A 72,089-nucleotide genomic window follows, 5' to 3' on the forward strand; every position below is an offset into this window, starting at 1 on the left:
CCCCTTGGCGTGTGAGTGGTGCCCAGATCTACCTGCACTAGATCTACCATGAAGTAAGGTTGGAAGTGATTACAACGTCATGCCTTGGAGAGCATGTAAAGCTATTAGTTCTACGCCCAGGCGACGTTCATGTCAGCTTTGCTATCCCATTGGGTTATAAGAGTAAGGGAATAAAGAGTGCATCTGAGCTTGCGACACACTTGTGCACTAAAATATGTCTCGCTGAAGGGTAGTCTCGCTTGAGACTGGTTTGAAATCGATTAGGACATCATAATGACTCATGGTCCTTTATAAGACGTGATACTTCACTATTACTATTTTATATAAAAAAAGCATAAAAAAAAACGCCTAAAAAGAGTATAACCCATTACCGAGGTTAGCAATTGTTAGTAAAAGAATACAAGTGTTTATGTTTTATTGTCCCTGTAAATGATGAGGTGAAATTCAATGGTCAATGAATATTCAAGATAATTCAATACATCTACGAAGAATCGTTTTTATTCTATTTAGCTTTAAAACATAAAACGTATTGGTGATTTTTCTTGAAAATACAGCGACACGATTCCATTTGTATGTTGATACGGGAATTCTATTTCCCGAGCATACAAACAAAGAGATCGATCGCATCTCAAGACCTACTTGTCGCGCTACACTAAGACTACTTTTCTTAAACTTAAAGACTAACTTTTCACCAAATATAATCTAATACCAATCAATTACCTTCATCACCACCAATAACCTTTTGTAATTGTAAAGTCGTTAATCGTTAAAATGATATTTTTAATGAAAATAAAAGGAGAAAAAATATTTAAGCAATATTATTTATGGAAGTTATTTGAAACCGTAGCCACCGTAACCGAAACCAAAGCTTATATATTACTCTCAAGAAGTTCAACAAACTGACGATGATGCCAGCTATTTTCCATGGAGATAAAAGAGATTCTACAAAAAAGGACTAGGAGCTAGGACTTGGGCGTTTGTTATGCTTAAGACGCTGCTCTGGATTAAGAAGACAGGCAGGATTTAGTAACTAAAGTCATTATCAAGGAAAGATTCTTAATGCTACGTTAACTTGTAAAGTTTTTGGGCACGAAACGAATTCACCAGGTTTTTCATCAAATACATGCATGGTATTTGGTGAAATTTTAGGATAAAGTTGCTCTGTGTTCCGTCGTTTGTAGTAATGAATCGGGCTATAAGACGGCACCACAAATCTTTATAGAAGAGAGAGAGCTTCATCTGGGCCTACTTACATTGAGGTTTTACACAAGTTTCAGACTTTTCGTAAGTCACTAGGTATGTATGTATGATTACTATACATTTTGAAACTGTTGGCATGCTTTACATCGATGTGATACCGATGTTTAAATAAATATGAATTGTACGATCGTCCAATTGTTCTTGTCAAATAAATTACAATATGGTTGCAATTAAAACTTATGACCTAATACCCCATACATCGCTGCAAGCGGTTAATGCGGGAGCTACCGAATGCCCGAAATACTCAGGACTGCGCGGTCTACAATAAAAACTAAACTGATACGACCACCGTCGCACGCGCACTATTATTAGCGGAGACGGACATAGAATCACAATTAATGCAGATGTAACGTTAATATTATATAGAATGTATTTAATGTAACGAAAAAGTAAAACGATAAGATCAAATAACTTTGCAAATTATATTATAGTTGAGTTTATTCGTTTTGAGATGTATATCTTTTTTTTTATGATGTCGGTAGGCGGACGAGCAAATGGGCCACCTGATGGTAAGTGGTCACCGTCGCCCATAGACAATGGCGTTGTAAGAAATATTAATCAGTCCTTACATCACTAATGCGGCACCAACCTTGGGAACGTAGATGTTACGTCCCTTGTGCCTGTAGTTACACTCACCCTTCAAACCGGAACACAACAATACTGAGTAGTGCTGTTTGGCGGTAGAAGCCCTACCACCAAGTAAGACTGCTCTATTGACCGAGACAAAAGAAAAAATCAAAAAAGTGTATTATTAGCACCTAATTTAATTTATAATACGAATATAAAGGAACCATAAAATATAAATATTATATCTAATATAAAAAGGAAACTCAAAAATCACCAACGAAATTATTTTTTTATTTATGCACACCAATAATTAAAATTATATTTAGAAACGAATAAAAATTAATTATATCTTTACATCTATAAATATGTACTATATATTTTTACGATAAAAAACTCATATTGTACTCCATGTCGTAGTGTATAATAATTAATGTTTATTTAAGACGACCACCTTTTTCGAAAGCTGGAACTGTACCAATTAAAGCATTTCTTAGCAGTTCTATTCCTTTAATCTATGCTATCACAAGAACCAATGCTGTTATATCGAGTTAGTCGGCGCAGGCGCAGTACGATTGAACACCGTGTGTTTGATTTAGTTAATATTTATTTCACATCTCTAAAATAAGTGCAGTGCCGTAATTTTGACATTATCGATTAAATCTTGATAAATTTTCCTAGAACTGTAATAAATATTGTTAATTTTCGTTTTGAATTCAGTGATGTAATTGTTATCATTGTTTGTAGTTGATCTTGCCTGGAAAGTGGTATCGGTGGTATTTTCAAAATAATATGGTAAGTTTGGGTTATTTATTTTGGACGCGACCTACTTTCTGATCATAGGCTGATGGGCAAACGTGCCACCTGATGATAAGGAGTCACCACCTCCCATAGACAAAGGCTCTGTAAGAAATATTAACCATTCCTTACATCACGCCACCAACCTTGAGAACTAAGACATTACGTCCCTTGTGCGTGTAGTTACACTGGCTCGTTCACCCTTGAAACCGGAACACAGCAATAGCGAGTACTACTGTTTAGCGAGATTATCTTTCAACGTGAAAAATCTATTCTAGAAACTTTTTTGACTGATTTTAACTAATGTTCTTTTTATCATCAATATCGATTTGGTATTCTTATTAATTTGTATTTCCTTGTCAACTATAATAGTCGTTGTTATACGTGTAAGCAAGAATTTAATTTAATCTATCAAAATAACTTTCGGATCACTTTCGTCTTTTCTTCTAATCCATGCTTGATTTGATAAAGTGACGATAGTCGCAATAGGAAATGCATTGAAAACAGATCCTTAGTTGAATATTGATATGGTTTAATTTACGACGATACAACGCAATGATGCCAGCAATGAAACAAATCAATGTGGTGTTTCTGAGTACTTATCCCATTTCTCAAATTAAAAGTAGTATAGTGTCGCAGCTGTTCGCCTGAAAAGCGCTTGGACTATGGACAAAAAAAATATACCATATTATATTTATGAAAATAGCTTGGACTATAATTACGTCTTCTAAAAAGTTTGCGTACTAAGCAAAAAAAATATACCCTATTAATATTTATAGTAATAGATTCGATCAAAAGAGGAATTTTAGTTGAATTTGGCAAATACAAAACTATTTAATACTGTTAAAGATTTTAAATTAACATGGTTATTTTTATTACTAACAGTATTTAAAACGGGATATTTACCATGGTTTTTATTTTTATTTGATGGAGCTTGATATTTCAACATTATCTACGAATGTCTTGTTCACGAGACTGAACATCTACCCGCAAACGTCAGAAACATGGTAAATATCCCGTTTTAAAAACTGTTATTTAATACTGGTAAGATTTTGTTGCTTTTTCCTTAAACAAATATTATTAGTATTGTTGTGTTTCGGCTTTAAGGGTGAGAAAGGGAGAGAGAGAGAGAGAGAGAGAGAGTGTGTGTTAATACAGCCACAAGGTACATATCATCTAAGCTCACCAGTTTGGTGGTGCGTTGGAAATGTAAGAAATCATTAATATTTATCACAGCACTAATGTCTACGGGTGAAGGAAACCACTTACCATCAGGTGGTATATTAGATAGCGTATGTATATACCAGACCTTCTTCTTAGCGGGAGAAGGAATTTTACCCTATTATATATAGCACTATAACTGTACTTAGGGTCGGCGCAGCATGTCTTCTTCTTCCATACTTCCCTATCTGACGTCATCACACAAGTAACATTCTTTCCAGCTATATCATCTTTCACACAATTCATCCATCTTTTCATTGGTCGTCCCCTTCCTCAATATTGATCCACGTTCATGCTCAATACCTACCTCACAATATGTTCATAATTCCTCCGCATAACATGCCCATACCATGATAACCGCCTTCCACATAACTTCTCGGCTATCGGTGCCACTTTCAAACTTCCTTTATGTACTCATTCTTTACTCTATCCATTTGCGTAACACCACACATTTCTCCCAAAATTCTCATCTCCGCTAATGCAGTTGTCTTTCATTAATCCCTTTTGTGGCCCAACACTCTGATCCATATAGGACCATGGTCTTATAAATCTTGCCTTGTAATATTAATATTATTATAGTATGATGCCACTACACCCAGTACGATGGTACTTGCTTGTACGCACTATTCCTGACTTCCACTTCTTTGTGATGTTCAAATTTGGAAAGGGTGAAGATTTAGAGTTTGTTACATCACGCTATTAGTAGAGTATGAGAAAAATATTACGAATAAGATACTTATTTTATTTAATTATCATACCTGAAGATACTTTCAAAACACACCGAGTTGCATTAGATGCTTTAGTTGTTTTACTGGTGACCGAAATATCAATAGTGTATTGTCCTTTAATACATGACTGGCTTCGCTCACGGCTGCCAAATACACAGGACACATTAAAGTACACAAATGTGTGCGCAAACACAGGTGTACTGTCTGATCCGTTACTCTAATAGTATAATCATATATAATCATAATCCAATGGGACGGCAAATCAGACCGGAAAGAATTAAGACGCAGGACCAACGACTTAATTAAGAAGTGCTCTTTGACTCACGGGAGTGTACTTTTATCTTCCAGACCGTGGGATGTTACTGAAAATAATGATAACTTCAAATTTAACTTCTCTTACAAAATGACAAAAACTTGTAAGAGCCTGCTTGAAAGAAGTAAATAAGTAAGAAGAAAGATTTAAATTATGATTTTTTATCATTAAAAATAAGCTAGATGGTTTAACATAAATTGGGATAAAACCAAGGTCATGTTCAATGAACATGTTCTACCGGAACCGATTGCGATACACGGTATCATCCTCGAAGTTGTTCAAAAATATGTCTACTTCGGGCAGACATTGCGATTAGGTAGAAACAACTTTGAGGACGAGGTGAATAGGAGAATTCGGCTAGGTTGGGCAGCATTTGGGAAGTTACGTCAAATCTTTACATCGTCGATCCCACAGTGCCTTAAGACGAAAGTCTTCAACCAGTGACAGCCGGAGCCGAAAAGTGGACACTTACGACAAGGTTGGTCCACCAGTTTAAAGTCGCTCAGCGCGCTATGGAAATGGTTTGCTCGGCGTTTCTCTGAGGGATCGCATCAGAAATTAGGTGATCCGTCAGATAACCAAAGTCACCGACATAGCCCACCGGATTAGTTAGATTTGTAAGCTGAAGTGGCAGTGGGCTGGCCACATTTGTCGTAGAACGGATAACCGTTGGGGAAAACGTGTTCTAGAGTGGAGACCGCGTTTCGGCAAACGTAGTGTAGGACGTCCTCAGATAAGGTGGAGTGACGATTTGCGCAAGACGGCTGGCAGGAGCTGGATGCGAGTTGCCGAAGAAAGACCACAGTGGCGTGCATTTGGAGAGGCCTATGTCCAGCAGTGGACAAATAAGTGCTGATGATGTGATGTGATGTGATGTGATGTGGTTAAACATGTTTGAATGATAAATGCTGGGCGTCCACGTCATCTTAAATCGGTTTTATCTAATGTTTTCTTAAAAGAATACTTACGAAGGTTAATTTAATAATATGAGATCTTAACCAAAAAATGCCTCAACGGGAAGGATACTGTCATATAAAAAATCTACAGATCGTTCCATAAATGATAGAGTTCTGAGGTAAAAAGTCATATATATATTACAATGGGCATTAAAAGAAGGGGGAAAAATCAACAGGATTCAAAAATATAACACCCTATAACCATCCACGGACGATTCCACTTTGATCGATCATATTCTCATACCGACACGTTCATTGTTTTCACATTTAAAAAAAAGTTCATTATATTATATAATCTATACATATAATAATATTGGAGTGACTGTTTGTAATATTAAAATAACCCATTTTTACTAAATGCATATGTAGGTATACACGGTACAAATACCAAAATAACATTTTTAGAATTTTTGTCTGTCTGTTTGTTCCGGCTAATCTCAGGAACGGCTGACCCGATTTCGACGGGACTTTCACTGGCAGATAGCAGATGTAATAAGGAGTAGCTTAGGCTGCTTTTATTTTAGAATTATATATAGAATAAAAATAAAATCACGCTACAATATCCAAATAACTTAAATTCAAACAACGCACTCGAAGTTGTGGGCACAGCTAGTGTTACAATAAAAGACTCTTTTCCGCTCGCAATTTCAGGTGGGGGTAGAGGAGTCAGAAAGTAAAAGTAACCTATAGTAATAGTATAGATACTATTCCAGTCTATTATCTATCTCTGTACCAAATTGCATTCAGATCCGTTCAGCCGTTCACGCGTGAGTGACTAAGAAACATCCATCCATACTTTCGATTACATATATGTATAAATTTATTTGTACGATATAGATTGCGTGTATCATAAGTACACATGCGTACATTGGTCCTAAATAACAGAATTTTAAACAAACTCGACGAGATATTGAACAGACTAGTAAACTGTTTGATCTGGTAAATTAATATATAGCATTTCTGACGTCTGCTTAATAAAATCATAAATTTCTTTAATATAAATAATGGTAATAATTTATATATTTATATACAAACTAGCGACTCGATTCGGCTTCGCACGGCTGCAATGAAGACAATGAAAAGTGTGCTTAAAGCATAATTCGTCGTAGTCGAGTCGTAATTAAAACAGAGATCAAAATTTATTCACAGTTCATAAATTCAATTACATTTGCGAACAACTATAATTTCGTAATCATTTTTTTACTAATCCTTAATAGATTAATAGTACGCTAATTAATTAATTAATTAAAAGATAGATACAAGCTATTGCGGATTGCTACCACATGATTATAGTGTATCTCTTCTGGAAAAGTCCTGAGGTTTAGCCAGCGATCGCCATGTAAGCGTACGATTTTTTTGATAAAATAACGTTGAAACGTTTTCGCAGCAAAAAACAAATGATTCAAACAAATCTTTCTACATTATAGCTCTTTCTTTCAATGAAAACAGTATCAAAATCCGAATCCGTCATAGATTAGCGATTTTGTACAAAATATTTACAACAGTCATTTCTATTGTTGAAGGCCCCAAAAATTCCGATGAATTCAGAATAAGTTAGCGCATATACATACAAAACCACAAAGCGACTTTTTTATACTATTTAGAGAAAGATTATTTATAGATAGGTGTTTGACGTATTTTGATAAAAAAAATAATTGACTTATACTTGGATGGTTCTTAAGTATGGTTGGACCAGGTGATGGCATCCAGTTTTTATATTTGTTATTTATTTTACTTTTCTTTTGTTTTATTGTAATGTAAGAAACAAATACTTAATTCTGAATTTTCAGATTATCAGCGCTTTTCAATATTTTTAATTGAATATCAATAACTTATTAATGTCTAATTAGTCACAAAATTGGGATCGAATCTTCGAATCGACGAAAATTCGAATCAGTTTTGACGTCAAGGTTTCGTCGTGTCGAATTATCGATTCTATGTCAGATTTATCGATAGAGGGATATAAAAAAGATAAATATATACATGTTACTCACCGGTGGATTCGCGGAAGCCCGGATGGCTACCACCCACTCATCAATAATTGTTACCGCCAAACAGTAGCACAGTTATTTGCTGCGTTGCGGTTAAAAGATCGATTGAGAGGAAATTATCTCAGTACAAAATTACATCCTCACTAGAAATGAGAAAGACAGTCTTTTGTAACGCTTTTACGCCTTAACTATTCAGCTGATAGTCATGAAATTTTACATACACATTGTCAGTAATCATGAAATAGGAAAATACGGTGACGAATATCTTAATGATAAAAATTTAGAAGCGTTATATGTAGTTTTAGATTTTCAGAGAGGAATTATTATAAATTGAATTATCATTTAAATAGCATACGTATGTTTTTTGGTTGGACGACAGGAATTTATGGGAAAAAAATCCAAAAAAAAATATTGCCTATGTGCATTCTTCTTGAAATTTTAGTGCAATTCGTTCTTGGATAATTTCTTAAGCTTCAAATTCATATATCGAAAATACAACGTTAAATACGATTGAAAATTACGAGCAGTAAACCCAAGGTTAACAAGCCACTATAATTTGATTGTTAGATGTTAAAAGCTATAAACTGGAGACTGAGCCTCAGTGCCGTCATATAAGTCAATTACTGCACCAGTTTCGTCACGTCGCTACCAATATTGTACCTCAAATGACTGTGCAGCGAGGAATATATACATTTGTTTCGTTAAATACAAACAAATCCAATCCCAATATACTATATTGACTTATATTTTCAAGTAGGCTCTTACAAGCACCTTTGAACAGTTATTTTACAAGATTTTTAATTGTAAATCTAAAATTGGCATCGAAATGAATTGGGTTGGCGTTTTTAGTGTTTATTTTCAATCAAAATTAATAAATGATGTATCAATAATGTATCATGCATTATTATTTTTACAAATTAATTCAATTTTTTAACAAGATCGTCGTCGTCGTTGGTCATCGTCTTCACCGGGTTTTGTCTAGAAAAATTTCATTTAACCAAGTTCTCGGTTCTTCATCAATATTGAAAGAAGTTCTGCGTATCAAAAGAGATAGGAATCCAGTGGTGCCCGATTGGTAGAGCACCGGTTCCGGTGGCGGTTCGGTAGTAATATTAGTGCTGTGATACACAAGATCTAGTTTCGCGCACCGTGTCGCTTGTTTATCGGGTTACGGGTTAAGCCATTACGCTACTTTATATTGATATACATACTTTATTTTTCATCACCATATGGTGTCTTTGAGTTGAGTGACAAGCACTGCAGCAGATTTTGTGATACGTTATTTTTGATCACTGCACGTGAAATCCACTCTCAACACTTTTGAAATTTTCCCGCCCAGAGAAGATGCTTCTAAAGCACTGTGGGAGAGTTACATCTTCAGCTAGTTCCATTTTAATTTTACGTGATTTGTCGTGTTTGTTTCAAAAGTCAGTTTTGTTAATTACATTAATTACATACATTTATATCAAAGATTGTTTTTTAGAGAAATTAAAGGATCTATTACTTAAATGGATTGGTCGTAAGTACCTCAAGGCGGAGCTAAAGCCTCGTCTATTTTTAGTTCGCGTGTTTAATTATTGTATTAGTATATATTTTGATATCTTAACTATTAGTAGAACGATTTTCATTATACAAGTCCTTATGTAACAGCATCATAAAATTAAATAATATTTTTATAAATGAACCGAGATGGCCCAGTGGTTAGAACGCGTGCATCTTAACCGATGATTTCGGGTTCAAACCCAGGCAGGCACCACTGAATTTTCATGTGCTTAATTTGTGTTTATAATTCATCTCGTGCTCGGCGGTGAAGGAAAACATCGTAAGGAAACCTGCATGTGTCTAATTTCAACGAAATTCTGCCACATTTGTATTCCGCCAACCCGCATTGGAGCAGCGTGATGGAATATGCTCCGAACCTTCTCCTCAAAGGGAGAGGAGGCCTTTAGCCCAGCAGTGGGAAAATTTACAGGCTGCTAATGCTAATGCTTTAAAAAATTTTTTATACAATATATATAAATAACACATTTCATCATATTATTATTTACAACACAAATATAAATAATTTTTAAAATGACTGCTTAACATACCATTTACGGCCTAAGCTGGTGGGTCTAACGGGATGAAATTCTGCACAGGGAAATGAATATAAATAATAAATTCGTTGCGAAGCGAAAGTGATAAACATTAAAGGATTTTTTAATTTCAACACCCGTGGGCGTTAAATGGGTGGTGAATGTTTGTTTGTTGATGTTTTATATATGGAAAACGGTATTTAAGTTCCTTGTTGACATTTTGAAGCTTTTTTGAGTATTCATTCCACAAGGCTTAATTGGAGATGAATTTGTGTATGGAGTATAGTCTTTTCTTATATCAGTAAAACATAGTTGTTACCGTGCTTTAGAAAAACCACATTTGATAAAAATGAGGATGAAAATTTGTATGGACATTCGTCGTTATCTAGACACGCGGTAGCGTGTCAGCCAAGTTCTAGTAACAGAACTGGCGTGCAGCACCGTGTGTAATATTACACGAACCATTTGGAGCCACTTTTGACCTCCTCATAACTCAAAAACTATTTAACATAAATGTGTCAAATTTGGCTCATATATTGAGACTTGCGAGATACATATGTGTTCCAAATTTCATAAACGCATCTCAAATGGTTATTTAGATATTAACGTCTAAAAATCGTCATTTTTATCACTGACTGACCTATAGATCAAAACTATAACCTACTTCCAGGTGACCTAGAAAGTTGAAATTTGGCATGCAGGTAGATAATTAGGCCAATATAAAGGAAAAAATCTGAAACTGGTAATTTTTTATCATTTTATTATAATTTTTCATTTTATTGGGTCTATAGGAACACTTATATACTTAGTTCCTGTAATAACTGTAATAAAAAAGAACCAGCAATCAAAACTTATAACAGCCGGTCTTAATGTAGATTTTAAGGTCTTCACGTGAATATATAACAAGTTGAATACCACCCTTAAGTTTTTTAAATCCAAATATTTCCGTTTTATTACTTATTAGTATAGCCGACTTTGGTATTTATTACGTTATTAACTAGCATTTAGCGCACATCAATGGTGCAAAATCTATATATATACTTTAAAAAAAAAAATAATAGGCATTTCGGTACACGGCGCGCGACGTGACGCCGAAGCAGCGGGATAGAAGCGTTGCGATTAAACCTTAACGCGGACGTGTCTGAGCGAGTGGCAACCGCGCTCATAAGAATTATTTCAATGCCTTCCGATGGAAGCTGCCTAGTCTATTCGACTGCATATTTTTTGTTTGAGTTTACTAGTATACAACAATAAAATAGGTTTCGTGAGACTGTAGTAGAGTATGTATATCGTAACAGGAATGATTTAAGTTTGTACTCTAGCATGCTAATGTCAGCAAAGGACTGGTGAATGGGTCCAATGGAAAAATAGAGAAAGTATATTGAGGACGTCGACAACAGCAATAGCGCACGTAAAATAACAATTCAATTTAAACATAATTTAATTTGCGAACTAGAAGCCAAACCAAGTTACAGATATTAAGTAATGTACATATATATTCAAAGGAAACAATTCTCTATTTGCTTAGCATATTCTACTACTATACACAAATCACAAGGTAGCTGGAGTACATCTTATCAATTTAGGTCCAAGTCAAATCAAGACTCAAGAGAGCTCTATTGTAGAGTACAACCGTCTGCGCACATTATACCACCCCTACTTGGGCAAATTAAGTATAAACAGAAAACGCGTAAAAAAGATCCGGGCACTGAATGGGCAATTCACTCGAACATTTCAGAGGTACCTACAAGAAAAATAAGAACGTATAAAAAAAAAAGACAATTATACCCCGTAAACATAAGAAAATAGAATAGCTTAACAAAAACCATTTGGTATTAAATTTGTTATTAATAAGTACCTACTAATAATTTATATACAAAAAGTAGTGATATCCCATCAAAAACATAAATGTAAAAATGAGAGCCAAGTTAAATATTATGATATATACCTTGGTTGTTGTCTTCAACGACAAAAGAAGTAAGATCTAAATTTGTGCCAAGTTAAATAGTCCTTTCTGAAATTTATTTATAACTACATAAAATATCATTTCTTCTTATAACTTGGGGTAATATATTGTTGCCTAAGGTCTGACTTGGCTAGTTCTCATATACAAATTATATTATAGCCTTCGTAAGTTCTAAGCCTGTTACAAATGAATTATAAACACAAATTAAGCACGCAAATATTTAATGGTACTTGTCTGGATATGAACTCGCAATATCTGGTTAAGATTCATGTTTTCTAGTGACTGGACCATCGCAGCTCTTAATGTACGTTAATACTAACTAAGCAATACTGAGCTGTCCTCCATTCTTCTTAGATGTTCTGAGTTATAATTTGGTATTCTAAACACAAACTACAATTTGTGTTTATAAACATATAAGAACTAGCTAAGTCAGACCTTAGGCAACTATATATTACCCCAAGTTATAAGAAGAAATTATATTTTATGCAGTTATAAATAAATTTCAGAAAGGACTATTTAACTTGGCACAAATTTAGATCTTACTTCTTTTGTCGTTGAAGACAACAACCAAGGTATATATCATAATATTTAACTTGGCTCTCATTTTTACATTTATGTTTTTGATGGGATACACATATTTTGACTTGACCGAGGTAAATAGCAAAGCAGGTTGCCAAAAAAACTCTTATGCTTAAAAAATCTATTCCATTAGGGTTTACGACGGGTTTAGTTTAAAAATCAATAAATTAATCTGCTTTAAATGCTTTTATTTAAGGTTTTTATTTGGCAAACTGGCAAATCAAATCAAAATTTTCCTTTTCCAAGTAGGCTCATAAAAGCACTTTTGAATCGTCACGTTACAATGTTGAATTGAATATAAAGCTATCGCCGATTCGGAAAGTAGATTCTACAAAAATTAACCGGCAAGAATCTCAGTCGTTGCTCTTTTTCAGCATTTCAATTACGGAGTACGTTAACATAGTACAATAAATGTATATATAACCTGCATAGAAATCAACTAATATTAAATTTTATTATTAATAATCTTTTATTAAGTAATACTGATTAAGTAACTGAATTTATAACATAATTTAAATTATAAATTAGGTTTTATTAACCTAATTATATTAATATAAGTCTTTAAATATTTTATCATCGAGTTCGAGATCAATTTAGTTTGTATTTCGGTGTACATAATGGCGAATGTTTGAAGTCAGTTTTAAAAAAAAGAAAGAGTTTTTTAACCTTTCATCAATGATCTATTGCTATCGAGTATCATGCGTGGGCGCAGCATGACGTAACGCCAGCGACGTTTGTAAATTTGTCAGCGCGCGACGCAGTGACAGTTATGTTCGTTGTGATGAAACTATTGTTTTTGTAAGAACAACTCATTGCGCTTGTAGTCAATATTTATCTTTAGATATAATAAAACTCAAAACGCCTATTGTTCACATTTGATTATTTTATTTATTACCGGGAGAGATTACCGGGAGAGATTTATTACCGGGAGTATACTTTATTAATAATAAATAATAATAAATATTGGACAACATCACATACATTACTATGATCCAAATGTAAGTAGCTAAAGCACTTGTATTATGGAAAATCAGAAGTACCGACGGTATTACAAACACCCAGACCCAAGACAACATAGAAAACTAATGAACTTTTTCTACATCGACTCGGCCGGGAATCGACCCTGGGACCTCGGAGTGGCGTACCCATGAAAACCGGTGTACTCACTACTCGACCACGTAGGTCGTTATTTCCTCTAAAAATTTGCTTCTAGCATTTTTTTCGAGGATTTTATCGTGAAACGTGCATGTATTGGATGTCTCTACTAGTGCATCCACTAACCCGTATTGAGGTAGTGTAGTGAAATAAGGTCCAAAAATTCTCCTTTAATAAAGAATGAGGCTTACACCAGCAGTGTGACATTTACAGTCGGTATATTTTAAGCAATTTTGAACGGTTCAATTACAGAAACTAAATTAAATTTTAAGTAACAACCGATTCGGAACGTTCTATCGAGAAGTTCAGGCAAGAAAAACAATAATTACTTTTATAATCAGTCATCAATAATTGTACATAAACAATTAAATTAGTAATTAATATTTTCTGTATGGAAATGAAACATTACTTTTGCTCTTCATTAATTTAGCGCTCTAACGATGTAAGGGACTGTTATTGTTCGTCTGGTAGGTGAGACCAATTTCAATGATCGGTAGTGACCACTTATCTGCTGGCAGATTTGACAGTTTGCTTACATATACTTAATCAAAAGAAAGGCGTCTGGTGGTGCATCAAGAAACACAGAACAATTTCTCTTAGCTCGCGATACGAGAGTTAAAGGCAACAAGGGACATGATATCCTACGACAGACAGACAGAGTCAAGTCAAGATAACCATTTTCCATGGGGTGATCGAGCAGAGTCCATGTTTTCTATATAAATAATAATGAAACTTGTTCTTAAACTATTGATCCGATTGTAAAGAAAAGTTTTGTCTAGGGAACGTCACTGGCCAAAATTAAGTGATGTCTCGTGGCACATCCGGTTAGAATCCCTGTATATATATTAAATAACAGACCGAACAAAATAAACTAACAACGCTTGAGAAAAATTAAGTTATTTAAAATTCTCTGTGAATTATGACAATAGCAGAAAATAAGATAAAAAACCCTGTCATATAAAACGAAAAGAAACAAAAAGGTAGGAAAAGGTCTTCTGGAGGATTCATAACGCTTTTTTCTTACGTCATGATTTCTGACAGTTCACTCTACTGTAAGTCGCGTAAATCTTTCCAAAAAAACTGCTGCTGGGCTGCAAATGAATTATTAATTTTCCAATGATCGAAATAAATATCATTAGCGAAGCGAATAATAATTCAATTACAATACAAATGCATTTATTACGTCAGACCTAAATAAAACGATGATATTCGATTATTCAATTACATGATACGAGTGTAACTAATATTGTTATTGGCGTTCGCTTCTGTTGGATTTAGATTAATTTATATTTAAACACTGTTATAAAGCTACCAACCGTATCGAATACGTTAGTAAAAAAAATATATTTTTCGTAGGTACTTAACAATTAAAAATTCAAAACAGACAGAGATCTTTATATATCACGTGGTATGGTGGTGCTAAGTGGTGCTGGAATGCTAGCAGCATTTCTCCGTTGAATATATCCGATCCTCTGGGCGACAAATAAAATTAATAACAGCCGGTACAAGTACACGGCACCAAGTAAGCCACGAGAGGTACTACATGTTTTATAAAGATTTTTGCATTATTTCACTAAGGAAAATTATTAAATGATTGCTAAGTCTAATATGATCACCTTTTTATCGAATGTTTCGAGATAAAAATTGATTGTTAGGTATAGTGGTATAGCTCTTGTAGCTTGTATTTAAGGCTGTTAGATATCTAGTGGGTTAGGCCAACGGCAGTTGTTTATCTGTTATATGTCGGTCTCAATGTTCAGTACCAACATCGTGTTGCCCTCCCGTCGCCCGGCGGTCTGATCTTATCCAATAGTCGTGTCATCAGTTTTTTGGAGTGAGTGAATTTCGGTTTGTGGAATATCTTTTAGCGCCAAAAAAATCTGACCATTTATTAAATGTTTCTTTATATTATACTAGCGACCCGCCCCTTCTTCGCACGGGTTCAGTGCTGATACTAAATATACTACAGAATGTCTTACAACGTTCACAGCTTTTTTGTCATTAGACAATACCTTTTTTTTAGACCCTGCATTTTAAATCTGTGATATAATATCTTCGAAATTTTTTATTTAATTTATGCTGTAGGGGGCCATATTGATCTATATTAAATGAACAATGTATTTAAGGTACTGCTGTGTTGCCTAAAATCATTTCCAAAATAAACTATTAAAAAGTATGTATATGGAAGGATGAAAAATGTTTATTGTGGGTTATCCCTAAGAGATAGACATATACCATCATGGACTTATTTGAAGACCTTTTTAAGATGTATAATACTGTAGTACACTATTGTGATCGATCTCGTAGGGTTGAGCTAACATCTGCCAATCAATCCTGTTCGATGGTGACAATCTGCTCGTGGTGGATGATACCACCAAATGTGTATCCACACTGGAGCTGCGTGGTGGAATAAGCTCCATGTCTTTGCTTACAAATGGCTTACAAATTAATAGGAAACAAACGCTTGAATTATTGGTGAACGATATTAGATATTAAACGGTCATCAACCGATCATGCTTTAAAATAGAATGGGATTAAAATTCTAGGAAATCCTATAGACTGCCAGATAAATTCACAATAGCGTAACAGAAATATGGCTACCACAATGAAGAAATTATTTCAGGATGGCGTTCATTGAATAGATGAAGGTTTAAATGATTAAGATTATAGAATTTATGACATTGTCTATAATACAATAATAGTTACCAATAAACTATCTACGAAATTCTAAATATAGCCGAACTTACTTACCAAAGTCAACATTTCGTACTCTAAAGTTTTTAAAACGGAATAATTGATAGTGATTTTAACAGATTACATAATAAGATTTATTGGTATCAAATTGAATCGACATGAAGGTAGGGTTTTTTCAAGCCCTTACCTCTAGAATTCTATTTAATATTGATGTGTTGGTTCAAACCAATGTTTATGGGTAGTAGTGATCATTTATCATCCCAACCCCTAATTTGTAAATTCATCTATGTTATTATTATAAATAATAAAATAATCTAAGAATCAAAAACACCACGAATCAAGTCACCACTACTCGTTGGTCCCACGATAATAGATACGCGAGCTGGGTTTAATTCACACAAATGCCATGAAAATAGTAAAACGTCTGTGCAGAAGATACCCAAAAGCTTGCCAACACTAAAGTCTAAATGTGATTATGTCCCGTTTTCCCGGGATAGTTCTGAATTAACTGATCGCTTGGTTACAGTGAATTTGATCGACAAGCACTCGCCTAACGTTTGTTACTGTTTTTATTTGTTGATCTTGATAACCGTCCAATCGCAATGAAGTCGTTTCGTTCTTATGTTTTTACTCCTTGATAAACAACTATCAATTCTCTGCTCGTAAATGTTGTACCGAAGATTTTTTTTAGGACGAGGTGTGCTCGCCTTTTACATTCGGTAGATTTGATAAGGACAATTTAATTTATTTGAATGTCTATGTGTCAAGAAATATCGCACAGATGGTTAAAGGTTCTTATAAAGGGAAGTTCCGGTGCCTTCTGTGTGTACCGTTGCTATTTCATTTTTAATAGGATTTCTAGGAATTTATACAAGTCCTTCTGAGCAGATTCTTGTGTCAATTATCAGTTGTTGTGCTTACAACATTAGTTTGTAATGCTGTGATTTGGTTTCAAGGGTGAACGTCAGTGGAATTACAGGGTCGTGATATTTTACGAGTATTTATCGTGTTTGGCGGCGCATTTTTAGTATATCAAATGACTAATTTTCCTACTGTACCAATGTGTATGGATAAAAGTAGTTATTATCAGGTGGATCATTTACTTTCCTACATTTCATTAAAAATACCTATTTGGCTTATTTTATTGATATAATGTACATTTTCATTGTTGTAAGTTTATTTAGAGATTTTAGATTTGAAATATATAAATTTGCACGCTCATTGAATCGGGAAAGTATATCTGAAAATGTTCTGTTAAACTTGACGTCGACCGAAAAGTTCAAAACCGAGGAACATAATATCATGTGCGTTAATTGCTCTGAAATTTTTCGTATATTTAAAAAGGCACGTTTGAAATGAGGACAAAAAAAACGCGCTGAAGTTTTTCGCATTAATTACGCAGCCACGAGACTGTCGCTGATTTTTTTACGAGTTTTTGTTTCGACTTCTAAAGTATTTATGAAGAGGACTATCACAGTAAATGATGAGCTCGAATAAAAATAACCCTGGGAAAATAAAAAATAATACCAGCAGAATATTTAAAACACAAAAAGGGCCCGGGTGTAAGTATTGTTCCTCTTCCTCACAAGAAATGTTTTAAGAAACTTTCTGGTGCGCTTCACCGAGATGCTCCACAGCGCTCGTAATCCAACATAATTCTCTGCATCCTAGATTAGGACGGGTCTAAACAGCATCAGACAGAGTTACTATCGTATTTATGACATTACTATAGTCAGTATATACTCGCGAGTATACACAGGAGAGCGGGCATGAGAGCATATGAGATACCGTCATGTCATGGTGTTATACATATTGGTCTTCCCACCAAGGCATGTGAATAGATGTTTCACACTAAAAGGATACAAAGTAACTCGTCGTTTCGTCATCGTCGGTTCCATATTTTTTCAAGATATATCTAGGCGGCCGGCAGTAATATGGTCCACGTGAAGGTAAGTGACCGACGGTCGGTCACCGATATGCTGATATATAGACCTGCATATGCATAGACGGCACTGTGATATATATTAACTATTCCTTACATTACCATAGTACCGCCAACTTTAGCAGCTCAGATGTTATGTACCTCGTGACTGCAGTTTCACTGGCTGACGTACTGTACAACAATATCAAGTATTGCTCAATGGCGGTGGAATATCTAAGGTAGTAACTACCCGTAGAGGCTTGAACAGAAACACAAAGTAAAATAGTGAGGGGGGAGTTATTATAAAGCAGACAGACAGACAGACAGACAGAGTTATTTTTACATTTATAATATTAGTATAGAGTGTAGATGAATATATGACAGATTTATAGTATTTAATAGAACAGCGTGTCCATTTAAAACCGGATATAAACATAAATAGTGTTAGCATATTTTTTATAAATATTATAATTTATGAGATGGCACATCAATTCGAACTTCCGAATCGTATTTATCGTGTCCGCATGACGGTCTCATGATAAAAATAAAAAGCAAAACAATTTTATCTTATGAAATAAGATTTCTTATAATTTACGACATCACTCAGACGTTTATTATTTTGTTAGTTGTTGAGCGCGGCTTCGCTCGCGATTGAAGGGTTGGTCGTCACGTCGTCATAAAAAAGTCTACATCCTTTCTTGGAATGCAAGCTTGCTTCGCTCCTAATTTCATTAAATTTGGTCTGGCTTTGGTCGTGAAAGAGCAACAGACAAATGGAAAGACAGACACGTTTGTTTCGCATTTGTAATATAAGTATATATTACTATTGTTGTCGGCTTCGCTTGCATTAAACGGATTGGTCGTAAGGTGTCCAGATATTAAAAAACCGATAGATATAAAAAAATCCTTAAGTCCTTCGAGATTGATTCATTCCAAATTTTAACAAATACGATTTAACGGATTAGCCATGAAAACCAAACAGAACGAAAAATAGTCACATTTATATTGAAGACGACCTTCGTGGTCGAGTAGTGTGTACACCGTTTTTACACGGGTTCGATTCCCGGCCGAATCGATGTAGAAAAAGTTCATTAGTTTTCTATGTTGTCTTGGGTCTGGGTGTTTGAGGTACCGGCGTTACTTCTGGTTTACCATAACACAAGTGCTTTAGCTATTTATATTGGGATCAGAGTAATGCATGTGATGTTGTTCAATATTTATTATTTATTTATTTTATTATTTACAACAAAGAGGCACATATATAATAAAAAAAAAGTGGATCAAATATGATACCTCTATTTTGTTGATAAAGTTTTAGGAATAGCAAAATTACCTATTTATTTATTTGTTAAAGTTATTTAATTATTTTCAGATTCCCTGGTCTATCAGTTAGGCCATATGGAGGCGTGGCCGGGATGATGTAGCGATGCCGCGGCGCAGGCGCAGGCTCGGCTCGCGCGTACGAAACTACGTCAGGGGTCTGTTGGCCTTCCTCTTCTCCAATGTCGGCGTAGTTGTGTTGGTCGTGGCTTATACGATAGCCGGTGAGAACTAACGTATATTTGCATCTTCGTCATTAAAACAAAACAATCACAAGAAATAAACAATTGGAGTCCCTTTTCATACCTCCAAAGGTACTTTAGAGACACTGGCTTCAAAGTTTGTTATTAAATATTGTAAATATATTGTATAACATTCTTATTTTTTATAACTAATTCATTTTCAAAATAATAACTATGTTCCAATGTCCATCCCGAATCGTAGAGTTTTGGAATAAGTTTCTATCTTTAACACAGTAAGGCCTTTGCTCACCTTTAGAATATTTATAGGCTTTTTTTGCTTAAGTTACTTTATCCATCACATTTTAATTTAATAAATAATATACAAATTACTATAAGATAATATAATGTCTATAGATAATAACTTTTTCCTAAAAATAAATTTTCAGACATAATTTATTGGTTAAGTTCGATCAAGTTACCAATGCACTATTAATTATACAAGAGAATAAAATATAAGGTCGATATATAAATTATTCCTTTGTAATTTAAAATTCAATGAGCCGTGAATTATAAATGCTGTTTCATCAACAAAGACCTTCGGAAATCGAGTTTTGTCCCCAAAATCTATTGTTCGAACGTTTAATTATTGCTACTGAAATATTAAAAGCGCGTCATTCGAAGGCTGAAATTAGACTCCGAAGTCGATTAAGGATTGCTCTAATGAACATTTTGTCTTTCGTGATATTCAGGAATTGTATGACGAATTATATTTGTAACAATATATATTATCCAATGTAACCGTTATTTTTATAATCGCTATTAACATTAAGGCCCTTACTATATTACTTTAACAGCCTTTAAATTTCCCACTGCTTGGCTGAGCTGGCTTCTCCTCGAAGGGAGAGCCCTTCGAGGAGAAGGTATGGGGCATATTCCACGTTGCTCCATTGCGGGTTGGTGGAATACACATGTGGCAGAATTTCGTTGAAATTAGACACATGCAGGTTTCCTCACGATGCTACACCGCCAAGCACGAGATTAATTATAAACACAAATTAAGCACATGAAAATTCAGTGGCGCTTGCCTGGGTTTGCCTAACTATATACAAATAAAAAATTAAAATAGTTGCTGTACGAACCATGACCACAAGGATTGGTGGCAAGAACGTTAGCTAGCTCACCTTTGTCGCCCGTGGAGGCAATAAGGCGAGATGTTGTACTTTTAATGAAGGTTTTTGCACTGCTACTCCATTTCAAAGTGTTTTAACTGTGAATATGAAGAATTATATATTTACAAGAACTTGAAATTCAAGCAACTGTTCAACAGAGCTATTTATTATTAATATTATATACTAAAACCTTCTCCAAATCGCCTCGCTGGTATATTTTGATATAAGTTTTGTGTATATTGTTGAACCCTTTCCCGAGAGTAACATGTGAGTCATTGTTATTGTTTGTATATTTTGAGTGCTCATTGGACAGGAAATATGTTGAGTAGTTTTTAATTTTCAATATTTCAATTCGACGTTACAAAATTTCTCCACAATTATTAGTACAAATAGAATACTTATTACGCGTCGGTATCGCTAGATGTAAATTAATATACAGTACTTTATGTGATGACTGGGTGGTACCTATTCAGACCTAACATCTAGGTACCATTTAGTCTAGGTAATCTGCTAAATCTATCTAATCTGCTGAAAAAGTGAAACATCTATTGGCTACCTCTGAGATAGGATCAGGTATCCCGTGACGGAAAATGGCATGATGCTCTTTACTCCCTTGTGATTTTTTTTTTTAATTATATGACGTTTCTCAATTCTAAAGCAACGATACAAATTATTCAGATCAAAATAAATAAGGCTTTCGTAGGGTAACATGGAAATAATGGAAAGCAGCTAGGCTTCCAGTAACCAAACACAAAACAGAAAAACCTTCTTCAGTGTTCATTAAAAATGAATTGCCCATAAATTTAAACTTGTTTATCTTTTTTTTTTCAACAGGTGCTTTCATGTTTCAAGCGATAGAAGGTGCGAGTGAGATGGAACGTGTCAACAATATGTCGAGGGAGAGAGACAACACGGCTCAGTATCTCTGGCAGAATGTGACGTTGACACTCAATTTGTTCAACGAGACTGCTCTTAAGGAAAGGTAAAATATATCGTTGAAAGTCATGTGTTATGAACTTTATATCCGTACACTCAGATTATAAAAGAAAAGGCAGATGGAGTGTGAAGAACATTATAGGGTAGCCACAAAAGCGGGCTCTGTGTAAGACCGCCTAACTAGGTACCATACTCTCATCAGATATTCTACCGCCCAACAATAAAACTTAGTATTATTATCCGGTTTTAAGGGACAAGGGAAATATCATTAGTTCCCAAGATTGGTGGCGTATTGACGATGAAAGGGTGGTTAAAATTTCTTGCAGTGCCAAGTTCAAGACGGTGATGACTCCTTTCCATCAGATGCCTCATTTGCCAGTTTGCCTATTTATATGAAACATTTAAAACGATATATGATTTTTGTTGACCGAACTACCTAAAAACCATGTATTGTGATCGTCGCTGAAGTTGTAGCTTTTAATAAATTGAAATGTTCAACTTATATGAATCATTTCGTACTCGGGTTTTTATAATGAGCTGATTAAAAATACATTTATTTTGCTTGAATTTGTTTGATAAATGCAGCCTTTAGTAGAACTTCCCTGAAAATAGACCAGTTATTTAAATTCTTTACCTTTGGCTAAAGAGCGCTGAATTTTTTAGCTCATTAGTGAATTTGCCGAATATGAGAACAGATTAGGCTTCCTTCTCACTGATCTTCTGTGTGAAGTGATCACACCGTCAATATTCGTTTATTAAAATAATCATGAGCTTACATGAATGTCATTTAAGTTACTGATATGATACATCAATATTAAAAACATATTTGTTGAAAAAACCTAATGTTTTTATTTAATTATATCGTTTTGTTGATTTTCTTTAACCATAAATTATTTAAATGGACATAGATATCTCTCATCTGCCTGGTGTTCTACGTTTTAAGATATATACTTAATAATATGATCTAAAGATTATTTACATGTAACGTTTATTTAGTAGCTGACAATATACAAATTATCGTCTAGTTTGTCATCAGCCTTAAATAGTACAAAATATGAGAAGGCATACGATGTAGTGAATATATAAAGCGACGTGAATTAAAGTGCCAATTGAAATTCTCGACTCAAAACCTTATGTACAAATTTCAAAGAGAATTTTAGGTGCATATTATTTAGCATTCAGGTTTAAACATTTTAGAAACACATCAGCCGTGGTAGAGAGGTCTTTAGATGGATCAATTCTGCTTTATATTTAAATTTCTAGGCGTAAATTGTTTTATAACACTGAAAGTGTTATTGATGTGAAGTTTAGGCGAATTTGAAAATTAGGAGTAAATCATTGGATACAGTTTTATTTTTCTAGTTTTCCTTAAAATGAAAACATTTGTAATATATGATTTTTATTTAACTAATTTTCGTATGTCTTCATTGAAGCAGCAAGCTTGAACGATTCTTCATATGAGAGCCATTTCCCAAAAAGAAGAAATTTAAAGGCTGTTATTTTACTTTTGGAATTTCAGGAGTAATTTTTGAGTTTAAATTCGAAAAATACAGAAATAAATTAACACGAGAAGTATTTCGTTTCTATAATAAAATTCCGCAGATATTTTTAACTTTGCCGATTTATATATTCAAATCTTTTATAAAAAATACATGAATAAAAAAAAATACATATTATTTAATACAAGATTATATAGATGAAAAAAGCGTGGACCTAAGACTTGTTGATTTCCAGGCAGTATATATTATATAGATATATAATTGTATTTAACTAACGTAACTTTGCATTTTAAATGTTGAAAAAGAGGAACTACTGAGTTTCTTACCAGTTCTTCTCGGTAGAATCTATATTTCGAACCAGTGGTAGCTTCACTTAATATAGTTTTATAAAAAGACGATACAAAAGTACCCGTAAAAGCCTACCGGACTAAAGTACTATAAAAACATAATAACAGACTATTATTTTGAAATAAGACTTAAAAGTCTGATTAAAATCAGAAGCTATTGATTTTTATCATGAATTATGTTTTGCATGGCAATTTTATATAACAGGCTATGAATGATCTTTTCACAGTATAAGCAAGGAGCTCCAGCATTATCAGCGGAAGATAGTTGTAGCTGTACGGCGTGGTTGGGACGGCGGGCGCTCGTCCAGACAATGGAGTTTTTCTTCATCGTTCTTGTATTCCCTAACCGTTATAACCACGATTGGTAAATATATTACACTTACATTAAGTTTGAGCTTCAAAGTTACGTATTGTGGTTATTTTATTTTATTAGTAATTCGTCGGTATATTGAATTATGCTACAAAGGAATTTGCTCAACCCGAAATATTCCAATAAGCCGTTCAATGGGTCAACCATTATAAATACACCCGAAATCATAAAAACGTGTAAGAGGGTAAACGTATTACGGCAATCACATTGATGTGTCATATTTTATGGCCCAGTAAAGGTCCTAACCATAAAACGCGCATAAACCTTTATCTCCGCGAGTACTCATTTCAGTAATGTATGGGAATAGTGATCGAGCTATTGAAAGTTTAAGTGATTAGTGTGATGAATGAATAGAGATTTAAAGAGATTGCATTTTGGAGCAGCTGTTCGAGCCAGACGCGTGATCAATCCTGCCTGATCTTCCGTCTGATAGCGTGATAATTTTTTTAAATTTATTGGCAAGCCATTTTTAGTAAGGTATAAAATTGAGCTAACTGATGGTAAGTGATCATATTACCCATGAGTATTTGAGTGCAAGAAGTATTAATACAGCATGGCGTCAATAATAGGGACGAAAAGGTTAAGTCACTTATGGTTGTAGTTACGTTTAAACTGAACACACAACCGTACACACGATATTATTTCTATTAGTATGCATTCACTCAATTTCACACCAGTGAGACCTGAATCAGTGCTATCATTAGTAACAAATAAACTTACACCATTGTGTAGTATAAGTTTATTGGTTCCGTTACTAAATTTTATATTATTGGACCCAAAATTTTTGACTTACAAATGCCATAAGAGTAACAGCATTTTTGTCTCATGGACGCAACATTTTTGATATTGCTAAACAGCTCATGGCATTTAGCTTTGTTAAAAATGTAGTTAAAGGAATAAAATATACTAACACCATTAATCTACTATGTATTAACTAGTTGTCGCCTGCGGTTTTGCTCGCGTTTTGGAGGTTGGTCATCAGGTGTTAGACTGAAAATGTTTTCCCTCGAGGTTTAAGCTTGCTCCATTCTAAATTACTTCAAATTCGATTTAGTGGTTTGTCCATGAAACAGCAACAGACAGACCGACAGAGTTTCTTTCACATTTAAAATATTAGTATCGATAATAATTATTAATAAATAAATAACTGTCAAAAAATATATTTTGTATTGATACTATAAAACAGATGAGTTTGTTTATTTGAACGCGAATTTCAGAATCTACCATAACGATTTAAAAAGAAAAACGTATGAAACCATTTATTAAGAAAATTATAAAAGTGTATAAAATCACAACCGACGGTGGTAGAGCATAATTATATGGAGCCAGTAAAACATAAATGGATTTAAAACATTGCGATCAAGTTATCAAAGTATTTTTTGGCCCTTTCAAATGCCAAAAAGACAAAATATACAATCAATATATTGTAAATATGAACAATGTTATATGAATAAGTTTGATATGAAACAGAGGGATAAAGAGAGCTGCATGTAGGGAAACAATTTCAAATAGATCAATTCAATTCAATTATTTGATAAGAGTAGTTTAGTTGCGCCGAGGGGATTATTTCGTAAATGTCATTTAGCTATTCGTATGCGATAAGCTGGAATGTGACTGCGCTTGTATATGCAAAGTGCTTTGTTGGTGTAGTCGCTACAAAAGAGATCCCAAGGTCATACCAATATAAACTTATCGTATTTATCGTCAAAGAAATTCTAAATAGCAATCGGGAATTAGCTGTGTTTATATTCTCGTGCCTCGGAAAGCACGTTAAGCTGTTGGTTTTGCCTGAGTTCTTTCCGGTCTTGTCGGATTTGTCTTCAAATCGGATTCTAAGAGTGAGTCAATAAAGAGTGCACGTGTGTGCATGCACACCTATTTACTGTAATATGCCCTGCTGTTGTCCAAATCGGTCAGAAGGGCATCATCGATTTTTTTATTGATTTCTGGTTATAAATTTATTTAAAGATTTATGGTGAGAAATAATTGTAGCGAAATAAATAAATGTACGTGAAACGTAGAGTGTATTTTGCTATTTATTTTAGGATATGGTCACCTCAGTCCTCGAACGAGCTGGGGCAAGATTATGACGATCTTCTACGCTCTGCTGGGGATGCCGCTGTTCCTGCTGTACCTCAGTAATGTTGGTGAGAATCTATAAATCGATTTACTATTTCTTGTTTTGGTAACTATCAAATATTGACAGCAGCTGTTGGTTTTATTCCGTGTACATATTTCAGTGGAATAAGTATGTGTCAATTTTACATCCTCATGACTCGATGCAGTTATGAGACTTAAGGACTGGAGTGAGCACTTGGGTTTTATATAGCACATACTTGTGCGTAAAACTGTTCTCAGTTTCTCGGGCAGTTGTGTAGTGTACACAGATCTATAATAATATATTAAATATATATTATCTGTGTATTTATGCATCTGTCATCTCGAGTGACACACATCGCAAAAGCGCGGGAAAGAGGATATATAAAATGGGCACGCGGTGAAGACGGTGTGTGTGCACAGCAAGCTGATATTTAAATATGATATGTATTTATTTTATTTAATTGGTAGATCGACTTTACACGAGAACATTACAAGTTGGCTTATTCTTGAGATTAGCTACCTCGACATTTTTGAAGTATTAACTTGGTGGTAGGACTTTTTGTAAGCCTGGGCAGGTACCACCACTTATCAGATTTCCTACCGCTAAACAGCACGCACATGGGAAATACATTTAGAAGCCTTATGCAACATTGCTAAGCGTGTGGGCCATAACAGATAGAAAACTGTCGAAAGAAATGAATTTCCGTTTAATTATATAAACACTAGCTTAACCTACTGAAAGATTGTAAACGATTCAGTATTCAAAATCTTTCCGAAGTTTACAATCGCGCGAAATAGATTATGATCTAACGGTATTCAAAAATTTTCGATGATTTCGAGTTGATGTATACAATAAATAATATAGACATTATAATTTTTCTAAATTATTATTAATTTAATTATTTTAAAAGTCTCAAGTTCATTCAAAACTGTTAGTATCAGAGTATTTTGATAACATAAATCGTGTATCACTCTGGACAACTTCAACGCTTATTTGCAATCATCACGATCGCACGTGTAATTTGAACGATGTCCGTTAGTAGCAGCCCTAAACATTTGTATACATTATCTTTTGGTAGTACTGATATGCTTTTTGCATTAGTTTTATTCTTTCTATACAGTTTATATTCGTGTCTATAAAAGGTGATACATTTAAAAATCCGATATAGTCTTTATAAAAATCAAAGGCAGGCGTAACTTTTTTATTTGTTGCGATATTCATTTCACTTAAATCATCACTATGGGTTCCACGAGATTGTGTCTTCACGAGACTTTTATTTAATGGTAAATGTATTAGATTTTTGTTTTGTTCGCAGGTGAGCTGTTAGCTAGTTGGTTCAAGTGTATATACGCGTTGGTGTGTCTCTGTAGAGGCTGTCCAGGGTTCTCGAGGAGACGAGTGGTGCATCTGCGACCGCAGGTACTTTAATGGTCATTTTATTTTATCTGAGAGGCACATTTTATTTTATCTGCACTAACAAAAACAAGAGCTAAAACGTATTAGTTTTTCCGATTAAGCTAAAAATGGTCAAAGTTTTTACAGTGTTTGTACCTTTGTCTTTGAGGGGTGGTGAATATTATTAATATATCCGAATCAAGCGTATATAAGAAAATTGTTATAATTTTTCCTTTTGTGATGTGCATGTTATTCGGACATAATATCATAGATCCAACTTCGACGCTCGTGTTTATTTTATACAACATTAAAAAAAGCAAAGAATCTACCATTTCGACTTGAAAATTCTTTGTGCGTTTGGGTATCCGTTTATTGATTACAAACTGCTGTTATACTAACTTATAACTTGTTCAATGTTTTTTATTTGATAAATGACGAACATACATACAAACCCCAATTTCACCCTTATATTTGATGTATTCCCAAAACACTTTAAGAACTGCCATTTACTCATAAACAAAAAGATTTCCATATTTGTAACTGTCAAAAGGATTTACATCAGAAATAAATTTCAGACATCCCAATTAAACCCCAGTAGGGGAAGTAGGGTAGTCAAAAAAATTTATTGAATGTGGGCCACGTTATTCGAAAAGAACGGCGAGCTCCAACGCCAGCGAAGTTCTGCTGATGTTTAGTCCATAAGAACATCGTGAACCGCCACATACAAATAAAAACATAAAGAAAAAAAATACGGACCACGGTGAGCCCGTGGATATTATTAAATAAAAAATAAAAAAAGTCCCTAGTAGAACGTGACTTTTACAAAAAACCTTACTAAGTGCTCACTAATATTTCATAAGGAACTCCTTTTCAATATGTGATCATCAGTTTTAATTGTCATATGTGTTTATGGGTGTTTTAAAGCTCTTCCGTTACGTGATAATTTCCGCCAGTTGACTATACTGTATACCGCGTAAAAAATCTTCATTCCAAAAAATGATTGATAGAATTGATATCTTATGATTTTCTCTTTTTAAAAAATAATTGAAATAGTTCTTTGTGTAGACTTCGTAACAGTATTATCAAATATTAGTGTTATGCTCTGAGTCAGTAACGCTATTATCTAAATTGAAATTACTGATGTTTTCGTGTTGTCAATTACCTTTACGTCAAGAGTCGTGTTTGTGATATGAGTGATATTATTCTGTGACGTGTTTTCCATTATGTCTTTCATTATTGTACGTGTTTTGAATTTATGAGGTTAGCCGTTTATTGTCTTTGGTACGTCCAATAGGTTCACTATACATCACCGGGCTTTGATAAATGCAATTGAGTCCAATCGAAGTCATTTTTACCGTCTTTTGTCAATTACTGAACGCTTGACCTAATTTAAAATTATATTATTATAATTAAAGCGAGTGCTTATGTTAGTATAGTTAATACTTTGTATTATTGTGATGCGGTTTAAAGGGTTAGTGAGCCAGTGTAACTACAAGCACAAGAGACATAATCTTAGTTCCCAAGGTTGGTGGAGCATTGGTGATGTGAGGAACGATTTATATTTTTTAAAGCGCTTATGAGCGGTGACCAACCACCATGAGAGTTCGAATCGCATTTGCCCGTCTGCCAAATAAAAAAAAAAGGTGTTTTTTTTTTTTAATTCGAATATAACGGTTTTAAAAGAGAGGATGGTGGAATAAATAGTCCACTCTCTTTTTATTATATAAATATTGTCCCACTATTAAGTGGCTTATTCGTTATCAGTTCTCCTCAAAGGGAGAGGAGGCCTTTAGGCCAGCAGTGGGAAAATTTACAGGCTGCTAATGCTAATGCAATTCTTAGTTTATTGGCTTTTAGTTGTGCCGACAGGGCACAGATTATTTTGCCAATGTCACGTAGGATGGTATTAGACTTCAATATTTGTATATATTTTAAGCTGCAGATTAAAAAATAAAAAAAACCTATAAAATTTAATGAAATGAATACTTTGTAATAAACTAAAATCTATGTGGGCGAGGAAATGGGCAAACAAACGGTTGTTTGCGCAGATGAAAACATAACGAACCATAGTGGCCGGTTTAGTTTTCATTTGAATTTCGACGAGTAATACGCTCAATGTGGCATTATATGACGTACTCTTGAGTTTTTCAATTTAAAGTCCCTTAAGTTCTTTAAAATCATAATTGCATCGTTGAGCACTATCCAAAAGACTAAGAGTCTTTTTATGAATATAGAATGGACTACTCTTCTAATGGTGGGTGTTCAATATCGGTAATATTGTCACTGAATCATAACCATCTTTAATATTTCCTAATGGGTTCTGCTGCTGGTTCCTGGGTTATAAAAACTATAACCCTAAATGTCAAATTGCCAGGCTACGGTTTATCCCTTTTGGGTGAAGATTCGGATCTATTTCCCCCACGCTGCTCCAATGCGTGTTGGTGGATACATGTTGCAAACATCATTGAAATTAAACATATCGAGGTTTCCTCACGATGCTTTTCCCAAACACAAGACGAATTATAAGGTCGTGAATATTTAGTGATGTTTGCCTGGGATATAAACGAATTCATCGGTTAAGATGTACGCTTTCTAACGACAGGCGACAAAAGAGTTTATAAACAAAAAAATACCTTAAAAACGTGGGGATCTCAATTCTGTCCGTACATGTAAACTCTTCTGCTTACGTGTCCGTTTTGATGTTTTTTTTTTTCGGTTGGACTTAATGTAGTTTCGTAGTCTTCATTTAATTAAGTTGAATAAGTTTACATTTAGAGCGATTCGTACATATTATTGGGATCGGTTTTAATTTTTTTTTATTGATTTTTGTTTCAGCTAGAAATAAGTGATGCGGAGAGTATAGAAAGACCACCAGGCTGGAGGTCGGGATACACTGATTCTGACGTGACTCCGGAGTACAGAATCCCTTCGCGTCCTCCCGATTATTTCCAAAGGTAACTCCACATTATGTTTTATATTATTAAATTAAATTCTGCCATATGTGTATCCACCAACCCGCGTTGGAGCAGCGTGGTAGAATATGCTCCAACCCTTCTTCTCAAAGGGAGAGGAGGCCTTTGCCCAGCAGTGGGAAAATTACATGCTATTAATGTAAAATCTGAATAAAATAAATGGATAAAGATAATCCATTGTTCAATATTGTAACTTTAATTCAGATCTTTAGTTTTTTTTGGATATTCAACGTTAAACATAGACTTTGATAAATGGACAACTGTTAAAATTATCTTTTTAATAAGATTAATGTATGAAAATTACGTTATAAATGAACAATGATATAGCAAGCGCCCAAAACGCTTTGCCACAGGCGGTGGTATATCCATTATTATTAGAAATTCCGAAACAGCACTTACTAATAAACGAAGACTGTATACAATAATATTGGACGCTAGAAGGGATTGATCGTGAGCGTTCAAATGAAATGAAATCAAAATATACTTTATTCAAGTAGGCTCTTACAAGCACATTCGATTTAACAAACTATATAAAGTAAAGCTACCACCGGTTCGGAATGTAGATTCTACCGAGAAGAACCGGCAAGAAACTCAGTAGTTACTCTTTTTCAACATCTAAAAATACAGCCATGTTAGTTAAATACAATTATATATGTATGTTATGTCTCCTGCCTGGAAGTCAACAAGCATTAACTACACGCTATTTTATTAGCGTGAAAATATTTCATCAAATTCATAAAAAAAAATTTCACCTACTTTTGTCTTGCTATTATAATTGTACTTCAGATGTATCGAGATTTTTTAGTAAGCTTCATTTAACTCGGCCGATTATTATATTTAAATGTCATGTAACAATTACTCGATAAAATATGATAGGGGTGATAAGAAAGCGTCAAATCATTCGTTGATTTTCACAATAAATAATAATATGTTTGTGATAATTTTAAATATGTAATTTATTTGGAAGAGTAACTATTAAGGTTATCTGCGGTTCTTGTAGGTAGATACATACTGAACCGATAATAGCTTAACGTACATTACGGAGAGTAAATCGTAGATTGGCATTTTAAAAATCTATAAGGTCTCTAATTAAGGAATACTCTGTAGAAGGCTGGTGTTTCGAAATTGTCAGTGCTTACATACGTAGAAAGCTCGTGCAACCGTTGATTACAGGATGGTTGCTGATTAAGAAAGATAACCTGTGTTTGTAAAGGATGTGCATCCTTGTAAACAAACCTAATATCAGGACAGGTCTGATTTTTTTTTTTTATAGACGGGCTTATTTGAGAAGTGTCTCAATGCCGCAACCATACTTGCCGCGTCCTCGACCTGATGTCCGCGGCTGGTCGGAGCCCGTCTACCGAGACAGTTCAGACACGAGTGACTTCAGTTACGTTACTTTCGATGCTCAAACCATCACCGTCCCTATCAGTGTGTGTGTGGCTATCATGGTGGGGTAAGTAATGTTATATACAATTGGTACAAACATATATTAGCCCATAAAATCACATTATCAATAGTTTATAAATAAGTCAGTACTAGTCGAATGTAACTTTGGCTGTTAACATTGAAATTTTAGTGCTTACTTGGGCACTAATCTCATTAATATATAAATAATAAATACTTTTTTTTTTCATTACTATAAATACTTTACATAAGATATGTTAAATATAATAATATAATATGTATTTTTTTTCCAATTGCAACGTTCGTTTTCTGGTGAGATGTAAAGCGGCGGATCACGAGGTCTTTTAGCGGCCCAGCTCCGATAAAATACATTGAGTTCTTCTATCGAATAATTCTTAGCTACCGCCTGGAGTCTGAAAATTGGAAAGTCACGTAAACTCCTTGGTCCTGTGCCTGAACTTTTTTTTTAAATCAAGTAATTTTCAGGTATTTAATGTTCGGGTCTATGATCTTCGGTCTATGGGAGAAGTGGGACAAGTTAGACGGCGCTTACTTCTGCTTCATATCGCTCAGCAGGTAAAACTAATAAATTAATGGGGTTACAAATTTCACGCATATTAACTATGATATTAATGTTAGGTATAAAGTTTGTGTTTTATGTGTATTATATTATGGTCTTTAATCCACCAAACTTGTGTTCTTAATCCTTAACAAAATATCAAAATTGTTCCATAAATTATGGAGTTCTGAGGTAATAAACGTAAATAATAAAACATACAACCGAATCACTAACCTCATTATTTTTTCGAAATCCGTTAAAAATAACATACATTATGAGTATATTAATCTAGTGACTTGTTATGCGGTTTTACTAAACCATTGGTAGAGTTTTAGTCTATAAGTAATGCTTCTATATTGAATACTGATTTTGAAAGGTACTTATGATCAATTTGTAATATAAGCCTTACAAAAAATGGCACGTTCCTTCAGCAGTTTGTTGGTTAATAAAAGATTTTTGATTCCAGTATCGGTTTCGGCGACTTCGTGCCAGGAGAACGAGTCTACACGCCTCGTATAGAGACTTCGTTTATCGTTTGCTCACTGTATCTCATGCTGGGCATGGCGTTGGTTGCCATGTGTTTTAACCTTATGCAGGTAACCTATTCTATCTGGAAACCGGCTGTCTTGGTATGGGCATGTTATGCGAAGGAATGAGGATCATTTTGTGAGAAAGGTTTTGAGAATGGATGTGGATGGATATAGAGGTAGGGGACGACCCAAGAAACGATGGATGGATTGTGTGAAAGACGATATGGTTAGAAAGAATGTTACTTGTGAGATGACGTCTGATAGAGAAGTATGGAAGAAGAAGACATGCTGCTCCGACTCCAAGTAAAATTGGGATAAGGGCAGGAGGATGATGCAGGTAACCCATTACAATGCCATACCATAAATTAACATACGCTAGGCAAAGTTTAGAGTCATAGAATTTCATTTCTAATACATATTTTTATGTAAAGATTTAACAGATGTTCAAAATATTTTTTTTAATTTTGTTGTTTTTGTTTTAGTGAAATATATAAATGTTATCGTGTCTAATTCCAGGAGCAAGTAATTCACTACTATGCCGGTCTGAAGAGAGCTCTCAAGCGGATCTGTCGATGCAAGAGATGACGTTACATCATAATTAGTTTAGCTAAAACATTGAAAAATATATTTTAAATAAAATATTACTTTAAAAGTAACCCGAGTATTTACTACTTTTATACAAATATTTATTAAGTAAGAACTTTTAAATAAATATAAATTCGGCAAGTGGTCTTGATAAATCTTTACTTTTTAATTTATATTCGAAAGTATCTTCATGCGCACTCGTATACTGGGTATATTTAAAATACTCATTTTGCTCCATAAGTATGGGACAGTAAATAAAAAATATAGATCTGATACGAAGATCATCAATCCCTGGTAAACTCTGAGATTGCTCTGTGTCGGCGGTGATGGAGAACATCGCAAGGAAACCTCTATCAATTAGTTTAATTATCTACCCCATATGTATTTATATACTCGTATTTAAAAAGCGTGATACTGCTATTCCAGCAATTCACCTGATGATATGATGATGATGGTTTTGTGCAAGCTCGTCTAAATATCAAATATTCTACCGCCAAACAACAATCCTTAGCATTGTTGTATTCCGGTTTGAAGGGTGAGTCTGTGTGATTGCAAGCACAAGGAACATAAAGTTTTAATTTGCCACCAAACCGTCAATAAAAAAAAAACAAAACAAAAAAAGCAAAGAAGCATTAACACGCTATTATACCACTTGTTAAAGAATATTTTTTTCTTCAAAAAATGTTAAAGATTAGACCGCATTTATTTAGTCTAGATAATACACGTGTCCGTGCCTCGAGAGCTAATCTTATGAAGAGGATAAAGTATAGGGGGAAAAAATCCGAGGTTTTGCAGTTCGCCACTTACCTACATTAGGTGCTTAAGAATGCGGATAGTGCCTTACTGCGGAACTCGATTTAGAAATCAACGATGCTGTAAGAAAAACCGTTGTTTTAACAATTTTTGGAGAAATAATCTAGACTCATTATATATGAGTCTAGATAAGAAATATATAAACTTCTTCAATAAATTTTTTAACGATAATTCTTGTAGTTTTATAATTCAATGATTCTCAAACTTTGAATCATAAAAATGTATCTATATGACAATTTCTAGCATTTTTTGTGTTAGGTCATATGAAAGGCATGGTACTATTATTATTTGAAGATAAGTCTGGCAAACGGGCCACCCGATGGTAAGTGGTTACCATTACCCAGACATTGTTAGTTTAAGATCTATCTATATATTTCACCAGCGGTTTTTCCGAACCGATACGACTTGGGAACCTTCCAGAAAAGAGACAAGAGCAAGCACCTGCGAGCCCCCCGATGTTGCAGATGTCCATGCGCGATGGTAATCACTTTCCATCAGGTGAGTCTCCTGCTCGTTTGTTACCTATAATGCTAAAAAAAAATATTAACAATTCCTCGCCACCATTTATTACCAATGCACCACCAATCTTGGAAACTAAAATGTTATGTCCTTGCGTCTGTAGTTATACCGGAACACTATGATAATAAGTATTGCCTTTTGGATATATATATGTTGAGTTTAAAATTACCCATACTCGCTCTTTTGTGTTTTCTCAATATATCTAGCGCAAACTTTAAAGAACATTGACTTTGGATTAAAATCAAAAGATGATTATTTTTTTGCCTATTTATGCATAGATTATCACATAGTACTAATAAATTCCAACCAAACTGAAAATGGTTTTTGGATTACTGGTGTTTTATATGAAAATATTTAAATATTATTTCTAAATAAAGAAACGTATTTTGCAAAATTGTGTTATAAATACGAAAATTTTAAACTTCGAATAAGCAACAGAACCACTTCGCTGCTAACTTTTTGTTCGGTCTTGATTTTTTCATTCAAGGTGCACTCGAGAGCATTAGTGGCAGAGCGAGTTAAAGGAGCAAGAAAGAATTACGCGCATTTATTATGGAAGCGAGTTAGAAAACTTTAATGTCGACCATTTATACACGAACTTGGACAATCGGAATAGTTCCGGCTCGGCTCGCGTTTTCGTTGAATATAACTCTTTTATTAATTCATTCTACGTATTATGCTCATGAAGATGCTATAATGTTCTAATTTTGAAATAAATTTAATGTCACGTTAATAATATTCATAGCTTCGTAGATAAATGTTATATGCGTCGTGTAGCGATGCGATTGATAATGATTTCTATTTGTTTCCACATACGTTCGAGGATTATTTGCAGAGAGAAATGGGAATATTAGTAATGTGCTTAAAAGATATTTCTGACATACTTTGTATAAAATATATTACTATTAACATTTTACTTATTACTTGGTGGGAAATTTGACAAAGCCCATCTAGATAGCTACCATCTAGTCATCAGTTTTTGCAAATATCGTAACTCAGAATTCTCGTGATCCAGGTCGAAGTTTGTGAACCAGTGTAACTACAGACACGAGTGACATGACATTAGTTTCAATGGTCGTTGGCGCTTTGGCGATACCAGCATCGATAGGCATTGGTGACCACTTACCATCAGTTGGTCCATTTGCCAGTTCGTCTAACTATGACATAAAAAAAAAACTGTATATAAAACAAATCATATACTGAAAATACTTGGAGGTACCTTACTACTTGACCAAAATATAAAAAAACGTCACAAATATATTTCAATAACAAGAGCTTTAAAACAGAATTCATTGAAACAATGTATCCGCTATTTGGCGATGCTTTTAATCAGCGTGAAATTGAATGAGCTGTAACGATGTTGGTAATATAATTGTGCTGGACGCTGCGAGATTTATGACGCACCCTGTAGTTGAGTTGTTGGTAAATGTTCATTGCAGTCTATTGAATCCGAATGGAAAATACTATGTGTCTATAATATATAACGATATCAGCTTTTTTATTTTTAACATACTGTATTGTTAACAAATGAAACAAAATCCTTGAGAATATTATGGTGGAATAATCAACACGGTATTCCTAGATTTTCTGTAAATCCAAATCATAATATACTTTGTCCAAGTAGTTTTTTGCAGGCAATATAAAGCTTCCAGTTCGGAATGTATATTATACAAACTAGATAAGATACTTAAAAGTTACTCTTTTTAATTTACATGTAATTATATACTAGACGAAAACCCGGCTTCGCACGAGTGAAATAAATAAAACTAAACAAACACGGCTTATCATTTACTAATAATATAATAAATATTATAATAAATAATAATTATAAACGTTGTTTAATAACAACGTTAAATTCAAACATCTATATTTTCTATTTAAGGTCATAAAAACTAACAATAATCATTCTATACACAGCTTTCTGAACGCACCCGTAAACGTCAAACATGGCCGCTCGTTCAACTGTCATGTCATTAAATTTCATGGATTTAATATCGAAATATTTCGATTATTCGAGTTTTGGATATATGTTGTCGACTAAAAGTCATTATTTTTTTATTACGACCTATAATCGGTCTATCGCAGAGTTGCTCGAAATTATTAACGTACGTATGTAGATATTTAAAGTCATATATCCGTTACGAAAAAGGTTTAACTTCAAATTTTAAATCTTACAAATCAGTGCAGCTTTTAGAGTAATTTGCGAAAGTCGTTGCATTGTTTTTCATTTGTTTATAAAATATGAATCCTAGTAGGTAAGTTCAATTAAATCATGACTGAAATATACTATCTCAGTATATGTAGAACTAGCGGTTCGTCCCGAATTCGTACGGGTAAACAAAGTTACAATTCCCAGATTCCCTTAAAGTTGAAATTTCCAGAAATGTCCACGTGAGCGTGTCAAGTGAGCGTCTATATCACGAAAGAAGTTGTATGCTAATTTTCAAGTCATTCGGAACCTTCGTTTCGGAGATTTCGTGATGAGTCAGTCAGAGGTATTTCGCTGATATTCCCAATGCTCCTTATGTATCGTACTGCGGTTTTTTTTTTTTATTATTCTTTATTGCACAAATAAAACATGTACAGAGGGCGGACTTAACGCTATAACAGCATTTTCTGCCAGCCAACCCAGAATAGTGTAGGAGAGGAGGGATTAACTCATTTATTTTGATAACATTATGTATGATATTATAATTAATATGTTTTAAAACCCATTTTTCAAGTATATTATTTTTAATACCGACTGGTCTGTTGTGAAGCAAACTACATGAAGCTCTCATATGCCGTCATTTCTCCTCTTCGTCGCTGCTTTCCACTGTGGTGTACTCTTATAGAGTTATTGTTGTCACTTGCACGAAGGCTTCTGGCGTGGGGCTATTAATGAACAATATGTCGCGTGCGAGTCGTATCGGGTGATTGCTTACAAGAAAACTGAATAGATGACGCAGTGTACTGCCGGTCGTACTGTCTAATTTTATTTTATTTTTTTTATTTTTAAAAACATACTTCATTGATTAATTTTTATGGTTTAATTTTGAAATCATAGTTTCCCATTTTTAATATTGGTTATTTTTTATCTCTGAAACTATGTTAATTATAGCCATTAAACTTAATTTACAATCGGCGAAGACATCGAGTACTACAAATTTTCTAAAAATCAAATTTTCGAACTATACTTAAACCCTCATCAAAGTCAAGTTAATTAGATAATGTGGCTTTAATGTCAACGATCATTGAACGATGACGTTTGTTGTTAGTGACTTAACAGCGTTTAGATTAAAGAAAACTTATTTAAACTGACTTTAAGCAACTTTTTAACTAGACTTAGTAGAACCACCTAAATATTTAAATTTGTTACGTATGGAAACAACAAATTTACCAACACTAACTTTCGGTAAAAGCTAGTAATCGATCTATCAAAACTTAGATTAGCATATATATATTATATATTCTGCACTACAGCTACTAACTACCCACTAACTCTTGATAAATATATTTTTATTTATAATACAACACTGTTGCGCTAAGTTAATTATCACTTTAATTTAAAAATGTATGGATAAACTCTTATCGACATTGAAACGCCCTTTTCAATGAATCCATATTGAATATCGTAGATTATTATTATTATTGATTTGAACAATGGTGTCGTGTCAATTAAAGGTCAAAATCGTTTATTCGTCTTAACCCCTGGACTTAGAATAGGCTATATTTTAAATCTCTTCGTTCTCATTGTATAAATGTAAAGGATATTTAATGTCCCCTGTTGGTACTCCTCTCCTTTTTGAGGAATGGGTTTGAAGCTTACTCCACTACGCTGTTCCAATGCGAGTTGGGATACATGTCATATACTCCTATCCGCCACATGCAAGTTTCCTCGCGATTATTTTCTCCATAAATGAGAACAAGATAATAATAAATACAAATAAGTATATAAGTCTACTGCTGATTGCCGCGGGTTTGAAATCAGAATTGTCCGTTAAGATTCACATGTTGTGACTAGTGAGCCATCACAGTGTTTCAGTCTGTATTTCATTGTATATATTTTTGTAATAATAATCTTTTTCTTTTATTCAACATGTGAGAAAATATAAATGAGTCTCCGGCGACTTGGCGAACGTATTAACGAGCGTGAAATTGAATGAGCCATAACAATGTTCAAGTGGAATTTGCTCTGGACGGCGGGAGATTCATGACGAGATTAACAGTTAACGTGTTGTGTTACTTATTACAGTTCATTAAAAACCAACCCCGTTGGGTGATTCATATGTAATTATACCTTCATTAATAAAAAAGGTACATATCATTTTTGTGAGGATGATACGGTATTTATATGTGCTTCTGGACGAAATATTTACGGAAGATATTAAATTGGATTTTTTTTTAAATGGTTGGTTGGGTAGGCAAGTGGTTCACGTGATAACGCTGACCACCCATAGACGTGCATCGTCAAAGCCCCGCCAAATTTGGGAATTAAGATGGTGATTGTAGTTACATGCCTCACTTACCCTTCAAACCGGAATACAACAATACTAATTACTGGTATTTTGTTGTAGAATATATTATGACATGTATTCCCTACTCGCTCACTCTTATTATCTTTGTCTAAATCAAAGCAGTAAAGAAGAGAAGGAAGAAGTTTCACATTGGTGAATCACTGTCAACATGTTCATGCCGCTCCTGATAATTTATCGACAGAAATTTTCAATTACATTTTTTACCCAGGAATCGAACGCATCAAGAGCCTTATAAGTCACAGGACTAATAAGGCATTTAGATATTCTATTATACATACATATAGTTACCAGCTATTTTCATATTTGAGTCTTTATAAAGAGAAACATATACTATATTAAAAGTTCATTTCATTTCTCGTTAAAGACATAATGTTGTTATCTCCAAATGCCCGTGACAAATAATATGATTCTTTGTTCAATAGATGTATCGTGTGTGGGTTTATTTATGTACATATGTTCAAAATTATGTTTCGTTTCGTGTATTTATGAGGATCACATATTATATCGATTACGACCGAAACTCATCCAGAGAATAGCATAATAAGCGTTATTATGATTCAGTTTTCATTGAAAATAATTCAACAGTTACATACTATAAAAATACTCGATGTAAAATACGCATCAGGAAATCGTTTTCGTCTGGTAAGTTTATGGTGCAGATCGTTTGTGATACAATCAGGTTAAATGGATTAGATCGATTTGATAATAACTGAAATTTGAATGTAACTAATGTATGTATGTGAGAGGCTCACTCACACATCAAAATCAATAATTGCATTGCTTTTTATAATATATATTCACCCAGACGGCCGTACACAAAACCTTACTTGGTTGTGCTCTACTTACTACTGGATATACTAACGGATATATTAACGCTAAAGAGCATTACTTAGTATTGTTATATTCCGGTTACAGAGGTAAGCCAGTGTAACTTTGTCTACAGGAACAACGGACGTAACACCCTAGTCACCAAGGTTGGTGGCACAATGGTGAAGGAATGGTTAAATTGTTTATGACGCCAATGAGTATGGGCAGTGGTGAACTCTTATCACCATGTGATTGTGCTTAAACATGCTATAATGATATAAGTGATTTCTTATCGTGTTTTGATAAAATAGGAATTCTAATTAATAAGCTAATTAATTTCGACCAGAGAATTTGAATTGCGTACCGACGATAAAATGCACCGCCATTATATAACGCGGTCACAATGTAATTCACAGCAGCGGTCTTGTAATTATCATTAATAATTCGTAAGTTTGAAATGTAAATAAATTGGCGAATAGACTTAGCTCTGCAGCCTATGCGGTAAAAAAAATTAGACTTTTGACTGATGTGGATACGGCACGCCTTGTGTACTTCAGTTATTTCCATAGTATAATGTCGTATGGCATCCTACTCTGGGGTAATGCAGCTGACATTAATACTATTTTTGTACTGCAGAAGAGGGCTATTCGTGCAATTTATAACCTGGTCCCAAAAGATTCGTTAAGAGGTAAATTTAAAGAAATTAAAATAATGACTGTCGCTTCTCAATTTGTTTTTGATAATGTTATGTATGTACGCAAAAACATAAATGATTTTCCCAGAAATTGTGACGTACATTCTATTAACACTAGGAACAAGAATAAACTTGTTACTCCAAGTACCCGATTACACAGGGTTAGTAACTCTTTTTTGGGGCAATGTATACGTTTTTACAACAGGATCCCAGAAAACGTTCAAAATTATTCAATTATAAAATTCAAAAGAGTCGTTAAAGAGCGTTTGTGTGCTAAAGGATATTACAACACTAATGACTTTTTAGTTGACTGCACACCTTGGGAATGAAATGATCGCCTCCAGGCTGTTTCAAACAACTAATATATACTTATCATTGTACCTACATGGAAAATGGTTAAAAAAAATGAAAAAAAAATATATCCCGCTGAGTTTCTTTCGCCGGTTCTTCTCAGGTCCGAGGTGCTAAATTCCGAACCGGTGGTAGATTTTTGACAATCAATAAGCAAGTGCAAACACTTCTATATTGAATAAAGATTTTTGACTTTGACTTTGACTTTGACTTTGTAAATATTTTGATAGCGTACGTTACCGATTATATGATATTTTTTTATGATATCGCCCAGAACTATTCCGATCAATACAGCCTTTTCCATTGAAGAAGAGCCAACTGCATAAGAAATATAGTGCACAATTGTTTTGTTCCAGAATCAGAACAGCTTGAAGAATTTTTCAACAGCAAAACTCAATAAATTTTTATTTGGAAACCAGGATCTCGTAATCTGCAGCGTTATATCTACGCATTAGACAGGTCCTGTCTATTATAAATGCGAAAGTGAGTTCGTTTATTTGTGACACTTTTACGTCTAAACTACTCAACCAATCATTGGGAAATTCTGCATACAAGTTCTACTATAGACAACATAAGGCGCGGAACATCTTTCCCTTCTCCCCTTACTAAGGAAGGAAACGAGAGAAGTTAGTATCGTATCTATTGCTAAATTATGATATCAACTGGGTCAATAGTATCTCGAATAAAATTTATCTCAAATCGATTTATGATATATAATATAATAAAATTTCAAGTCCATTAGTTAAAGAATAATAAGCTTCCCTTCTAATATTAAAGCAACATATCAAATAAGCAATTTATCTTCGAAGATCGCAGATATCCATTCAGAATTGCGGTCCAGATAGCCTTCATAGTATTGCCGAGAGAAATTTATTACATACAGATAGCGAGCTAATAACTCGGTTTTACGACCGAGTATGTACAAAAGAATTGAAAAATGTAAAAAAAACAAACTAAAACTAATTTTACTGCCTGACTGACTAGAAAAAATGACTAAAAGTTTTGGATCTGTGAACCGTTTTATTCACTTTACGGAAATTTAGACTCGGAATTCCAATTTTAAAAATTACGTCGTTTTTATCAATTCAATGCCGTTTATATAATTATTTTTTGCTTTCGACTTACAATTCGAAATATGAAATATTTTCCGAGTAAGAATGGAAATAGTTGCCAAGTCATAAATGAAACTTGGCATCTGTTTCATTGGCTACTGAAATAAGTCAATTAAGGTTTTTAAATAATGTTCCATAGGCACAGTGTGACCCAAGCTATTCCCTTGGGAGATATGACGGCAATTTCTTTAGGTGTTAACAAATGTGTCACTTGGATAAGGGTCAGCCATTTGGTACATTTATTTCGGTTCAGGGATATCCTATTTTACGCCAGGTGTAAAAGGGATTACGGTATGGTTTTTACGAGTTTTTAAATTATATTTTTGATTACTTTTATGATACTAATTAACGTGCTAAATAATTCACGTAGGCTTAAAAAAGAAAAATATTAATGTGTGATTTTTTTAAATATAATATTGACAAAAAAATCACCTTTAATGTATTCGAAAGGTAAGCATAACCGAGATTGATGAAACAGCTCTATAGAGGGTTTCGAAGGAGGGTTTTTAAGCTAGAAGCATTTCTATGCTACGTGCTAAAACTAAATATAACTAACTATTTACCTTTAAAATTAATCTATTAATCTAATTTGCTAGGTGAAGGAAACCCTCGCGCATTCTCTGCAGAGAATTTTCCCTTTGGCCAGCCGCAGGATATGAGCGGGTTATTATCTACTAGCGACCCGCCCCAGCTTCGCACGGGTGCAATGTTGATACTGATAATATACTACAGAATATCTTACAACGTTCACAGTTTTTCAGTCATTAGACTATACAAACCGTTATGTTCCTGCGTTTTAAATCTATAATAGTTTCGGAAATATTCATTTAAATTACATTCTGTAAAGGGCCATATTGATCTATATTAAATTCACAATGAATTTGAGGTACTTCATTGGATAAAGATTAATACTCTATTGCTTAAAATCGCTTCGATAATAAGCCATAATTTATCCTAAAAAGTAAAGGATAAAAAATGGTTCTTGTGGGCTATCTCTAAGAGATAGACATATACCATTACGGACTTTTTTTAAGACCATTTTAAGGTGTACAATACTGTAGTACATTATTTTGATCTATCTTGTAGGGTTCAGCCAGCGTTATCAATAAAAGCGCAAAAAATGTTTATTTACGACATCACTTCAGAAACCTCTAAAAAGATCAGTGTTTCTCTGATATATTGTGCATGTATTATACATATAAACCTCTTAAAACAATCTATCTATTAAAAAAAACCGCATCGAAATCTGTTGTGTAATTTTCAAGACCTAAGCATACATAGGGACAGACAGCGGTAAGCGACTTCGTTTCATACATGTAATGATTATTAAAATATAAACTGTAATAAGTACATTAAAGTATGTTTTACAATGCCCTTTTGAATGTTCAAATAGTTACAAGGCATTCGTATATACCTAATAGGAAAAATTAGTTAAATGTTATTCAAAGCATATTCGAATTTATTCACCATATAATAAGGTTTGAAATAGTGAAAAGTATGATAAGAATTTCTATTCGCAACTCAAACAAGGAAACCCTTAGGGATCAAGATAAAATATAGAACTCAAACATTGTGTTAGACTCTCAATATTTATCTTACGCAGTGGGAATATTATAGACAGTGGAATTTACTGAGATATGGATAATTGGTGTTCACTAACAGTGTACTCGTACATGGATTCGATTATTTACCAGAATATCGATTATCTCTACAGAGTATAAAACATAGTCGCTTCCCACCGTCTGTACGCTTAGTTCTTTTAAACTACGCAACGGAATTTTTGTTTTTTTTTTTCAGAATTTTTGAAATCGTGAGCCGAGATGGCCCTTTGGTTAGAACAAGTGCATCTTAACCGATGGTTCGGGTTCAAGCCCAGGCAGTCACCACTGAATTTTCATGTGCTTAATTTGTGTTTATATTTATATGAAAACGTCGTGAGGAAACCTGCATGTGTTTAATTTCAACGAAATTCTGCCACGTGTCTATTCCACCAACCCGTATTGGAGCAGCGTGGTGGAATATGTTCCAAACCTTCTCCTCAAAGGGATAGGAAGCCTTAGACCAGCAGTGGGAAATTTACAGGCTGCTAATGTAATGTCAAATGTAAAAAAAAAATACACCAAAGTTTATTTTTTTTCTAACAGATTTAATAACGATTAAATTTTCAAAAGGCTACATTTTTGAGAATTCGTTGTTTTTAGTAAATTCATCTTTATTTTTTTTTTATTCGTGATGATATTCGGCACATAGCTGCTATCCAGTGAATACGAATACTTGACACTTATTCGTATCTATTGCATCATTAGACAAAACCGTCGGCGAACGTTGACCGTATCATAGAACCTAACAACCTTTTCAGTTCTAATTTGACTGAAAACGTCAAATAAAGTAATTAGCATGTTAATAATTTATAACCAAAGCAATAAACGCTCATTTCGAGTGACGGAGGTGGAATTATTACCGCCCTCTAATTAAAGCTTAGACCCTCGTCAGACGTATCCTAGACCGCATTTGAGCTAGACGGTTTTAGGTAATTCGGCCAGTGATTTTCAAAAGTAATATGTGGAAAATATTATGTTATGTTTGTTACACTTTTAATAACAGTTATTTTTATAAAAACTCCATATAATTTCTCCTCAAAAAAAGGCAGTAAAATAAAATTAGGTTTATATGAATTGTACACAACGATTGTTGGTAATACAAAATAATCTCCAAGTATCTGTCGCTAGTTCGTTAAATTATTGAGATAATTTGTTCCGTACCGGTGGTAGATTTTTGTCGCTCACTAACCAAAAATATTGAAGATGATTTTGATTTTAAATAAATAGTTATTTAGAATAATATTATCAAACATTTCTATGGCGCTCCTAAGAAAACTTTCTAAATTCTAAAAATGATCACACGCAATGCCATTCTCTGTTGCCCCAACAATTTAATTTAAAATTAACAAATCATACAATCCTATAGCCTAAAGCTTATTGATAAATTTGTGTGACGCTTTTAATTTGTAAAAAATAACATGACATCATGACTGCTAATTATATAGTAATATAGTTAATTATAATTAATTAGTTAATATAGCTAATTAAACGTAAATAATAAAAAAAGGTGTTGAAATTTAAGTGTAATGTAAGTGTTTCGAAAATTTGAATACATAACAAACTAGATATTCAATAATATCATGTATTGTACATATTACCGAAATTAACCAGCGCGGATATGCATTTCAACCAATGATAGCGGGTTCAAAACCAGGTAAGGTGAATTTTTATATGCTTAATTTGTGTTCATAATTCATTTCACGCTTGGTGGTAAAGGAAAACATCATGACGAAACATGCGTTTGCCTAATTTTAAGGAAATCTGCCACATGTTCCATAACAACCATAGTTGGAGCAGCGTGGTGGAATAAGCCCAAAAGTTTTCTAAAAGGGAGACCTTAGCCCAGCAGTGGGATATTTATAGACTGTTACTTTTATTTTGTTGTTGTAAGTTTCTTAAGAAACTTTGCTAATATAATACATATAATTTTTGACATCAACTCCGAAAGAGAAAACTGCAGTTCGAACGGCTCCGATGAAAGCCAAAGTAGCTCTCGATCAGGTTGGTACCAAGACGAGAACAACACACATAAAACTCTATCACAAAGTAGAAATACAACAAATTGATTAATACCGAATATTCATTCAGCAGTTACTCTTCATTCAGGGTTCATAATAACTAAGTGGACCATTTGAAGTAATTAAAGGGAAACAAGTAGACCGTTGTAGTTTACTTTAACCTTTTATGTTAATGGTCACTTCTAACTAATAATTTTGGCATCGTTAAATATAAATTATTTCTAAAATTGCAAAATGCTGCTAGCCATAGGTCTAACTTGGATAATCTCTATAATAAGACCAGTCCCCTCGCCTTTCTTATCGGAATGCTTAATGACCCGTAATACATAAATAATGAAAAGATAAACTTCAAACAGTTTTGCACTATTTTTTTCTATAGTAATGTGTGTTCTACCCGAAAATAAATTATTTTCCTTGTATTAAAGTACATTTGTGACAGTACTCACAACATAAAAAAAAGTTATAAAAAATTCAGGAAATTACTTGTTTTGCTGATGGTAGACTGGATTTTTACTTACGGGTGGTAAGGCTATATATATGGGATTAAAGGATAAAACGAAGATGACGAATACTAGTGGACTTTAATATTTTTAAAAAGTGTATGTACAAATAAAAAGCAGCGTTTGATAGAATTGCACTCCACGCCAGCTGCCTATAAAGCGGTTGTTCTTGCGCTTGAACTCTCTCAGGTAATTCCAGATTCCTTCCCCGACCATGTGTGTGAGAGAATATAAAGTACACTGCTTTAGCGAACACATTTATGCATTTTAATATCTGTTTTTTTTCTTCTTCAGGTGCTATTTGGTCTCGAGGACATTGAACTAAAGTTATATTTAACTAACATGACTGTATTTTTAGATGTTGAAAAAGAGTAACTACTGAGTTTCTTGCCGGTTCTTCTCGGTAGGATCTACATTCCGAACCGGTGGTAGCTTTACTTTAAATAGTTTGTTAAATGACGATTCAAAAGTGCTTGTAAAAGCCTACTTGAATAAAGTATATTTTGATTTGATTTGATTCCAATTTTCAGTGGAATCCTTATATATCCCTGACAGGAAGACTCAGCTCCTCGATAGATACTGCTCGATTAGTATACTTTGGTTACTTTCATAGCATTATGTGTTACGGCATTTTGCTTTGGGGTAACGCTGCGGTTATTGAAACAGTATTCATACTGCAAAAAGCGCTGTTAAGTCTATTTATAATCTCGGAGCTCGAGACTCCCTCGGGATGTTTTAATAAAGTGAGTAAACTTCTCACAGGTTCTTCATAATATGTTTACAAAAATATTTTGTCTAATCACAATAACATACATCTTTTCAAAAGGTGACAATCATTGTACAGACACGAGGAGGAAAGGACTAATAACACCTAGCTTCCGACTTCGCAAAGTTAATACATCCTTCCTGGGGCGCGGTATTCATTTCTATAATAACATTTCACAAACTATTTTTAACTTGGCCTATTAACAAAATTAAAGCTAAACAATTATATTCAAGATTAAAAGCGTGGACTTAGTATTTATTAACTTCTAGACAGGATATATAAATAAAAACATGGTAGTTTACTGACATACTCTGTAATTAAAATGATGGAAATAATTATTACAGAGTTTCCTATTGGTTCTTCTCGATATAATCTACTTTCTGAAACAGTCGTAGCTTTAAATTTAATTCAATAGTGTAACATGACGATTCAAAAGTACTTTTACGAGCCTACTTGAACAAAAAATATTTTTGATTTTGATTTTATTCTAAATTCGAAGTTGAAGTTGGAGCATATTACTATTTTATGTGGTTATATGTGTAAGTACAAGTATATGTGTTTACAGAGATTTGTTTGAAGCACAACATGTCTGGGTGCAAGCAGTGTTCTGACGATCTCCTTTCCTCAAATAAGGATCGGCATCATCGTCAACACGTATACGAGGCGTCCTGGCTTGTAGCGACCTCTGCATTCTGGGTTAACGGACCTGTGTATACATTATAAGTTTGATAATATCAAACTGAAGTGGTAAATAATATAATTTTGCCCTCCATACAAAAAATTACAAGGTCATTGATGCACTCCAGTTAAAAACAATGAGAAATTTCCTTCTCAGACGTAATTTTAAAATGTACATTTCAGAGCTAGTTCAATATAATATAATGTAACGCAGTTATAGTTCGACATGGCAAATGGCATATTTGACTTAAAACCTGCAGCATAAACTAAAAATCTGATACAAACGTTGGATTTTGAATCTTATACTCAAAACAGTAAAACACACTTTACATCGTCGTATGGACTAAAATATCGATTACACTGCTATTTTATAACTAACCTTATGCGTTTGTAATAGGAGTTATATTCATCTGCACCAATGTTTACGATTTTCTATCTTGTAAGTCGTACGTGCTACCCTTCTTCCATTGTCCTGTATTTAAACGATAAATGCTCTTTAACCTCTGTTAAACCCTTTTCAGGACAAAAGGTGTGGAAATAGATTTTTTGTCGTACACTCGAGTGCAAATTAAATCGGAGATACAAAATTAACCGACGTCAAACATCACACATGATACACTGAAAGTTTAATTCTAGTTAAGGTTTAAAATAATCAAATCAAAATATACTTTATTCAAGTAGGCTTTTACAAGCACTTTTGAATCGTCATTTAACAAACAATTTTAAGTAAAGCTACCACCGGTTCGGAATGTAGATTCTACCGAGAAAAACCGGCAAGAAACTCAGTAGTTACTCTTTTTCAACATCTAAAAATACAGTCATGTTAGTTAAATACAATTATATATGTATGTTATGTCTCCTGCCTGGAAGTCAATAATAATATAACAAATAATTAGTCGTCGCTGGTGGCTTTGCTCGCATTTTAGTGGTTGGTCGTCAGGTATTAGGTGTAAAAAAGTAGTTTATGTGCTAGTTCAAGCTTTCTTTACACTAAATTTCATCAAATTCGGTTCAGTGGTTTAAACGTGATAGAGCAACAGACAGACGCAGTTACTTTCGCATTTATAATATTATTATAGTTTTAGGAACCAGAAGTGATTTTTATTAAAAAAAAATTAAGTATCAGCTACGAATTTAATGTCAACTAAATAAGTTTAAGTTATAGAAAATAAAGAATGAATTTGACACAGCCGAATCGTGTGAACCCTCCGACGACCGACGAGCAAATGGCCCCGACATTCGTTTGACGTTCCTTTTTATATGCACGTCACTGGTGTTGCTACTTGTCATTCCTATTTCTTAACAATAGATTACATTTACTTGTGGTAACTTAGGGTATGTTTACAAAACTATACTAAAACTAAAACGAGTTTACAGAACAGGCGCAACTGGAAGAGCTATTTATTGATCGGAATATAATTTGTACTTAATTTCACAATTTTTTTTTTGTATTTTTTTTTGCGAATTTTACGTAATAATAGCCTTTGAAATATATGTATATTATATATATTTTTATATTATACATAAATATATATGCTATTGTACTATATTATTTGAGTAGATATGTGTTAAATGAGTTCTTAATTCTTAAATTAATTACACTACCTAATTCTTGTAATAGCCAATGGTAACATTTTTGTAGCCGATTGTACCAACCTCTCGTAAATAGAAAATTATTATTCAACTACAATACCCGAGTTAAGTCATAATTATTGTTTTTATATCGTTATTTTATAAACAAAAGACGTGCCGCTTAGTTCCTGTGCATTCGCTTTTACATTTCTTATCTTTTGTTCATTGTTTTAAGTTTTCTAATAATTATTAATTCGACAGAGGGGTTGTAATAAAAACATGTTAATAATTCTCAGACTTAAATTGTGATGCCTTTTAATTAAAATACACAGGCACGCTCAAATATGAATTTCAAATTGAAGATAAGATAGACCAAAGGCAAGGATAATATGTCTTTGGAGCTATAAATATAAATGTGTCATATATCATAAGTGTATTATTTTCGTCATATATGTAGGTCACAGATGCCATCTATTCCTTTATCTGACACTTAAAAGAATGACACTGTCTTTAGTACGCTTGCGTGAAGTAGATGATGTGGCGGCGACTAGATTAGCGTTGGTCATAGGTTGACTGACAGCCGTCATAGAAAAACAAATAAATTATTTAAAAATTTAAAAGGTGATTACGATTTAAAAAGAGTAAAATATCATTTGAGTTTGCTACGATGTCTTATCCATCTAATTAAGAATCGAACATCGAGGGTCCTTACTTATCTCCGTTATTTATAATTCATATGTAGATCGTAGAAATGTGACCAGTGTAGAAAGTTCTAAAGTTTTTACGAAGGTTTGCCAAAGGCTGTACCAGTGGAACGCACTTGGTGCACCTGTATTTATTACTATGCTAGGAGACTGGCAGGTGCGTAGTCCGCGAGTTTAGTCGCTGTGCCCGAAATTACATCTAAACTTTTTAAGGTAAAAGCTTTCCAATCAAGCTCCTTTACTGAAACAGGCCAACAGTAAAATAATCATTGAAACATTTAGAGATTGAATTATATAAATATATTTCACTGACCGAACTGACTAATCATTCCCAGAAAATGATTCAAGTAGAAGCATCACAGATAATAATGTAACTATAAATAAATAGAGGATTCGCTTCGCAGTACATTTCCAATGTAAATAAGTCTGTCGGCCGACATTCGGACTTTTAAGGCCCTAAATCTTAGGGGATATAAATAATTCATGAACACGCCTTAAGGTTTCCGAGATCGATTATTCAAATTCTTGTCTACATTGTTTTCTGTAAGTCATATTCAATGAAATGAAAATATAGTGCCTTATTACGACCTTTTAACATATCATTCGTTTATTTCCTTGGATATATTTTTCATTCATTTATTTTTTTACGTTAAAACCAAAATATTATTAGAAAGACTGATTTGATTGTGAAGATAGAAAAGAATTATGATTTCATCCGTGGAAATTATCATCCAAATATATAGCCCCCTATTTTTACTCATCAAGGAATGATATTTTTAAACGTTTAAATTTCCAACACTTTTTTTTCCCCAATGAACCATATTCCGAACGGGAGTCGAGTACTTGTAAAAAAGTCTATTATAAATATTTAGATTTTAAACCTCTCTAAATTTTAAACTCCTGGTTTTAGTAGTTTTGCTTAGTGACGATACTTCAGTCGACTTGTTCGTTCATATTTTATACTAGGTAAGTGGATACACTTGTGGCACAATTTGAATCGAAGTAGAGTCGAATTATAAACAAAAATAAGGCACATGAAAAAACAGCCGTGCTTGCCTGGGTTTGCACCCACGTTCATCGGTTAAGATGCACTGGGTCATCTCGCTTTTATGTTATAAATAAGGCTACAAATTATTTATAAATTTTATACCAAAGCACATAATTTATTATACACACTTTAAAACTTATAAGGCACTTCCGAGAACCGAAATTCATGAGGATGTGCACTCCATAATTTTAGTGCGCCGACAGTAATGGAATCAACGTAACTGCGAATAGCCAACCGACAGTTAGATCTTATTATCCTTTTATTAAAAAGTCTGTAATGAAGGAGACATTTTCCTCAAGCGAAAGAAAAACGTTCCTTGGGATGCATAGGAGATTGAGGATAGATTTTTTCCGTAAAAGTAAAAGTAGATTTAATAAAAGTGCTTGAATTTTGCTTTTAAAAACCAAGTTCAATTAGATTGAGGTGGTCCCATCTGTGTAAATATAGAAAATTTTGTTTGATGTGTATGTAGTAAAATTAAGAAATTCCTCCTTTGGAAGTATAGCGTCTTCAAGAAGGATAGTGTATATGATAAAATAAGTGTATTAATAATAATAATTCTTCGTTTTTGACATCACACCAATATTTTGTTAGTACAGATTCTTAATCTATTATTTGTACGGTATAATCTTTATTCTTCTGTACTAATATTATAAATTCGAAATAAGTCTCTCTGTCACCTTGTCACGCTTAAATCACTAAACAAATTTAGATGAAATTTAAGCTTTACCATAAACAAGAGACGATCGTTTCATTCCAAAAGTATTCTATTGTTCATGAACTCAACAATTGTTTAATAACCTTTTCAGAAAAGCGATTATTTACTTTCTTTTTTAAATCAAGCAATAGACGCATTTTGTAAATTTCATATAAACTCATATACACTGCTCCAAAGAGTAACTATTTCTGTGCAATAACGTGAGTTTTTAGTTATTGTTGTACCAAATTTATAATCATTCGTGAATATCACATTTGTCCACAAAGTCATTATCATTAATATTTTTTTCCGTTTTTTGATTTGGTTACAGGATATGTATTGAACACAGAATCTCATATAGATATAATTACGTGTTTATTTTTTTTCATTATATCTTTAGGCGGACAAGCAATTGTGCCTCCTGATGGTAATTGGACACCACCGCCCATAGACAATGGATTGCAATAACTTCCTTCCTTTTTTTACTCTCGAAAACTTGTCAACTTCTGATGAAGTTAATTATGATTAATTAGCCAATTGTAATCCACTGTCGGCTAAGAGTTTTCCAAAATTCCCTGGTTGGCCAAAATTTCTGGTTCTCCTCCTACCTTTTCTACAATTAATTATATTAAATTATTCGACAAATTGAAATGAATACTAACATCGTGACAAGAAGCCGACGATAAAAAGATTTGGCAATTTGTACAACATCGCGACACAGGCCCCGATTTATGGGGACCTCGTTTATTGCGGCGTGTACCTCGCAACGTGAATGTAATTAAGGATACTGCCTCTTACACCGTCATGTGAGTTTCTACTCTTTCTTTTTCATTGTTTTTAATATCTTTTGTCCTTTTTCTTTAATTGTATTTCACAATTACGGATTGTATTATTGTACCATTTATTTTTATGAAGATTACATTCGTAAGAAGAGTTTTGTAAGCAATGTTGCGTCTTACGTTTATAATTGTATAATTAAAGGCGAATTTATTTTTATATATAATAGAAACAAAACGTGACAGACCGTCTGTGTATACCAATTGTGATAGAGATCAAATTATAATGGCGATTCACAACAATGAGCAATGTTTATAAAAACCTTCGTTAATAAAAAATTAATTTTTTATTCCATTCAATTTGCAGAAACGAGATTCTTCTAGTTGTTTCTATTTTATTTATTAGGGAATGAGTTTGAGTACGTCCTTAAATAAATATAGGACACCTAATAGAATCGTTCCTATTGGCTAGACGTGTGACTGCGCCACATCGGTCACTTCTAATCGATATCCGAATTGTCCGGTCGATATTCAACGTGCTCTAATAAAAACTACGATTAGCGCTCTCTGCGAGTTCTATCATCATATATGTCTGTAGACCACACTATCTGGTTCCTTCAGCAATTAGTAAACCTATGGAAAACATATGAATAGAAGACCCGAAATACAGTAACGGGCCCAGTCAGCAGACACGAATTGGTGCATTACAAGATGAGTGCTTAGGCTAAATATATTTATACGTAACGTAAACATCCATCGTAATCGATTGAAATTACATGACCTTGAAACAGTGATTATTAATCTCTAACAGATATACCAATATCAGTTATGGAACATTTCTGTCAGTCATTTGTAAAAAGTACATTGCTAAAGAAGGCATATTTTTCGATACAAGATTAAATTGATGATAAAAAAGCGTGGAGTTAATGCTTGTTGACTTCCAGGCAGGATACATAACATACATATAATATGTCGCATCCTCCGCACGTTCGGGCTCAGATCGCTCTTCCTCCATTACTCGGTGATCAAATAAACCCGTTAACGGACTTCTCAATATCTTATTTTACGAAATCAAATCGGTAATAACAAATGAATGAATGACAGCCCCATCAAAAATACAGTGTTGCCGTTTAGCAAAATCGATTCCTTCCAATTGTCCACTTGACATTTCGATATCGAATTTATTAACTAGCAACACCGAGGCATAGTTCTAGATCGTATTAGCAAATGGCGTTCCTTGTTCCACGACATATATAATTGTATTTAACTAACATGACTATATTTTCAGATGTTGAAAAAGAGCAACTACTGAGTTTCTTGCCGCTTCTTCTCGGTAGAATCTACATTCCGAACCGGTGGTAGCTTTACTTTAAATAGTTTGTTAAATGACGATTCAAAAGTGCTTGTAAAAACCTACTTGAATAAAGTATATTTTGATTTTGTTTCGTATTGTCTAATATATTACATTGTGTTATATATATTATGATATTTTTGTCTCATTGTATATTCCAAGTGTCGATATTACTATAGAATGGTCACGCATGTCGTTTGACCGATAGCTATTGAAGCGGATTATTCGAGTGGAGACCGCAGATCAGTAAACGCAGGAACGCTGTCCAGCCATGTGTATAGCCAGGCCGAGGACTGGGGACTTGGGGACTGCAATCAATATTTTAATTTTATAAATATATTTCATTTTACTGTTCTCATTAGTTTTAATGATGTTTATTTATTTATCACAAAAAGTACAAATTGATTCTTTATATGGTTTGATGTTATGATATAAATATTTTGTTAAGACCCTTGTTCTAACCTGTACGCCGTCGGGTGTGGTAGTTTGTATATAATAAAATACATAAAAATCTATTTAAAAATGTTGGTTTGTAGACATCATTGTTCTTAATATGTTTTATAGACGATCGTTTGCAGATTATTTTCATATCGATATACGTGTGGCATAATTCATTTAATTTGTGTAGGTTTCCGCACTTAGTTTTCCTTTACCGCTAAGACGGGACGAAACTTCTCTGCATTTCATGGATTCACCGTTTCGTTGTTGGGTCCATCGTGTTGTAGGGAGGAAAATTCCAAGGACTTGCGAACTGCGTGTAGGTATATGTTTGGGCCCTGTTTGTATTGAGCACGCTCATTTTCACTACTCGTGTCACTTAGCCTAGCCAAATTTGGGAGGAACTAGTTAGCATAGTTGTGGGTTGGGTACAGCAAGGATCTTTCTCATCTTCCCGCAAGAACCTGCTTGAATGAAATTAATTTCAACTTGGTTTCTTGGCCTGAATAATTTGAGGCCCTTGAGAGAAGTTTAATTACCGTATAGCGATTTAAAAAATATATATATTTTAAGCATTGAAATACTTTTCGGTGTCATTGTAGCGCAATAACGTCTCCGTTAATAGAGCTCGTTTATTTCCATTTTTAGGGTTCCACACGAACGTTTGTATAAACACAGATTTACTTGTCCGTAGAGTGTCGGCTTAGTGCACTCTCGACATAATGGCTTCTAAATTACGTGACAGTCCTCGGAGTGCATAGACTTGGGAGTTACTTTATATTCCAAAGTAATTCTGCGGCGAGAAGAGATGATGGTTAATGATTTTGAAGTTTAGGGCCGAATAGACTTTAAATATTATCCTTCTTTAAGCAATTAAGCATGTTTTTAAATAAAAAAATAGTCTATAAAACGTCAGATGTCTCGAACAAAACTCAGTCGTATCCAAGCTAGTAAACTAATTAACTAGACTTATGGTAGGCTCTTTGGATACCCAGATGGAGGCGGAGTCGGAAGGAAGGTGCGCCCTAACATACTGGCGTGCCTTTCGTGGCAGGTCGCCTTCTTCAAGTCCCACATATCAGTCCCGGTCCCCTTTCCGATCGGGTGGAATGCGTGAATGTAAAACTAACAAAAAAGGCTTTTTTTATGCAAGTATACATTAAATGTTTTAATTTAATTAAACATATTATAGTTAATGTCGCATTATATGCATTTTGCAGAGACTACCGAGCTTATAATTACAAAAACAGCCCCACACAATGGCGAGATGAATAATAGTACTTTAATTGTAAATACATCATAAGAATACAAGCAAATAAATATAAAAACAAAAGTAATATTTCCTTAGAACTTAAATATGACTAATGATTACACTTATCGTAAGATGTGTTCTGAATTGTTACGCTTTAACAAAGAATTAATTTCAGAGGGCGGGAAAATGTTACTGGCCGGTTAGAGTATAAGAAAAAAAAAATGTAAGCCGTAAACAAAATTTAAGTAAATTGTCATCGATAGACTCCAATACTAACTCAACTAATGTATACTTTTTGACATTAAAAATTCCATTCAAATAATTTTGGCGCCAAATGTAGATTATTGACTGGCAATTTGCAATGAAATACAATCAAAATAAAACCTGTCATAGGTTCCAAAATTCCTAAAAAATCTTTTGAATATACGCGAAGTTTCGCGGGCGACCCACTAGTTTAAAGATAAATAATACAATTGACTTAAATTTTAAACTTGATTGAAATTTACCGTTAATGCCAGAACAGCAGAGTTTGATTGGATTTATTGTTTACTAGTTGTCGCTCGCGGTTTCACTCGAGGATTAGTGCTTGGTCGTCAGATGTTAGGGTTAAAAATTGCATAAGTTTCACGAGGTTCCAACTTGCTTCATACCGAAGTTCAATAAATTTGGTTCAGTAGTTTGGCCCTGAAAGAGCAACAAATAGGCAGGGTTCCTTTTGCATTTGTAATAGACTAGCTGATAGACCCTGAAGTCGCGGAGACTTCGTGCGCTTTTGTATTTAAAAAGTTATTGTTCATTCATCATTTGTATTGTATCATTAATTCTGTATTGTATTTTGTGATATTAAATCGTTGGTGGGAGGCACCCAACGTAACGGCGGAGTGGCATGCGCGAGGGCTGAGCGCGAAACTGGACAGTATTTGGACATTACAGTGTGACTTAATTATTATTTTATATATAATTCTAAAATAAAAGTAAAAAAGTTACTTCTAAATACATCAGCTATCTCTCAATTAAAGTTCCGTCAAAATCGGTCCAGCCGTTCCAGAGATTAGCAGGAACAAACAGAGAGACAAAAATAAAAAAAATAATGATGTTTTGCTACATATATTTACCGTGTAACATACACATGCATTTAGTGAAAAGCGGTTATTTCAATATTACAGACACTCCAATTTTATGATATGTATGGAAGATATATTAGTAGAGTAAGTTGTATGCATTTATGATAATCCTGTGTTAATTTCAAGCGCCTAAATGAAATAGTTCAAACATGGTTCAAACTAATTCCACCCTAGCTAACATACCAGCTAATTTTCCTTCTCATCTGAAACTAATCTTCCAAAATGAGTTCCAAACTATTTGGTTACCAACTTGATCAGACGGTAATGAGGGTTGAATGAACCGACGTGATTTCTCTTTAATCCACGTAATCCTCCTTTAACCTCCAATCAAGGGTAGGTTCTGCGAATAACTTTACCATAGGATAAAATTATTTGAAAACTAGCTTTCAGTGTTGGAATTATTTTATCAAGTACCATATGAGTCTAACGCTGGGAATTGAGATATTTTAAATATATTTTAGGCCTATGACTGCCTCTCCGTCCCGACCTCTTATTTTTTTAACTAAGAAGACAAACATTCGCCCGACCTATTCGCCCCTACTGTGCTAATGCATCGTACCTAACATAGTAACTTTTCTCGAGAGTTTACTTAAATATAGGGTATGGAAACAATAAATTGTTCGCTATAAAATGGGAAGAGGGATATCTGGCTGTCAGTATGAAAATGTTATATTGGCCGTAAAAATTACCTAATGTGTAAACAAAGTCTGATCTGTTTCACAATGAAATTACGATTCAAACCATTTTTATATCATTCATATTATTTATGACATACCATAACACATTAAGCGCACTTCTCATTTTCTCATAATAAATTGCACCCGTGCGAAGCCGGTCTGCTTCGCTAGTTATTAAATGAATAAACTTCAAATCAAACATATCTTATTCAGAAAATTTTACAATAAAGCTTTTTTGAACAGTAAATATTTATCTCTACTACCGCTTTGGAAAACACCCTCTATCAAGAAGAAAATCGCGCAGTTTCTTGAACTTAAATGTTTTCAATATAAGACTTTAATATAACTGTGCAAAGTCGGGGCGGATAGCTAGTATTTAATAAAACTAATCAATCTTAAATTAAGACGTTCCCTCTAAAATTATTCTGAGCAACCCTCATAACATGTTCAACGAGTGAAGTCTAAAGAGAGCTCGGCTAGGGGTTGCAAATAATATTCAATTAATCTTTGAATTTTGATTTTTAGTAAATTATACTAGTTTGAAATATTTTTTAAAGATTTATCATAAAGAGAATTATAAGAATATGTATGTATAATAAATTATAAAACTACAACTTAGAATACATCAATTCAATTAAATTTGTTAAAAAAAAGTCTTCCTTTAATCACCATAAAGACCACGTTCAATTCTTTAGATCGACAATAGGTATATTAATACCTAAATGTACGTTAAATATAGATTGCACGTACCGCACTGTTAAATCACCCACCCTATCTAGATCTAAATCACCCTAGATTATCTTTGAGTATTATTTGTTGAACGATGTGTGTATAATTTTACTTCACTACTTGGTTACGCGTCTGGAACCATCCCGACATTATATATTCTACCGCCAAGCAGCAATACTTCGTATATCCTGTTTCAGTTTGAAGGGTGATTGCGCCAGTATGACTACAGGCACAAGGCACATAACATCTTAGTTCCCAAGGTTGGTGGCGCATTGGAGATGTAAGGAATAGTTAAAAATTATTACAGTGTCAATGTCCATGGGCGAAAAGCTAGTCAAAATATAACAATCAGTAAAAAGTAATAAATTTCTTTAATAGGTATCAGCAATATTTGACAGTGGGCTCAACAACGCCGACGATAATGAATTACATAAGAAATTACGCCGACGCCGACACGTGATACGCCATGACATATCCCATTTGGGTTATGGCGTAGGAGTAGGGTCTGTCGGTCACTGTAACAATACCTAGTGTATAGTACGAGTATAACTAAGAGTTACACGAGATAATATCGTAATACATTAGTGTTATAATTAGTGTAAGAAAATACGTTTTTTTTTTTAATTAATAATAATAATATAATACCTAATGAATCTTCACGGTCGTACACAGAACAACTCAAAAAGTTTTATCACAATAGTTTGGATATTTATTACAGTTTTAAATAATATAATACATCACTACTTATATCAGTATGTACGTACACACGGAAGAGCATTTTACGATTCTATAGCAAATACATCGAATGAATAAAATGCAATGCAATTTTCACTTGACGTCTGAGCGATAACATTTATGAAAATGTAAGTTCTATTAGATAATAGAATAGCGACCCGTCGATTAATTTGAGAGCCCCTGCACAGAGAGATTGAAATACATAATAAATTCTACCCTCCGTGTAAGTATGTCGCAGCCATTTGCGGAATTAGTTGTAATGCAAATGAGGCGACTGCAGAATATCTTGTTTTACCTACATTGTGTGATTTAATTAGGTTAATTAAGAACGTAGATGCCAACTTGAATTTGTACTCTTCTCGTAAACTTTTGGCTCAGTTTGTATTGTCATTTACAGCGTTTTACATCATAAAGGATCAACGCAATACTGAAAAAGTGCACCGCAGATTTTAAAAAGATATGTTTACGTTTGATCATTTATGCGTTCCGAAACTACAAATTTATCCGATTGTGATAAAACTTTTTGAGTTGTTCTGTGTACGACCGTTAAGATTCATGACCCAAAACAATAAAATATTCCTCAGTGTATATTTGTGAATTATACTAATCTATACTCATAGTATATACTGTCTGTTTGTCCGTCCGTCTGTTTCACATGCAAACCACTGAACCGAATTAGATGAAATTTGGTATGAACCGAGCGTTCCTCCAAGAATATAGGCATATGTGCTTTTTATGTATTGTATTTGTTGGTTTACCTCTAAAAGCGAGTGAAGCCGCGGGCGAGAACTTGATTAATAGAAACATTATTTTTCGACCATTATTCTACCTGTGCGAAGTGCGGCACGGGTAGCTAGTAGTATAATTTAGTATATGCGGTTTTATTACCATGAAGTTTATTGTAATAAAGATTTACTTACTTACTTAATAGATCCTATATTCAAAAATATTGAATACTTTTGTAAATAAAGTTCTTTCGAGGTGTAAATGTAATGCAACGTAAATGGGTATATTTCAATCTTTAAAATAAAATTAAAATCGTAATTTAAAAAAAAAACAACCGTTAGAGTGCAGTATGACTTTATAGGGATTAGCTCTCGGTAAACGGTAACGGCTATTGAGACTTCGAGCGTCAGACGACGTCAGCGTAAGACTTTATACTTACTTCTTGTAACTTGCCACTCACTTTTTGAGGGATTATATAATTATATATATATATATATATAACGAACTTATATGAACACTTAAATCAAATCAAAATATACTTTAATCAAGCAGGTTTTTACAAGAACTTTTGAACCGCCATTTCACATATTATATTAAGTGAAGTTACCACCGGTTTGGAATGTAGATTCTACCGAGAAGAACGTGCAAGAAACTCAATATATAAATATTGGACAACATCATATACATTACTCTGATCCCAATGTAAGTAGCTAAAGCACTTGTGTTATGGAAATCAGAAATAACGACGGTACCACAGACACCTAGACCTAAGACAACATAGAAAACTAATGATTTTTTTTACATCGACTCGGCCGCATCGAACCCGGGACCACACACACTTGGTAGTAGGGCTTTGTGCAAGCCCGTCTGGGTAGTTACCACCCACTCATCAGATATTCTACCGCCAAATAACAGTACACTGTATTGTTGTGTTCCGGTTAGAAGGGTGAGTGAGCCAATGTAATCACAGGCACAGGGGCCAAAACATCTTAGTTCCCAAGGTTGGTGGCGCATAGGTGATGTAAGGAATGGTTAATATTTCTTACAGCACCTTTGTCTATGGGCGGTGGTGACCACTTACCATCAGGTGGCCCATATGCTCGTCCGTCAACCAATGCCATAAAAAAAAACCTCGGAGTGGCGAGTACCCATGAAAACCGGTGTACACACTATTCGACCACGGAGGTCGTCAGATAGTTACTCTTTTTCAACATTTACCATCAGCGTTTACAAGTCGACTCTACCTATACTGACTTTTCTAAGGCGTTTGATAGAGTTGATCATAAAATACTGTGCACTAAACTTGAGCAATATGGTATCCACGGCGACCTACTGCGTTGGATAGTCTCGTACCTTGACAATAGAAGCCAGTTAGTTGCTATTAAAGGAGAAGTTTCTCTTCCAGTTAAGGTTACCTCCGGCGTCCCACAGGGATCTCATTTAGGTCCCCTACTCTTCATCACTTTCATTAATGATCTAATTGAAAGAATAGAATCTCCTTGCTTATTATATGCCGATGATCTTAAAATTTTCACTATTGTTAATAATTTCGAGGATGCTATGATACTCCAAACAGATTTAAATAGTGTTGATATTTGGTGCAAAGAAAACAAAATGGTGTTGAATGTTAACAAATGCAATGTTATTTCTTTTACAAATAAAAAGCATAAATCTCAGTTTAACTATAATTTGAATAACGTTTGCCTGGAAAGAAAGACCATCATTAAGGATTTAGGTGTTTTGTTTGACGAGAAGTTGAGATTTAATAGTCATTATGATTACATAATTAATAAGAGCACACGTCTTCTTGGTTTCGTTTACAGAGTCACTAAGCATTTCAAAAATCCTTACAGTTTTCTACGTCTTTATAAATCCCTAGTTTGTAGCATCTTGGAGTATAACTCAACTGTTTGGTCTCCTAACTATATCACTCACACTGATAAAATCGAACGTGTACAAAAAAAGTTTATTCGTTTCTTATGTCATAAATTGGGTTTACAAAGGAAGTTAAAGCTATATGATGACAGAATGAGTTATTTCAATATGCTTACACTTAAACAAAGACGTATGTGTAACGACCTCTACACTTTACACAAAATAATTCACTCTAAAATTGATTCTTCTGCCTTGTTATCATATATTAATTTTAATACAAAATTTAGATCCCGTCGTGCACACTTGAATAGTTTCGTACTCAGTGTTCACAGTAATAATACCTCATATTATAATCCAATTGTTAGATTTTGTCGTACTTACAACGAGTTACTTTTAAATCACAGTGAAATATTAGACATATTCAATCCCAATTTCCCAAAATTTAAGAACATTGTAAGAAATATTATATCTACGATTCAATGATAGACTGTAAATACTTAATGGTTTTTTGACAGTTAATTTTGAATTTATAAATTTCAGTCCTTGCTCTTTTTCGATAATTGTATTATTTTATGATTATTTTATTTAATTTACTATCTTAATCTCGTAATTCAAATGGATGTGTTGTTATTAGTTTAATTAGTTTAATAGTAATAAATATTCAATGTTTTTTAGATAATTTAATTATTAATGTTACATAATTTCAATTTATCTTAATTATATGTTTTCTATAAATTATTAATTTTTGATTATAATATAAATTAGTACCAGACTGCATTATATATAATTGATATGAGCATGCCGTGTACACATGCTTAGGAATGTAATTTAGCTCAAAATTGTGTAATTTTGTAATTTTAATGTATGTTCTGATTGCATTCTGTTTGTGTACCTATGAATAAATAAATAAATAAATTTAAAATACAAAGATATGTTAAATACAATTATATATGTATATAATATATCCTGCCTGGAAGTCAACGAGTTAAACCATTTGAATGATTATTTTGATTTCGATAATAATAATCAAACACGGGAAACCTCCCGAACGCTAATTGAATAAGTTGTGCGGAGGTAAAACTCCCGGAAACTCGCGACAATTACTTACACGGCTTATGTAGGTTCACGCTTGGCATACACTGACTTACTGAACATTATGTTTGTTTAAGTGAAATTGATTTTGTGTTTCGAGATCGAATTTATGCAGAACATGACTATGTTACTTATGAATGAAACAATTCTGCGGGAAACAAAATATTACGTCGGCTCGCACGTGTGTAAATATTTACAAAAAAAACATACCACATAAGTAACAAAAGTATACAACACTTATCGAAATGTTTATCATTAGTATAATATTTTTATGAAGAAAATGGGGTGAGTGCCAAGGTACAAGGAATGATGATTCTTTACGCTGACGTCATCTGACGGAGTCGGAGGCTCACGGCCGTTGCTGTTTATCGAGGGCGATGGCACCCCAAATAAAATAAATATGTATTTTACTTTCAAGTAGACGACATATACTAAATAATATATATTTTGTAAAGGATATACATTAATAAGAAAAAAGTATAAAGCAAATGAAATTATTCCACCAATTCAAATGACGGATACACTATCACGTGGAAGATTTCCATCCGAAATTATAAGCACAAATTGAGCTCATAAAAAATTCAGTGGTGCTTAGCCGTGATTGAGCACTCAATCTTCGGTTAAGAAAGAAGTCTTCTAGCCACTGTGCCATATTGGTACAGATTTATTCATTACAAAACGTCGAATTACCGCAGCGGCTTCTCAATGAGGTATACGAGGAACATCACGTTAGATTTTCTTACTCTCTGATTAATAATGGGTAGAATTTAAACGAACGAATATAAATTCACATTAAAAGTGTTTGAGTGACTACATAAAATTTTCTTGAAGATGGCGCCCTAAGACTTTGAATTTGTATCACCAGTTACGCAGAACGAGCAAAATATCTAACCTAGTAAGAATAATTACTTTCTTACTTAACCAATATAATAAATGCTAATTTTGTAAATTTACTCTCTCAGTGTATTTTTTCCGCTGTTATTAAAGTTGTCTAAGTATTAAACTTTGTCACTTAAAAATTTTAATTTCCGGCTTCGATAAATTAATACCCTTTATCTGCGCGTTTTATCCATTTTATTTTTAGCGAGGCTCTATTATTGCCAGTTAAATAATATTTTCGCTCACATAATTAAACGCCGCTCGGCTTTGTATAAAAGCATTCAATTAACAGTCGCTTATAATCTTATTAATCACCCGATTAATCATTTCACATTGATAATAGTTTTAAGTATAAATCGTTCCATGAACAGCAAGATTTCCACGAAGTTGGCATAAACTGCGGTTTAGTTGAACGCGATAAGTTAGCGTCGTTTCTGTCCGCATACATATCGTAACTCCTGTGCCGCTGTGGGAGAGGGTATTAATCATCCGTACGTTTCCGAAATTCTGTTAAAGCCTCGCTATAAAAGACGAGCTGCTTTGCACGTGACTTTCGTCGCGGGAGAAAATTAATTACAATATATTTATTTAAAATTAATATAAAATGAGGAGAAGTTTTATTTTTGTATTGCCTAATTGATAAAAAAGTACTAAACAAATATACGTAAAACTTTTACCAGAAGATGCAACGAGTTTTGGAGTAGGTTTTGGTATATGATACATGGCAACTAACTTCTGCCGGAAATTTGCTTTTACTCTATAAATAATGAATAAATAAATGGAATACATTAATATACTGACAAATTGAAACGTCTACTTATGAACCGAATCGACTTCGAAGAATATTCTCACCACAAAAAAGGGTTCTGCATATTCTGAGGTCTTGTGATTGAGCCAAGGTCACGCCAATAAAAACTCATTCGGCTATTATGTCTACAAATTTTTAATTTAAAGATATTATAGCTTAGGAGTTTAGCTCGAAGTTTAAAATATGGTAATGTGTACACCTCCGTGTCTGAATCAGTCTTATTTAACTATGAGAATGAGAGAATAGAGACAGGACCTGTGCTTGTGCAGTAATGCACTATACTATTTCAATTTGTCTAATTTATTTTCAGAATAGTCGCTATGACGCAATCGGCGACTATTTTCCATTCGACGTTAATTAATTCTTATTTAACGTTCAAAGTTATAAATATCGAGAACGAATAACAACATTCTATTTTTAAATAAAAATAAGGATAGAATTAAGATCCGATATACGTTCCAATTCCTTGAGAACCACAAATTGGTGCGATTCGGTCCAATTAGAGAAGTGCACCTCCGTCCTGCGCCAATTAACACGTCACAAGAAGACTGCTCGCGTTCTGCAATTTCCTGCTAAGGACCTTAATTTGAGTTCAAAGAAAATCCTTTATTTTCGTTACTTATTTACCGGTAGTTTTAGTCAAACTTAACTGAAATGTGCAATTTTAAAATAGCATATTACTATAAAATATATATATGTATGTTATTATTATTTATAGTTAAAGGAAAGTCAATAAATATGAAGTCAAATACAAACATACAGTTCAGCTAACAACCAATTTTTTAATTATAATAGTATACTCGACACACACAGTACACATAAGATATAAGAAAGGGAATACGACGGCATAAAACAGCGTCAAGCCGTTTGCCATCACGGCATGAGGTCGGTCTTTCGCCGGGCGGGTTGATATTCCAAATTGAAAAGTAGATCTATATTAGAATTACGATCCGGATAGAAGGCTAAGTCTCTATGTGTTGGCTCGTGAGTTGCAGCTAAATATATAACCATTAATCACGCTATTCACATCTGTTCTTGAAGGAGTCGACTAATTCAACATTACTTGAGAAACATTAATATACAGCTTTTGATATACGTTTTAAATACATTATACTTTAAATTAATATCAAGTTTGTTGTTCAAACATTTTACATACATTACCAGCCTGTAAATTTGCCACTGCTGGGCTAAGGCCTCCTCTCCCTTTGAGGAGAAGGTTTGGAGCATATTCCACCACGCTGCTCCAATGCGGATTTGTGGAATACACATGTGGCAGAATTTCGTTCATATTAGTCACATGCAGGTTTCCTCACGATGTTTTCCTTCAACGCCGAGCACGAGATGAATTATAAATACAAATTAAGCACATGGAAATTTAGTGGTGCATGCCTGGGTTTGAACCCGAAATCATCGGTTAAGATGCACGCGTTCTAACCTCTGGGCCATCTCAGTTTGTTGTAGTTCTATAATACTTTAACTCGTATGGTCACCATAAAAAAAATCTTTATAAAGTCCGTTTCTTTAAAGTTAAATTCTGTAACAGCTTTACCTATTAAAAAAATAAAATTTCTTGTTAAAAAAATATTGAAAAATAAGGCATTTTACTCAATACAAGATTATATTGAAGATAAAAAACCGTGGACTAAGTATTTATTAATTTCTAGGCAGGATATATAAAAATTTAATTGTACTTTATTGACTCTCTACAGTCTCTACAGCTCTTTTATTAAAATGGTGGAAAAGAGTAACTATTAAGTTTCTTGCCGGTTCTATTCGGTAGAATCTACTTTCCAAATCGGTGGTAGATTTACATTTAATTTTTGTAACATGACGTTGCAAAAATGCTTTTATCCTACTTGAATAAAGAATACTTTGATTTTCATTTTGTAAAAATTTATGTCATACATCTTTAAGTACAGGTATGCAGGTACACTCCAACTCAAAAACATTGAGTCTTTGTATTGCTGTGTCCGAAAGAGATTCAGCCTGTGTGTTTTTCAGGCACAAATATCATAACAAATAACCACGTTCGGCGACGCTTTCCTAGATGGGATGGAACAATGGTTCACATGAAAAAGGACTAATACATCACCCTAGTTGATGGTGTCGTAATAGGGTAAAAAAGGTAAGGTAGCCTTAATATTTAACTAGGCGGCCAATTACATCATTTATCTTTGTCTTTGGGTACGTTTTGAAACATGCAGACGTCATTCTCTAAGCATACCATATTGTTTGAAGAGTAATGTTAGCAATGCATTTGGTAAGTATTTTATGTTAACAGCAATAAGGTTGAATTTTGCCCGAACAACTTCATAATAGTAAGCGAACAAAAAGCCTAATGTTATAACATGATAATTCGGGGATCACTTGTTACTTTCTGTATTTATATATATTATAAATAAATGCTGTTAGTCTAGTACTTCAAACGCCACAGATCACAAGGTATAAGGTTCAAATTCGGGATCAATTTAAAAGTTGTAATATTTATGTAAGTCAAGAACGACGTGGCCACTTCAAATGTTCATACTTTGTTCTCTATTTAAATTTTCATTATGAAAAAATATACTTATTTCTGTGGAATTAAATCATAACGGATTTAAATAAAAGCGAATTAGTTGCTTAGAGATTTGAGAGCATTGTATTCTAATAAAGAATTGCATCAACTTTGATTGATGAGATAAAGTGTTCAAGAGCCACTGTTGAAATACAAGTTTCGTTCCTCGCAATGTATCGTAGTACTTAGGCAGTATCAGTATGTAACTATACCACAGCTGTAACGCCTTTTCTCCCGTAGGGAGAACGGTCAATGTGCCACTAACTTTCGGAACTAAGTTATTATGTCCAACACAACAATAACTAAATATTGCTTCTTGGTGTGAATTAAGTGGAGGATGTCCTCGCCTTAATTGGCGTCAATTTTTTTTATGATATCGGTAGGCGTACTGTTATGCGATGTTTGAAAAATCGGTTTTTAAAAAAAAGAGAAATTATTTTCACTCACGAACTTTTATTTAATAACATTAATTACGGATATGGATAATTTTAAGTACGCGAGGAAATAAATCCTTAGGCAACCGCTCGAGTCAGAGGATAAAGACGAACTGAACTCTGGACTACAATTCGAAAGTAGACTTATTGGCAAACCGCTGTACAAGCTAGTCAGAGTAGACCTGTCAGCAATAAGCCTAGCAGAGCCAGGGTATAACACCTCCCCCTTTAAGAGGAGACTTTGGGGTTGATGCAAAGTCTCTGCTAAATTTTAGTCCTAAGTGGAGCGATAGGGCAAGTCATTTCTATTTCAGAGTCTTGTCCGTCTGCTATGTTTATTGTTTTGGGAGCAGGTGAAGGTGATGATCTTTTGGGGTTGAATTTAATTTGAAAAGGTAGGTTGCTGCCAGATTTATTTATTTTCTTATATGTTAAATAACCTAAAAATAGAAGGATAAAAACTAATACTACGATTATAGAAACGGAGTAATGTGTCCCATACCTAATTATATGAGGGCTTAATGTCTTTTCCATAGAATTTAAATCATTTAAAAGAGTTTTAATTTTATTTTTATTTTCAGAATTAAAATCGTCTAAATCTATATTTTGTAAATGGATAGGACACACACTACTTGCTATATTATTTAACTTATCTAAGTTACAGCAAGTGTCGTTGATTAAGCTAAAGTCAGGAATATGATTTACAGGTGAGGTAATATTTAAAACAATATATTTTGGTATTAGTGTAGTACTTTTACAATATCCGATACAATTCTTAGGGATGCTAATAATGCCTGTACCTAAAATATTTGTTTCATACAATTTAGAATTCAGACAGTCAATAGAAATTTTGTTAGGTTCCGATTGTATGAAGAGCCACTTATTGTTCGTCAACGATTTCCAAATGTCCAGTTTTCCCACTATGATTTTTGTTTCGCACTGTAATGGTTTTTCACTTATCACTTTTGCTAATAATTCACTTTCACAGGTAGGTTTCGCGTCAGTGGAATACACATTTTCGATGTCGCATATGAAGTTTCCTGGGCTTACTGATTTGCAAATTTCTAGAGTGTCGAATATACAGTAAAAGGATTTGTCTTTGGTCATTGCTATATATTTATTATTGGGTATGATTAAGCTAAATGAACTAGGTTCTTCCGGTCTATAAGGTGTAGGCATTGCAATACTATGGAATAATACGTATTCCCTGGTTTGGACCAGTGGCACTTGTAGAACAAAAACAATCTTATTATTAACATAGTAACAAACTAACTTAGATATATTTAAAATAAGATGGATAGAACTTATATCTAAAGCAACAGGCAATTCGAGGTCGTTTGGTAAACGTCTGTAGTTATCGGCGAGCTCTTTATATAATTGACTTGGTGTGATTATTGCAGGATGCAGAATATTTTGACTACTAAATAAAATTGCGTTAGTTATATCTTCTAATTGGAATGATAAAGTAAGTATTGATGTTTCTAGGATGTCAAGTAGTTCGTTTATATTAGCAAGTATTTGTAATCCGTTAGTTATTTCAGAAATATTCTTGACACTAAGAGAGAACTTGTCGATAGCTTCACCAAGATTGGCTTCATTATTTTTAATTTTATGCAAGGTATCATTATAATAAGTCAATATTGAAGTAGTAACTAAGATATTTTCTTTCATCAGTGAAGTCAACTGCTTTTCATTATTTTGCAAGGATATTATCGCCTCATCGTATTTCAAACCATCGTTTTCATCTAGATTACCAAAAATCTGTTTTAGGATTGTTCCTATACCTCCAATCCATGCATTACGTTTGATTCTATTATCTATTAGGTGCGAAATGGATGCAAACTCTCTACTCATGTCTTGAAAGCGCGTTGATAATGGTTGTAACAGACTTTTACATTCTGCATCAGCTTGAATAATATAAGTTTGAAAACACAAACGCCTTGTAGTTCCTAAAGCTGTTTCGATATTTTGTATGTGAGGGCCAAAATGTGAAATATCTACAGGTATTACAATTTTTAATTGGACATTATTAATTTTGAGTTTTCCTAAGTAGTCAAAGTAAAGACCCGAACTTGAAGTAATCGGCTGGATGAAATCTTGAAAAGATTGACCTCGAACCGAACTGCAAATAATAATCTTAATTAACAGTAAGCTAATATACGTAGGTTTATATAGGTATAGGTATATAATATATAAATATACTCTCTTTTACTTTATTTAAATTTTAAAACTTTATTATATTTTAATTTTACCCATTACAAGTTATTATTATACGAGTTTGTTCCGATTTCGTCAGGTTTCACTTGGTCGAAGTGATGCGTGACGTGACGTCGGTTAATAAGTAAAGTAAGTGTACTGTTACCATTAATTCTAATTATTTTGTAGGGCCCTTTCCAAAGGGGTGAGAGTGCTTTACGCATTCTTAAATGATTTTTGAGATATACGTAATCGCCTGCCTTGTATTTAATTGGGCGTGTGCGAGTGTCATAATAAGTCTTTGAGGAGTCTTTTGATTTCCTTATAAAATCTAAGGCTTTCTCTCGTGAATATTTTAATCGGTTCTGAAGCATGCGGACATAATCAGGGTATGTTGCTCCTGATGATTCTTCATAGATGGAATTTGGAATGATTGGCTTACTCCCGAACATCAGTTCGTAGGGAGTGAAGTGGGTTGTTGTATGAACGGTTGTGTTATAAGTGAGCATAGCTGTATAAACATAACGAGGCCAATTTGACTGCTCTGCGTCAGTGAAAGATCTGAGATACTCCTTAAGAGTCGAATGGCTTCGCTCTAGAGCTCCTTGGGTTTGTGGATGATACGGGGAGGACCAAAGGTTCTTTATTTTGAGAAATTCGCAAGTCTTTTTGAAAAGGTCGGATGTAAAATTTGTTCCTTGATCTGTGAGGATTGTCTTAGGGATACCGAAGATAGATATGTAGTGAAGTAAACATTCACTCGTTTCCTTCGCTGTGCTACTACGGATTGGATATGCAGAAGAGAATTTCGTAAGGTCGTCCTGTATTGTTAGAATGTATTTTAATTTGGCTGGTCCTGCTTCAGGCAGTGGTCCAACGATATCAAGAGATATTCGTTGACAAGGTTCTGTTGACGTGCTAGTGATTTGCATCGGGGCACGATTTATTTGCCTGAGAGCCTTATTAGTCTGGCATTGCGGACACTTTTTAACAAAAGTTTCAATATCGCTACGCATGTTTTTCCAATAGAAGGTTTCCCGTATTCGGTTGTACATGCGACTGCTACCAAGATGTCCAGCGATAGGGATATCGTGGTTTTCCCTAAGAATTTTCGGAACTTCAGAGAGTGACGGGTATATTATTTTATTTTTATATATATGGATATTGATGTTCATATTATCGAATAAATACAGAAACATGTTATAAATTTTAATAAATTGATGAACTTCAAATGGGTTTTTAAATTCGGTTATTGCTATATCTGAAACAACATCGTTATCGAGATTGTAAACCAATTCGTTTCTGAGTGACTTAAGACTTTCATAAATGTCTTCGTAAGTGGATTTGTCGAAATGATGGACTTTAAAGAAGAGGAAGTAATACGTTTTGTCTTCGTGTGTAAAAGACAAGAATGAATTAAGAGTTCTTTCTTTACTTAGAATATCGGAGCTATCGGGTATGATGTCAAGAATATTTTGTACAAAGGGATTCGATTCGTCGAGGTCAATAGAAGTGGGTATAATAACGATTTTTTGTTTTGACTTTGTTATGTCTTCGTTATGTTCTTGAATGTCTGTGGTGAAAGTTTTATCTTTATTATTCATTACTCTTAGGAAAGTAGAATAATTATCATCAGGTAAGTCTAGAGGGGCATTTGCAGGTGACGTTGGAATAATGATTTGAGCATCAGTGGTTGGCGATTGTTCGGGAGCGGGCGAGAGTTCAGGCGGAATCGTCATTTCATTTTCAATTTCCTTCCTAAGGATATCAGGAATATTAGGAGGTAAGTTTATTTCAGGAGGTGGTACGATGTCCTCACTGGGATCAAGAAGATTCGGAAAAGGTGAGTTTATAGGTACTTCAGGTAACGATAAGGTATTTCTACCAAGGTCAAGAGGGTCAGATAAAGGTTGGTTTAATTCATCTGAATTAAATGATGGTGGTGATATTAGTAGGTCCATTAGATCCTTGTCTAATTCATGAGAGGGTTCTTCCTCTATATTAGGATTAGTTTTAGGGACATTTACAGGCTGGACTGGATTGACAGGGAATCGAGATAAAACGTCAGCATTTGTGTTAATTTTCCCTTTCTTGGATTGAATTTTATATTCGAACTCCTCTAATTTCAGACGCCAACGGATTAACCGTGATCCCGGATCTTTACAATTAAATAACCATTCTAGTGGTTTGTGGTCCGTCAGGACTGTGAAATTATGACCATATAGATATGGTCGGAATACTTTCGTTCCGAAAATGACGGCTAGACATTCCTTTTCAGTGACACTATAATTGCACTCAGCTTTATTTAGGGTGCGTGACGCGTATGCAATCGGACGATCTTTTCCAATTGGTCCCTGTGACAATATTGCAGATATTGCGAAGTTGGAAGCGTCACATGTCAATAGAAAGGGTTGTGTGAAATCTGGGTATGCCAGAATTGGTGCAGAGACGAG

General features: G+C 33.8%; 1 protein-coding gene across 1 annotated transcript; it reads left to right on the forward strand.

Moving 5' to 3' along the window:
- The first annotated feature begins 2,392 nt into the window (after positions 1-2,392).
- Positions 2,393-33,664, forward strand: LOC125071802 (TWiK family of potassium channels protein 18). The gene is made up of 11 exons (XM_047682189.1): positions 2,393-2,619; positions 19,594-19,765; positions 21,727-21,874; positions 23,902-24,038; positions 26,090-26,191; positions 27,461-27,564; positions 30,376-30,494; positions 31,786-31,968; positions 32,406-32,495; positions 32,945-33,074; positions 33,525-33,664. Exons 2-11 carry the CDS (start codon positions 19,648-19,650, stop codon positions 33,591-33,593), a joined length of 1,200 nt encoding a protein of 399 aa, XP_047538145.1. The 5' UTR covers positions 2,393-2,619; positions 19,594-19,647; the 3' UTR covers positions 33,594-33,664.
- The last annotated feature ends 38,425 nt before the right edge of the window (positions 33,665-72,089 follow it).

This window comes from Vanessa atalanta, chromosome 20 (assembly GCF_905147765.1).
Source record: "Vanessa atalanta chromosome 20, ilVanAtal1.2, whole genome shotgun sequence".
Taxonomy (NCBI): domain Eukaryota; kingdom Metazoa; phylum Arthropoda; class Insecta; order Lepidoptera; family Nymphalidae; genus Vanessa; species Vanessa atalanta.

Coding starts and splice junctions, on each gene's coding strand:
- LOC125071802 (XM_047682189.1), top strand. CDS start 19,648: ATGCCGCGGCGCAGGCGCAGGCTCGGCTCGCGCGTACGAAACTACGTC. Junction 24,039..26,089: donor AACCGTTATAACCACGATTG/GTAAATATATTA, acceptor TATTTATTTTAG/GATATGGTCACCTCAGTCCT. Junction 27,565..30,375: donor TGGTGCATCTGCGACCGCAG/GTACTTTAATGG, acceptor TTTTTGTTTCAG/CTAGAAATAAGTGATGCGGA.